The sequence below is a fragment of the Thamnophis sirtalis genome, unplaced genomic scaffold (assembly GCF_051295495.1).
Source record: "Thamnophis sirtalis isolate CommonGarterSnake01/CBP01778 unplaced genomic scaffold, rThaSir2_p1.2 scaffold_1, whole genome shotgun sequence".
NCBI lineage: Eukaryota > Metazoa > Chordata > Lepidosauria > Squamata > Natricidae > Thamnophis > Thamnophis sirtalis.
In genome coordinates this window covers 70,504,196-70,574,627 of record NW_028261381.1, presented here as the reverse complement: position 1 = coordinate 70,574,627, position 70,432 = coordinate 70,504,196, and the positions used below count along the sequence as shown (strand labels likewise).

General features: G+C 41.4%; 2 protein-coding genes and 1 pseudogene across 2 annotated transcripts in view; 1 reads left to right on the top strand and 2 right to left on the bottom strand.

The window, feature by feature from the left end:
- Positions 1 to 11,028: 11,028 nt before the first annotated feature.
- On the bottom strand, positions 11,029 to 22,101 carry LOC106540439 (ribonuclease inhibitor-like). The gene is made up of 4 exons (XM_014055537.2): positions 21,826 to 22,101; positions 19,360 to 19,530; positions 18,115 to 18,270; positions 11,029 to 11,355 (listed from the first exon to the last, which is right to left on the bottom strand). Exons 1-4 carry the CDS (start codon positions 21,879 to 21,881, stop codon positions 11,217 to 11,219), a joined length of 522 nt encoding a protein of 173 aa, XP_013911012.2. The 5' UTR covers positions 21,882 to 22,101; the 3' UTR covers positions 11,029 to 11,216.
- Positions 22,102 to 48,411: 26,310 nt separating this feature from the next.
- Positions 48,412 to 70,432, bottom strand: part of LOC106540441 (NACHT, LRR and PYD domains-containing protein 12-like) — a 24,732-nt gene continuing 2,711 nt past the window's right edge. Inside the window, exons 2-4 of the mRNA XM_087703969.1 lie at positions 65,210 to 65,249; positions 52,640 to 54,290; positions 48,412 to 48,493 (exon numbers count right to left, since the gene is read on the bottom strand). Of these exons, the coding sequence (XP_087560095.1) occupies positions 48,412 to 48,493; positions 52,640 to 54,290; positions 65,210 to 65,249 (1,773 nt within the window). The remainder of the gene's footprint in view (positions 48,494 to 52,639; positions 54,291 to 65,209; positions 65,250 to 70,432) is intronic.
- On the top strand, positions 60,004 to 63,358 carry LOC148049544 (uncharacterized; annotated as a pseudogene).

Here is a 70,432-nt window from a genome sequence, read left to right as displayed (position 1 = left end):
TTTCTATATAATTGTTCATAGAACTCTTGGGTAATCCTTTTCTTTTCCTCTACTTGATAGCAGATCTTACCTTTTTCATCTTGTAATTTATTGATCCAATTCTCTTGCTTTTGCTTCCTCATCCTATAGGATAGCCACCACCCCAGTTTATTTGCATTCTCAAAGAAATTTTGTTTTACTTTTTTTATAAGCTGTGCCAATTTTGCTTTTTCAAATATAGCCAATTCATGTTTGATTAATTCCATACTTCCTTTTATACTTCCATTTTGTGGTTTCTTTTGAAGTTCTCTAAATTTCTATACCTTTCTTTCAACTCTCAACTCTCTTATTTTTTGATTCTCAATTTTTTTCTTCCTAGCTGTAGCCGATATTGTGACCCCTCTTATAAATGCCTTAGTTGTATCCCATAGGTTTTGTATGGATGTGTCTCCTGGCCAGTTTTCTTTGAAGGAAAGTCTTAATTCCTGATAAACTCTTTTAATATATTCCTGATCCTTTAGGATTGTTCTATTGAATGACCAACGATAACTGTCCTTTTGTTTTTTCCATATAATCCTCATGGGATTGTGGTCGGCCCATAAATTGGGTTCTATGTCTATCTCCTTCACTTCCGAAATTAACTCCATCAACATCCAGACCATATCTATTCTTGACAGGATTCATGTGTATTCAAGTAGAAAGTATTTTGCTTTCCCTCTGGACATCTTTCTCGCCATACATCATAGATATTAAGTTCTTCAGCCATTTGGAAGAATCACCTCGGCAAAATTCTCCTAGCTCCTTCTCTCTTCTTTCCGCTTTTATAGTCCCATTTCTGGTCAACTATAACATTGAAATCACCTATTAAACAGACATTTTCATTTCCCATCTCTCGAATAATGCTATGTAGTCTATAATAACAATTTTCTTGACCTTCATTAGGTGCATATATTACAACCAGTGAAACCTTTTTTTGGTTTAACATTATTTCTACAATTAGTATTCTCCCTTCCTCATCATGATAAATTAGTTTAGCCTGGATCGTGTCTTTAACATATAGTGCTATTCCTCTTTTCTTTTGATCAGCTAATGCCATGTAAACTTTACCCAATCTAGGATATTCTAAGTTCTGGATCTGTCGTTTAGTTTTATGGATCTCTTGCATTGCAATTATATCATAATTCAAATGTTTTAGTTTATTAAAGGTTGTTTTCTTTTCTGGGGTGAGTTTAGACCATTGATATTCAGTGATAGAATTTTGATTTCTCCCGACATGATTCTATGTATATTTAGGTCATGTGCTTCTTGTTGCCCTTATCTCTCTCACTTCTTTTGGTTCTTCCCCTTTTTTGTCTAAAATAACTTCTTTTTCTTTTCTTGTCTCAACTAGTTCCTTTTCTCTTCTTATCTGTGCCTTGAGTCCTTGCATCCTCACTCCCGACTGTTCTCCTTCGTCTTCCTCATCCTCCTGCCCAACAAGATTGTTGTAGAAATCTTCCGCTTGTTCCACCATGTCTATTCTGAATCTTCTATCTCTCCAAGTTACCAGTATGCCCTCCGGCATCAGCCGGGGAGGTGATTTCTGTGGCTAGACAGAAGAAAATTGTTTGATCACTGAATTTTGGCAGGATGTCTGGAGGGCTGCTAGAAAGGAAATTCGTGATTTACAAATGACTTGAATATTGCACATCTTTACATTGTGAGAACTGCAGGTTTTTTTTTTCACAACTGGAGCAAAGGGATCTGGGAATTTTTACACTCAGCAAAGCTAAGGCAATATAACTAGAAAGCACGGTGTCCTTCTGCAAATAGAAATTCAGAAACAAGTTCCAAAGTGCAAAAATAGCTCAATGCCACACACAATTCATTTCTTGTATTTTGGACTTCTGGCTACCATGGGAATTTACAGTGCATCTCTCATGTTGAACAATATAACGCTCCCTAGTATATTGGTAAAACAACAGCACTTCACAAAACTATACTGTAGAGGAAAAGCAGGTGAAAAATGCAGAAATTAGGCAGAAAAACTGTCCACTCTACAAAGGAATATTTGATCATGGTTTTATTGCAATACATTTAGTGAGAAAGCTCTACTTGAATGTGATGCTTTATAGACAGCACTTGAAGCCAGTAAAATTCTGTGACTGTAACCAAATTAGTTTGACCTAATAAATATAGGTAGTCACTGACTTACAACTATTTGTTTAGTGGCCACTTGAAGTTATAACAGCACTGAAAAAAGTCACTTATGACCGATCATCACACTCACAATTGTCATAGCATCCCAGGGGGGTGACATGATTACATTTGCAACCTTTTCTGGCTTCTGATAAGCAAAGTCAAAGGACAAAGCCAGGTTTGCTTAAAGGTGATTCACTTAAACGTGGCAAAAAAAGGTTATAAAATCAGACAGGAATCAGTTAAGAACACCTTTGTAATTCCGATCCCTATTGTGATCATACGTTGAGGATTATCTGTATCACAGAAGATCCACAATACTATAATACTTCCGTGCACACTAAGAATCTCTGTTGTCAGAGTTCCCAGTTTGCACGTTTCCACAAAATTATACTGTCGTGATTGTGCTGTACTTGTGGAAATCAGAGAGGTTTCACTTGTGTGGCCAGAGTCCTCATTATTGGAATAGGGCTCCCAATAAGGAATAACAATTTTATATCTCAAGAAAGGCTGGGCACATTCCAGATGAATGTAACTGGAGGGAGGATAGGCTTCTTCCACCGTGCTAAAGAGATAGAAAGGGGAAAATATGGCAGGCAGGCACAGCATATCTCAAGCATTCTCCTGTACAGAAGTATTAAGAAATTTAAAAAGTTGAAAAAAACTCCACCATTCAGGACAGATTAAAAAACTGATTCCGTTTCAGAATAAAATCAATGATAGTTTAAGGAGTTTATATCGTTCAACTCTGTGATACAGTCAACATACAAGGGTTTGCCATCTAGAAAGTGAAGGCATTGTAGCTTTTCTTTCAACCACCTTGTCATTGTTTCACAGACTTTTGCTTATATAAAGACTGCTGCCTTGTTGCATGGCTAGAGAATTCCATACATGTAGTTCACACTCTCCAAACAAAATGAAGTAAAATACCTATCATGAACACATATTGCTTTTCACTGGAAAGAGCTAACTGGCACTTTAGCAATTTAAGAAAAAATATGCTTGACTATCCAATCTGAAACAAGTTATATGGAAGGAAACTCTGCAAGAGTCTACTTTCCAATAACAGCTTTCAGCCCAAAGATAAAAACAATGCATTCTACCCAATTGTTTAAAATAAACCATCAGTTGTGCACAATACTTGAAATTATCTATTCTTAGAGAGTAGAAAGAGACAATATGTCACTTTTCCATGCTCAGATTTGAGGAAATATTTTGTTTTTTCAGCTAGAGAACCACTACAAAAATACAATTATGTTTAGCCATAATTTAAATGATGTTTAGCCTGCCCTGCCAAAATATTCTACTTGTTAACAAAAGATGTTTTCATTAACACTTTCATCTTTCATTACTACGGACAATATTCTTTGGCGAAAACTTAGGGGACAAAGATAAATCTGTATTTTTAAAAAACCCAATATCCTTTTCAATTTCAGACTCGATTCTGTGTCTGCAATCTACAAAGCTCCTTTCGATCAGGCAAACCTGCTTTCTTGCATTTTCAAGGACATTTCACTCCACCTGAGATCCAACCCCCCCCCCCCCCACATCAAAGCATAACTATGCTGCAATTGCTCCGGAAGTTCCCTTCATGTTTCAGAAGCAGTTTCGTAAGTGGCAAAACAGATAGTTATCTCATTTGCCAGGGGACATAACATACAAACTCTGCCCCATTGATTAGCTACATGTGAAAAAATGTTGAACACAGGAAAACTCACATGATAAAAAGTAAATCAGAAAAGACCGGACCAATTTTCTTCAGGGTCAGTGAAGTCAGATTGTCCAGCTCATCAGTTTTCAGATTCTAAGTGTATGAAATTTGAAATTCCCTAAGCAGCCAATATGTTTAGTGTTCTCCAGCCTTTCCCAAAGTGATACCAGCCAGGTTGGAAATAATGGGAGTTGTAATTCAACACCATCTGAAAGGCACCAGGTTGGGGAAGGCTGCACTGACCAATGATTCTCTATTACTCCTCTCCCTATATCAGTCCAGAGTAAGATTGCTGATTTCTTCTGCTTAAATTATTTTACAATATATACATTTTCGCAGACACCAAGATCTTTGGAAAATGATGCTCATCACACCCGCTGTCGATATCGAAGGAAGCCCCATAATAGAGCTGCTGCTGCTGCTATGGCCAACGCTGGCACCAAAATCATAGCCAAAGGAACGCCTCCTGGATCTCCATCTCCTCGGTGGCTTGAGGGACCATTCTGGGGCAGTAGCTGCAATCAGAAGGAGAGGAAAGGCATTAGCAGTTGGATCAAAGGTGGTTCAACTTTCTAAGGAAATTTAGAAAATCAAGGATGACCTATGTCTTCAAGCTGGCAAAATTGAAACTCCTCTTCCAAGGACATATTCAGCCAAGCTACTTTTGAAATCTAGCGCATATCCTAATGAGATAAGTGGGATTCCCATGTTGTACTTGAGAAAAAGAGAAAGGCCTTTAGGGAATTACGTTTCACCTTTGCTTTATGGAAAACTTAAAAAGATCTCCTTTTCACACCCACCCTATTGAAGAAAGCTCTAGCCACCATTTTAATCAATCATTTGCATTTGCAATCACACCAAAGCAAGCAGGCAAACCAAGTGTATTGTAATCTTTGAACAGAATGAACTAAAACTCCACTACATGCAATAACAGATGTCCACATCTATATAATCTCTCTCTCTCCTGAAAATTTTTCCAATAAAACTATAAGGATAAGTCCAGGCAGTTGCTAATTCAAAAATAGCGATCTTTCTTTCTCTCAACATTAATGAAACTAACCTTCAATGGAGATTTTGCTATGGCACACTGTTACAGATAATCCACAACACTTTCCCACTTGGGAGATTACTTTAAGGTCTCAATTTGCTGTTGTGGCCTGGCAGGAGTCATTAGAGCTGTCGCCAGACTCTGACAGCAAGGGGGCTTATGAGTCGGCCTTGGAGGAGGTGGAGGACCCTGGACAGGGTGTCGACTCTGAGCGGGGCGAGGAGAGACTGGTTGGCCACCAGGTGGCGGCAGAGCATTGGATCAAAGGGAATGTTCCTGAAAGCATTTGGGAATTGTATCAGGATGCATGCAGGCTTAGGTCTACTCAGCGTAAAGGACAAAAGGAGTAACTACAGGAGATGATTGCGAGCAGCTGTTGCTCATTGGGATCCTCGCCTGAGTATAAAGAGACTGCTGATGCCACATCCTGGTTGCAGAAGTCAACGTTCCATTCCGTTCCTGTTCTAGTGATTGTCTTGTTCGCGTGCACACATCGAGAGAAGCCAACTTGGATAAGTGGTTTTGAGATCCAAAAACAAAAACACAATAAGACACCAGGTCCTGATGGACTTAACAATAGAAATATATAAAGAATGCAAGACCATCTAGGAGAAACCATACTTGAAGTATATAATGCAGTGTTGGAAGAAGTGAAGATACCACCATCATTGGTAGTGGCAAACATTGCGCTGATAACAAAAGAGAATTTGGACAGGACGCTAATTAAGAACTATGGGCCCATATCCTTGCTAAATCCAGACTACAAAGTATTCACATTAATAGCCGAATGCCTAAAAAAATCCTAAATGAGTTTATACACACTGACCAAAATGGTTTTCTACCAAAACAACAAATGAAAAATAATATAAGAATAATATTAGATGTCTTAGAATATTACAAGGTACATAGTGGAACACAGGTGGCATTGTTATTTTTAGATGCCCAAAAAGCTTTTGACAATGTTAATTGAGAATTTATGTTACAACAATTGAAATATATCAAATTTGGCAATACATTTTTAAATATTTTTCAGGTGATATACTCTGACCAAGAATTTAAAGTGAATGGAGAGGTGACAAAAAAGTTTAAAATACAGAAAGGTATGAGGCAAGGGTGTCCTCTATCCCCATTGCTATTTATATTGTCTCTAGAAGTGTTAACAAGGGTAATTCGGAAAGAAACTCAAATTAAAGGTCTGGAAATTAGGAAAGAAGTCTATAAACTGCAAGCATTTGCAGATGACTTAGTTTTTATTCTTGAAGAACCACTAAAATAAGGTCTGAGGCTGATGGAGGTACTAGAAGACTATTGGAAAATAGCCGGATTGAAGATTAATAAAGATAAAACCAAAATGATAGTTAAAAATATGACGGAGAAGCAGATGGAGGAATTGGCCAAGAGAATAAATATCCAGATTTCAAAAAAAATGAAATACTTAGGAATCTATATAATGGCAAGAGGTACTTCAATCAAAGAGGATAACTATGTTTTTTTTAATTGAAAATTTTAAAAAGCTTTTGCAAACATTTACCTCCCCTCCTCTTCTCTCCCCACCTGAGCCCCTTCCCCCCCAACCCCCCCCCCGACTTCCCAGAGCAAATACAGGGTATAAATCTTTAACAATCATATTCTAAAGTAAACTAAAAAAAAGTTTAACATCATCCTTCACTTGTACTTTAACTCCTCTTTTGTTAAGCTAACGCTAAACAGATTCTATCATTCCTTGCTTCTTCAGTCATAAGCTATCTGGAATTTCTTAGTTCCATATTTATTTTGAATATAAGCGATCTATCTTCTCCACTCCAGTTTATATTTCTCGTCTGAGAGATCCTTAAGATATGCTGATATTTTAGTCATCTCTGCTAAGTTTGTTACTTTTAATGTCCATTCTTGAATAGTAGGCAAATCTTCCTTCTTCCAGTATTGTGCCACCAACAGCCTTGCTGCCGTTGTTAGGTTCAAGATCAAATTAGTCTCCATAACAGTACAATCAGTAGTTATACCTAACAAGAATAACTGAGGGCTAAACTTTATCCTCTTTTTAAAAATATTTTGCATAATCCACGATATTTTTATCCAGAATGCTTTAACCTTTTTGCAAGTCCACCATATATCGTAATACATAGCATCAACACAATCACATCTCCAGCATTTAGGTTGTAAATTCAGATACATACAAGCCAATTTTTTAGGATCTAAGTGCCATCTATAAAACATCTTGTAGAAGTTCTCTCTCAGGTTTTGGGTTTGCTTGAATTTTACATTTCTTACCCATATCTTTTCCCATGTATCCAGCATTATTGGTTCTCCAAAATCAACAAGACAAATTCTACAAGATGCTCCATACCAAGTTAATACAATGGGACTATAGATCCTGTATATTAATGGGTGACTGGAACGGAGTTTTGGACACCAAGAAAGACAAAAAGGGTATCTTGCAAAACATCCAAGCGAAATTACCTAAGTCCTTCTTTGATATGATGGATGATATGGAGCTAAGAGATATCTGGCGAGAAAGAAATGCAAAAGAACAGGACTTTACTTTCTTTTCCGATAGACATTTCTAGGATTGATTTTATATTAACTACAAATGATTTGCTTTCCAAGGTAAAGAAGACGAAGATATGTTCCAGAGCCTTAACAGATCATAACCCGGTTTAGATGGAATTGGAATTTGGGAAGGAATCTAGAAGGTGTTGGAGGTTAAATGAAAATTTATTTAGATATGAGAAAAATATAAATGAATGTAAAAAAACTGTTTGACAGCGGTTTTACTATAAAAATTTACAATTAGAAATGGTAGAACCTCTTAAGGAATTATTTAACAAAATCCAAGTGGAAGGAAAGGTACCTCCATCTTGGAGAACAGCTTTCATATCCTTGATACCTAAAGAAGATCAAGATCTTAGTCAACCAAAAAATTATAGGCCTATATCACTACTCAATACAGATTATAAAATTTTTACTAAAATACTAGCAAATAGGTTGATGTTGGTTATTCAGCAATTGATTCATAATGATCAAACTGGTTTTATACAAGGGAGACAAATGAGAAATAATGTAAGACAAATTGTTAATATATTGGAATATTTGGGAAAGAATAACCAAGTCCCCGCAGCGCTTATATTTCTAGATGCCAAGGAAGCATTTGATTGAGTGAATTGGCAATTTTTAATGGAAACAATGCAAAAGATGCAAATTGGAGAGTATTTTCTACAATCAATCAACGCAATATATCAGGAACAAATAGCACAAATTATAGTCAATGGAAGTATAACAGAAACTTTTAAAATCGAGAAAGATTCAAGACAGGGTTGCACCTATCACCATTATTGTTTATTATAACCCTGGAGTCATTGCTGAATAAAATATGGGGGTCAGATGATTTACAGGGAATCAAGATTAGGCACCAAGAATATAGATTACGAGCATTTGCGGATGACTTGGTTATAACTTTAACCCAACCAGGGAAATCTACCAAGGTTTTAATGAATATGATTAATCAATATGGCCAAGTATCAGGTTTAAAATAAACCTAGGAAAAACAAAAATGCTAGTTAAAAATATGAACACTAATCAAAGGGAAGACTTAGAAAAAATAACAGGATGTGAAATAGTTAAAAGGGTTAAATATTTAGGAGTTTATATCTCAACTTCAAATGGGAAATTATATAAGTATAATTATGAGCCATTATGCCATAGAATACAGGTAGAGATGAAAAATTGGGAAAAATTACAATTATCTTTGTTGGGAAGAATAGCAGCAGTGAAAATGAATGTCTTGCCTAAGTTTTTATTTCTTTTTCAAATGATACCAATACTTTAAAAAGGTGCAAATTTGCTTGAATGGCAGAAGGGCATTAACAAATTTGTTTGGGCAGGGAAGAAACCGAGAATAAAACTTAAAATATTGCAAGACGTACATGAGAAAGGAGGCTTGAAAATGCCAAATTTAAAATTATACTATGAAGCAGTAGTTTTATCAATAATTAGTGACTGGATTAATTCAACAGAGGATAGATTACTGAATATCGAGGGGCATGACTTGATATACGGCTGGCGTGCTTATTTGATATACGACAAGAAGGTGGATAAGACTTTCAAAAACCATATATTAAGGAATGCTTTATTGCGTGTCTGGAAAAAATATCAACATAAACTAAATGATAAGATACCTATGTGGGCAATTCCCAGAAATGCAATAGAGAACATAAGTATAGTGCAAAAACAGGATGTAACCACATACGGACAGCTTCTTACTATAGAAAGAGGTGTAAAAAAAAACAGGTAAAAAAGATAATCCAAACATGGTTTCAGTATGGACAGTTACAGGCCAGATAGAAAAAAGATCAGGAAATTGGTATTATGCAAGATGAGGAAAACTTACTAAAACAAATTAGGGATCAAAGTCAAATGCATATAAAAATGTTATATAACATATTAATAGAAATGGATTCTGAAACAGAATTAGTTAAAGACTGTATGATAAAGTGGGCACAAAGAGGATAACTATGTTAAGTTAAAAAATTATATCAAGGAGGATTTGGAGAGGTGGAAAAATTTGAGATTCTCCTTCATGGGAAGAATGGCAGTGATCTACCAATATGATTGTTTTTTTCCAAAATATTCCTATAAAATTAGATAAAAAGTACTTTGGAATATTGATTAAATGACATCAGAATACATTTGGCAAGGGAGGACTCCAAGGATTAAATTTAAACTTCTACAAGATGTAATAAAAAGAGTAGAATTTGGTGTACCAGAGTGGGAATTATACTACCAGCAACAACGTTTACCTGGGTAAAGGAATGGATAAATTTAAAAAATAATAAGCTGCTAATACTAGATAGCCATGATTTACATTTAGGATGGCACACCTTCCTGTGGTATGGGAAGCAGGTAGCACATCCATATTTTCACAGACACTTTATAAGACAGGCGTTATTAAAAAAATGGAATAAATTCAAGAGGAAAATTTACAGCAAGGTTCCGATTGGGCTATCGACATTAGAAGCAGTAGTGCACCCAAATTTTATCAACCAGAGAAAACAGGTCACCTATAAAGCTATAATAGACAAAGAAGGGAGATTAAGATCGAGGCAAGAGCTAAAAGAGCAAGGGATAGAATTGGAATGGTGGTCCTATCTTCAAATCCAATCACGTTATTTGAAAGATATGAAAGAGTGGGGCATTAGCAGGGAGCTAATGGCAATAGCTAAGATCCTTTTGGGGACAAATGATGAATTGATAAAGAAAATTTACACATTTTTATTAGAATATAAGATGGAAGAAAGACAGGTTAAGGAGACAATGGTAGCATGGGTGATAAACTTTGCCTATAATATACACCTGGATAAATGGCAAAACTTTGAGAAAGGAATAGGAAAATAACATTGTCAATACTGTACAAAGAAAACGTATGTAAAATGTTTTATAGGTGGCATCTCCCACCCATGAGACTAGCCAAAATGTTTAGAAATTTAGCGCCAAATTGTTGGAAATGTGATCACAAATCAGGAACATACTACCACATGTCTTGGTCGTGCCAAAAAACAAAAGAATTTACACCAGAACTATTTCTTTTGGGAATCATAAACAATAAATATAACAAGAGGGTAATTTACCTAACAATACATATTATTACGGCAGCAAGAATGGTCTTTGCCCAAATCTGGAAAAACAGGGAAATTCCACAAGAAGAAGAAGCAATTAGGAAAATTCTGACTTGTGCTGAAATGGGATTGAAGGAAAAAGACGAATCAGAATGTTATAAGATCTGGGACAAATTTTATCGATGGTTGGAACAAAAAAGGAAAGACCCAAAATAAGCCACGACTAAGATTTACAGAATGGAGATCAGAATTATATATGAAACTACAACAGTGAAAATGTATAAGATAAAAACAAAGCAACATGGTTGGAATTACGATATTTTTATATTTGTAAATACCGAATAGACCAAATGTAAATAAGCATGGTGGTTATAATGCATAACTTTATATGTATGGCAAAGACTTTGTAGAGGACGATTACACTGTGTCCAATGTTTTAATTTGTGTTCAATACATTTTTTTAAAAAAATCTGTCTATCAGAGGTATAATCCAGTGGCCAATCAGCAAGGCAGATGCGACCACATGACATAAAGACTACATTTCCCAGAAGGCAATACTAGATTACCCAAAAGGCAATCTCTTAAAGGAACAATATTTAACTCCTAAACTAACTTGAACAGTTTTTAATTCCTAGTCTAACCATACCCTCGAATCAGCACATTAGGGCTTCAGGGATTCTGAAAGCAGTCAGTTCTGTGCCTCTTTGTGTTCTGCGAGGACTCTGAGCTTGCCAGACTCTTCCACTCTTACCTGGGTTCTAGCTGGAGATTCCAGCATAAATGTTTCATTCCATTTTCCATTCTGTATAATGTATTTTCCATTCAACCTATAATTTAAAAAAAATGTTAACCTTCCAGCAAAAATCCCTAACAATGATATTATAATTTGATTATAATCTGATTCATCCTAGATAATTTCAAGGATGATTTGTTTTCACTTATTCCAGGTTGTTTTGTCTGATCAAAAGATTTGATTTCCAATCTCTTTGGGAAGATTTGCTATCACTAAAATTTAATTGGTGAGTATGTGTGTATTTTATCCTTGGTATCCCAATGTTCCTCAAATTCATCTTCATATTAGTCTCCCCAACTTCTCAAATGACTACGCAAACTGCTTTTTCATATTTTCATTTCATCTCAGAATCTAAGCATGCCCTTCCCCCTCTTTCATTTATATAGCTCGATTCTCCCTGCCCAATCAGTAGCCCAGAAGCTCACTTTCAGGATTTCATCACCTGTCCAAGATGTGACTGGGGATCAATAATGGACGAATTGTAAGTGCTGCAGTGAGTAGAGGAGTCTTTGGTGGACTGATCTAAAGGCCAATTTTGAGTTAAGAGAAGTTTTATCTGGAAGACTTCCAGAAATAGTTGATATAGGAGAGAATTTTTTAAAAGAAATCGGGAAGGTAAAAATAGTATGAAAGAAAATAGTAGCATCAGACTGATCTCTATGTCAATTACCATATTTGAAATAAAGAAACGGAATAGTGACATTAACAGTGGACACTATAATAGTCAACATAATACTTTATATTGCTGTAAGTGGTTTAATTTCAAATGTGTTCTAAACTGATTTTTACATATTGGACTTATTGATTAGTTACTATTGCTCTGAAGTATTCTGGAATTAAATATTACGTTGGATAAGAATTTGACAAAATTAAATTAATTCTATAGTGTCACCTCTTGATTCTAAAGAACAAGACATATAATTAGAGTAAGAATTACCCTCCCCCCATACCATAATGGATCAATCTCATTAGGTATACACTAATTAATTTTATTGTTTCAGAAAAAGAATGAGAAAATATAATAATGGCTTTTAAATATTAATCACATGCAAAGCAATCAGGGGACAGAGAATGGATATCGAATGGGAAAAATCAAGAATGTGCCAGCAATATATAGATAATGTAGGAATTAAGAGCTGTCTCCTTTAAGAAACTACCTCCTGGGAAATGTAGACAGATTGCCTTATGGGAAATGTAGTTCCATGACGTGATCAAATCTGATGTGATCATATCTGTGTTTCTGATTGGACACTGGGGTGTTCTCCCTGTGCACAGAACGAGCAGGTCATTTTAAATGCCATTATGAACCAGAGAAGCAACACTTGTACCTTTTCTCAACATGGGACCCAATTCAACATCTTTTTACACCACACGATGGGACAGATTATGGAAAGTCAGAAGTATCTAAAAACTGTAAGTTTTGTTTTTAAGTGCACAATTCTAAGGCCTCTCTTTGAATAAGGTCCTTCTCACAGGACCTAACCTCACCAACAGTCTGCTCGGCTGTCAGCTGTCAGCCTTGATGGCTATGGCTTCCTTTTAGAAGCGGATCCGCTCCAGAAAGGAAGCCATAGGCATCATGGCCGACATCCAACAATGTGCTACTCATTCCTCATCAAGGAACTCAGGAGGAAACACATGGCAACAAATTCCCCACCCCCAAGAGAAGTTGAGGCATCCTGTTTTCCAGAGTGGAACTGGATTGGGATCTCTTACAGCAGTTCGGAAAAGGCCTCCATTAGATACTTTTAAGGGGAAAACATCAGTGCTAACATGGTCATAGATGAAATATCAAGTACTTTTTATAATAATCATACTAAAATAGAAGACAACATGGCCATTGAAAGGAGAGAGATGGTGGTAAAGGAAGAAAATGACAAAATATGCATCATATTGTCACCTGCAAGTACTTAAGAGACATCAGACACATTTCAACATTTTGATAAAATCTCAGCTTGCTGTGGATGCCCAAAAAGTCACTCATGTTTGACACTTTGAACCCCTCACATCCCCTCAAAATGATTCTTAACCATTTCTAAAGGCCACATTTTCATAGCATGTTTCATCCCCAGCCCACTGCCCTTACAAGCCTACGTTCATCTTTTGTAGCTTCATAGTAACATTTTTCTTCTGCTCCTGAAACAAACCTTGTCATAGGGAAGATCTGCTGTATCTCATGGATGAACTTCGTGATGCTGCTGCCCAGGTCTTAACTGGTCTCTTGAGATTGCCTGGGTACCATCCGCCCCCTAGTGGCCTTTGGACTGCAGGACAGGGAAAACCTCTAGTTTCTGCAGAGGCCTTTCCCTGAGCATTGCCTGACTGGTGCTCTGCAAAGCGTTGGTTAGGCATCATGTGAGCTTCTGAGGGGCAGAATTGGTCTGTCCTTTTGGAAGAACTCTTACACTAGTTTTTAAACACTTGTTTAGTTATCTTTTGAATGACTGGCAGTCAGAACAATGGCTTCAAAACAACCAGGTTCTGTCAAATATGTGCAGCTTGTTCTCTTAAATGAGCACTTTATAGATTTTTGGATTTAGCCAACAATGAATTTTGTTCATTTGTTCATCCAAACTTTGCTGGCTGTAGCCAATTCCTGCTAGCGCTGCCATTCCCTTGCACCATTTGAATTATCCTGGAGCAAACCTGAACCTGAAGTGAGTTTTCCTGTTTCTCCTTTTACCCCAAAGGAAAGGTCAAAGGTTAGGCAAAGTGGCCCAAAGGGCAGTGAAAAGAAATACCTCAGATGCTCCTTGCAACCCATCCATGATGTCTGTGAGCATTTATTATGCTGCTTTTGAAAATGGGCATAGATGTGTCAATGAACAACCTTCAATTGTCCCACTGATTTGTCATTTGGGTTATTTGGGATATAGGTTTGCGTTCATTCCAAAAGAGCATATGATCAATATTCAGAAAATGCCTAACAGGCCAGAAGGACTCAAGGACAGAAAGGATGTTATTAATATGACAATTTTGACAATGATCTGAAGGTATTAATTCATAAAATAAGTTGTCACAATAGTATAAGAATTATAGCTTTTATTTCTCCTTAAAACAAAGTTTTAAAAATCTCAATGTTTCTCAGTAAGAATCTGAAAACAGTTCCTAACAAGTTTCTATTAAATAATCAGATTAAAAAAAATACACGGAATGTGTAAATAAACTATCATTAACAAGAAAACTATAGTTCAGGGGCCAGGGGTAAAATATTAAACTTAATTTGATTTAAATTAAAATCCTCTATAGTTAAAAAACACACCATCCTCTAAGATACGTAGCCCACTTACTCTGGAGCACCATCACCCTCAAGATCAGGCTTACCGCAATTCTGCTGGCCTTTCACGAGGCATGGAAAACTTGGTTTTTCCATTCTGGTGCCCTAATGGATGGGTGCTCTTTTCTTATGGCTATATAGCCTACGGGAGGCTGTGAGGATTCTCAGCTGCTATTTGATATGATTTATGTCTATAATTTTGGTTCTGTTTCCTTTCAGTCTCTCATGCCCTGGTCAACTCTCAGGCTGACTACTGCAATGGACCCCACATGGAGCTACCCTTGAAGAGTGACCGGAAGCTGCAACTAGTCCAGAATGCAGCAGCATGAACAGTTTGGCAGTTCCTAGAGTGAATGAAAGGAGACCTTCTCAATTTGAATAAATTTCAGATTTGCTTGGGATCTGGCATTAAATGTCCAATGTAATAATTACAGAAGGACTCCATCCATTCAGTTTCTTCCTCCCTTTTCCTCCTTGCCATATCCCAACATTTGGGCCGTGTCTTGACTATGACGTCCTTCTCTTTTTCCATGTGGCATAATTTGCTGATGATATTTAAAATAAATTTGATTTAACTTTAGTACAATGTTTTACATTGTTGTTCTCACCTGAAAAAAGTTTAGAATCCCTGCTGATTTCTTTATTGAAGTATAGGAAGCTGTAGCAGATACCATACAGAGAAGAGAAACAGGATCCCATGACATCTGAAGGGCTAGGGCAGTGGTTCTCAACCTTCACAATGCCGTGACCCTTTAATATAGTTTCTCATGTTGTGGTGATCCCCAACCATAAAATTGGTGTCTCAGTTCCTAAGACCATCGAAAATATGTGTTTTCCGATGGTCTTAGGCGACCCCTGTGAAAGGGTCGTTTGACCCCCAAAGGGGTCCCAACCCACTGAGAGCCACTGTGCTAGGGAAAGACTGGTTCACCTAAACTCTGTTGGCTGAAGATGTGCTGGCTTATACTTAGCTTTAGAGTAGGAAGCAGTTGAAAAAGGAGACAGGATGGGCAAAGACTAAGGTACAGTGGCTAATGCATTTGATTGATACCAGAGAGATCCAATTCCCAAGCTATCTAAAATCATGGCACCTCACTTGGTGACTTTCAGCCCAACCTATCTAACATGTGAATGTGAAGAAATATAGAAGGATGTAGTCCTCCTTTTCCCCGACTTTCTGAAGAAAAATGAGATATAGGTGCAAGTTTGTGTGCCAGAGAAAGGGAACATAAAACATAAAAATATCCAGACCTTTCTTCATGGACCTTAAAAGTGTTGTTTTTAAAGGGTCACACAATGAGTGAATTCCTAGCTGTTAGGGAGGAATAGAATAGAATAGAGAGTCAACAGGAAGTTCTTCAGCTGGACAGACGTGGGGTGTGTGGGCTCTCAAGAGCCTCACATGAACCCTGTCTGACAAACCAATTTTGAGATCCTTTTGGATCAGAACCCCCGTCCCTGGAGGGGGTGAAGAGGGCAGCATCTCATCAGACCCAGAGGGAGGCAACAGGTCCCTCGCAGGTCAGAGATTTGCCTTATGAATCAGAGTCGGGGCGGCAGTCTGCAATATGGCTGACAAGATGCTGACTTCTTGTCAAAGCAAAAGGAACAGGAGGGTGCGGAAGAGATGAAAGACCGGTAAGAAAATTTATCTAACCCACAGCCATAAATCAAATCTGGAAAAGGCAAAGAAATCTTGAGAACATAAATAATATTGATGGTCAGATCAGGATTTTTTCAAAAATAAATAAACAAACAAACAAATAAATGAATGAATGAAAAATGGAGGGTTAAAACACCACACACACACACCAAAAGTTATTTATTTGAAACAATTTTGAACAGAAAGGAGAAAGCAAAGAAATGACAAACCCACTCAAAGATAAACTCTAAACTTGGTTTTGGATTTGAAATAGAAACCAAACACTCTGAAGGATTTATTCTGTTTGAATTTTTTCCAACTAATATATCTCAACATGATAATGGAAAGATAGCTAAATAAAGATTAACATATATGGAATATGGATAAATATGAAACTGATATGGGGAGGTTTTAAAGCAGAGGTTTGTGATCCACCTTTTTAACATGATAATTAAATTGAGTTGCAAAATGATTGAATATGCCAATAGAAGGACAACTAAGCATTGATCAAACATGGACATATATAGAGCTTTTAAGATGATGAACAAAGTGACATGTTTACCGCTTGTTATTTTATATAATACATTAAGGGAAGTGTACCTACAATGTGAAACTATCGTGATAAAAAGACAGAATCACAAATTGGGGGCATGTAAGGATGTATAACTATAGAAATATAATGATGAGAATAGCTGGGAATTGTAACCAGGGCTACAGCTCAACCAAAATTAGGTTGGGAAGTGGGGAGGGTGTTTAACAGCACAATGACTATATATGTATACTTTTCTGTTCTATTGTTTTACTAAAAAGGAGAAAAACTAAATATGTATATTGAAAAGGAATTATAAATACCATCAACATAAAATGGAGCTCGCTCAGAAGCTGAAATACACCATAAATGAGATGAAGAGTGGGAAATATAGAGAAAGGGAAGGGAAGAAGAGAGGGATAGGAGAGAGGGGAAGAGGAGGAGAGAATTGAGGAGTGGTAAGGGGAGGGAGGAGAAAGAGAGAAGAAGGGGAAGTTGAGAAGGGAAGGATGACAGAGGGAAGAAAGGAGGTAGGGAGGAGGAGGAGAGAGGGAGAAGAAAGTGATAGATAAAGTACAGGTGTAGTGTAAAGAGAGCAGAAGAGCCAATAATTGGTTTTTGGGAGTTGTTGGTAAGACGAATTGATGTAAACATTTAATAATACAATATGATGTTGGTTATGTAATAGTATACATGTGATTATATGTTATGAAAATGAAAAAATAAAAACCTTTAATTAGAAGAAGAAAAGAATAGAATAGAATAGAATAGAATAACAGAGTTGGGAGGAACCTTGGAAGTCTTCTAGTCCAACCCATTGCCTAGGCAGGAAACCTTACACCACTTCAGACAAATGGTTATCCAGCATCTTCTTAAAGGCTTCCAGTGTAGAAGCATTCACAACCTCAGGAGGAAAGTTGTTCCACAATAGGGAGGAAGAGATTACAAGAGTGATTGGAAAACTATCAGGGACTATTCAAAATGAAGATCATGTGACTGCAGCAGCAACAGAGCAGATGTCAATAGCAATGAAACAAAAATAACTTCAACAAATTTTATTGCATCAGGAGAAAGGGATCCCAGTTATTGGAAAAAAGTGTAAGTTATCAATTTGAGGTAAGTTACTAAAAAAAACCTATTGTTGTATAATGAACTATTCCACCCACTGAAAGATAATCAGTTTTAGTATTTAGATCTTTGAAAACAAACAGGAACTGTACCATTGAAGGAACAGGAAGTCATACAATGCATTTAGAATTGCCTCATCCTGGAGATATTTCCAGAAGATGAACATTGAAGAGAAGGTTGGCACATGAAAATGAAGAGGAAAAAAATGGCCACTTACTCTGCTGTCTCTATTTTACATTCTGGATGCTTGAGCCCTTCATTCAATGGTCCCACTGTTTTCTCAGCTGAATAGTTCTGTTCTAACTGTCTCAGTCCCCTGAATAGTTCTGCAAGATGTCTGCTGCAGGATTCATTTGAGATCTCTCCATACAACCTGCAGACAGGAATCTCAAAATTAACATTATCTTAGGAAAAACAACCATGAATTATATTTTTTTAAAAACTGAAGCAGTGATGGGATTCAACTAATTTAGCAACTGGTTCGCCAAAAATGTGAGAGATCGTGCATGCACACACACCTTCCATGCATGTGCAGCTTCTGCCACGCAGCAAGGCTCGACCAAGCAGCCTTTCGGGGCTGGGGCAGCGGCTGCTACTCTATGAACTGCTGAGAGAGTGTCTTGTGCAATTTAGCAGCTGTGAGCTGCCGCTTTCCTCTAAGTCCCATCCAGAAAAAAGACAGAGAAGCAGCAGCTATGTTAAATGCAGTTTATCTCAGCTGCAGCATTTTCTGGATGGGAGTAAGAGGAAAGTGGCAGCTCACAGCTGCTAAATTGCACAAGATGCTCTCCCTTCCAGGAGGGCAGCAGTGGAGAGAAGCAGCTGCCGACTTGGAGAGCACATAGAGCGTCTTCGCAAGTGACCAAGGCTCGGCAAGGGACGGAAGAATTGGTTGCAAGATCTCCACTGCAGCGCTTTCCAGATGGGACTTCTTACAGGTAAGAAGAACCGTCTAGTCCATTCCCAAACTGCTTCGCCCTCCTGTGCCCATGTCCCCCCTCCCCATGGCCTTTTGGCCTAGTGCAGCAAGCCGCAGGCTGAATAAATTGCTTCGGCCCTAGCAGCCATAGTTTGAGGCCGGGGGTGGGGTGGGGCAGCATGCGGGCAGAGGCCCGGGGCAAGGCCGGAGCGAAGGAATGGCACATTTCCTGGGACCCCACCTGAGGCAAAGGATGGAATGTTTACCTCTGGTTACCTGACCTGAAGCGAAGGGCGAGGCATGGAGAAGGCAATATATATAAGGCAGGGTGGGCAGGGCAACTAGTGTTGCAATTTGCCGGTTTTCCAAGCTGTGCAGAATCGTAAAAACCGGTTCACCTAAGCCGGTCCGAACCGGCTGAATCCCACCCCTGAACTGAAATGAATATGATAAACAATGGAAGCTAAACTGCTTCTCTCTGGATATATTTTCAAAATATTAACCTTTAGAACATGATTTTGTATAGGAAAATGCATTACTTACTTTAGCTTCTTTATTGTGCATTCTGGATCTTTCAACCCACAACATAATAGTTGCACTGTTCTTTCATCAAATTTTGTGATGGACAGGTGTAACTCTCTCAATCTCTGGTTTTTCCTGAGTACTTCTGCAAAATACCTGCTGCGGGATTCAGTCAGGATCCCTCCATGAATCCTCCAAAGAAGAGTATGAAAAATTACAATTATTTCTTGAAAAAGAAGCATAGAATGTATTTTTACAGGGACTGTGATTAAGTAAGGAAATTGAACGGCCTCACCCAGTATATATTTCCAGAAAAACAATAATCAAACAATGGTTGTGCAGATCAAACTGAAAAGTTTATAAGCGGCTTTTCCCCCTCATGGTGGCTGCTCTGTTGCCCTTTTCTGCATTTCAGTGCCCTCGCTTCCCCCAAGCATTTCTTTGCCTACCTGATTTCATCGCATTTTCTATCATGTTTCGTGCCATTTTGGGCAGGGAAACAAGTTTGTGGGACTAAAAAAAAAACCTTCAATCAATCAATTCTAACTTTGCAAGATCTCCCCCCCCCCCCAAAAAAAAAGTTGGAATTGATTGATTGAAGGTTTTTTTTTTAGTTCGACAAACTTTGTTTCCCTGCACACAACAGCAAGAAACGTGATGGATCTGGAAATCAGGTAAGCAAAGAAATGCTTGGGGGAAGCGAGGGCCTGGGTGATGGTGGGTGGGGCAGGCTCCATGGCGTGGTGCTGAAATGGAGAAAAGGGCAACAGAGCAGCCAACATGAGGGGGGGGGAAAGCCGCTTTTCTTTCCTTGCTGCTTGTCTTTCCCTCGTGCCGGCAGCTCCCTTCCACATTTCCCTATTGAATGTAGTGCCCAGGATCCTCTTTGATAAGGGAGGGTGGGGGATTTAGCAACTAGGCTCACACTCGATGGATTAAAAAAGGCCCAACCTTTACACAGGAGAATGATAAAGAAGGTTTTTTGATGCAGGAGCACCCTCGAGCACCCCCTCCCCCCTGTCTCTGCCTGTTTGCGGCAGAGCAACTTCTCCCCTCGCTGGGTGTTAGCCAAGGGGAAGCAGCCAGAGCAGGGAGTGGCAGGGAAGCCTTGTGCAAAAATATGCAGTCTGCAGAGGTGGGGGGGGGCATTAAATTATTTGGGTGGGCACGCAAGAGCGTGTGATAGCACGCGCACAGGTGCTTTTGGCACCCGAGGCAAAAAAGGTTTGCCATCATTGGTATATGCATTTCTTAATTTAGATTCTTTACAGTACACACTGGTTTATTGAGCTCATCGCACAATAGTTTCATTGTTTTTCCATCAGGGCTTTTGAAGGATAGCTCTAACTCTCATCTGGACTCTGGCTTAACCCTGAACAGGCAGTTCAGCTGCCCTCCAATTGTGCAACACATCATTCTAACCCCCCACCACCACCACCATCAGCCATGTTTACTGTTGATTCACTGCTTCCCCCCTAGCCCCCCAGGAGCAATGCATAGGCAGCATTTGCTTCCTTCCCCCTCCCAACCCCACTAGGAGCTGTATGAAGGCAGCGTTTGGCCACCCTTCCCAGCCCCAGCCCCATTATTGCCACTCATTGGTTGGCAGGGTTTTGTACAATGGAGCAAAACACCTTGGATAAATGGTGCTTCAGCAAATGGGCCGAGCCGAAGAGGAAGAGTCGGAAGCCCAGAAGCCCATTGACCAGGGAGAATCGCTGGGAAAGGGCAACAGAGGAGGAAAGCTGGCTGTGAATGGGCTGAGGTGGGTGGCTGGAGGCAAAGGAGGCATGGCCAAGGATGGGAGCCTGAAGGTCCTAGACCCATTCAGAAATTACTCAGACCCCCTTCACTTTTGTCAATTTTGTTATGCTGAAGCCTGATTCTATATTTTTATTTCCTCATTAATCTACACTTAATATTGGATAATGACAAAGAGAAGACAACATTTTAGAAATGTCTGTAAATTTATTAAACAGAAAAAACTGAAATATCCCATTGGCATAAGAATCCAGACTCTCTACTCAGTACTTTGTTGAAGCATCTTTGGCAGCAATTGCAGCCTCGAGTCTTTTTGGGTATCATGCAACAAGCTTTGCACACCTGGATTGGGGGATTTTCTGTCATTCTTCCTTGAAATCCTCTTATGTTCAGTCAGGTTGGACGATGACCGCCAATGGACAGCCATTTTCAGGCCCCTCCAAAGACGCTCATTAGGGTTCAAGTCAGATCTCTGGTTGGGCCACTCTAGGACATTCACAGAGTTTTCCCTAAGCCACTGCCCTGCCGCCTGTCCCCTGTTCCAACCCCACCAGAAAAAAATATGAAAAATTAAAATTATTTCTTGAATGTATGCAATGTGTTTAAATAGGAACTGAAGAGTAGGATTGTGTATGGCAACTGAATTGACTCTCTAGATATATTTCTAAAATATTAACAGGCAAAAGACCTTGAGGCAGATTAAACTGAAAGTAAATAGTCACTTACCTTAATGTCTCTATTGTGCATTGTGAATGTTTGAGCCCATCGCACAATAGTTCCATTGCTTTGTCATCTGAGTTCTCTATCTTCAAGTCTAATTCTCTCAATCTCTGGTTTTTGCTGAGTACTTCTGCAACATGCCTGCTGCAAGATTCAGTCAGGATTTCTCCATCAAGTCTGTAGTCCAAAATAATCACAATTATTTCTTAAAAATAATTATGGATTGTATTTTTTGGCATTTTTTTATTTTTAAACATAAAAAACAACATAAAAAAATTCTCATCCATTACATACAGCATGTTGTTTGGTTACAAGTGTTTTTCCATCCATATTCTCAATTACATATACAATCACAGATTTCCCATCTAATATAACTAAATACCCCACTTTCATTGTACAACATATATTCAATTGCGATTAATATTTTTTTTTCAATAAACCTAATTCCCTTACATTCTTAATTGTCTGTTTAATAACAATATACCTTTATATAATCACTTATCCCATTCTTAATATTTCTACAATATAATTTTTTTACCATTTATATTTGTATATCACTATTTTCAATTATGTATAATCCCACCAATCATCTATCGAGTTTGCTTATGTTCATTATTGTACATCATATATTCAAACAAAGATGTTATTCCTTCATTTTTCAACAAGGTATTCTACATGCTCACTTCATATATATACCAATTTTTGATTACTTCCTTATTAAAATTATTTATCAACAACAGGATATCTTTATAATATATACTTAGAGTTATGCATTATATCACCAATCCTCTATCAAGTGTACATAAATTCATTGTTATCCTTATCCATTTTAAAACAAAAAATTCTAAATTATTCAATTCCTATATATATCAGTCTTTCATTGTATCGTTATAAATCTATTTCACAACATAATTGTATTATCACTTAACTCCTTCAATTAAAACATAACTAAAATATTTTTCATTTCCAGGTTTTTTTTCCCAGCCACTGATAAAACAAATCCCATATCTTATAAAATTGCTCGACTTCTTGTTCTCTAATTTCAAATATCAATTTACTCATTTCAGCACACTCCATTATTTTTCAAATAACTTCTTTGGTATTGTTTCATTTTTCCAATTTTTTGCAAATACGATTTTAGCTGCTGTTAAAATGTTTACAATCAAATATTTTAAGTTTTGTTATAGATTTCTGGTATAATTCCCAATAAAAAAAAATCTCTGGTTTAAGATCTATGTGTTTATGTATCATTTTCTCCAACCACATGTGAATTTTAGTCCAGTATCTTTTGGCTTCAGTACAAGTCACCACATGTGGTAATATGAGCCCAGTGTCTGATGACATTTTCAGCACTTTTTTGATTTATTCTTGGACATTCTTGCAATTCTCGTTGGGGGTAGATGCCACCTGTAAAACAACTTATACAAATTTTCTCTATATGCAGTTGACATTGTCATTTTATAATTTTGCGACCACAATTTCTGCAATTTCTCTAAATCAATCCCCTGCCCAAAGTTTTCCCCCCAGCTATCATATTTTCTTTAACTTGTTCCTCTTGTAATTTAACCTCTAATAAATATCCATATAATTTTTGATTACTTTTTCATCAGTACCTGTTAAAATTTTATTTAACTCAATCATTTTGTTGTAAAGACCTTTTGATTTTCTATCTTCATTATATCTAGATTGTATTTGTACAAATGAGTACCAATTCATTTCTATTCCTTCTTGTTTCAACTCTTGAATAGATTTGAGTTCACCCTCTGCATTCAGTATTTCAACATATCTAACTGTTTGTTCCTTTTTATATATTATTGGGTATGAAAATGCTTCAATCATTGATATCCAGACTGGAATTTTTAAGTAGTGTAATCTTTTAACATTTTCCCAATTTAATAACAAGGCCTCCCTTATATAATTTCTTCTAAAATAACCATGTGCTTTAGTTCCCTTATACCATAAAAAAGCATGCCATCCCAACAGTATATCATGACCTTCTACATTCAATAATCTAGAGTTTTTTAGTGTTATCCACTCCTTAATCCACATCAAGTTTGTTGCTTGATAATATAACTCCCAATCAAGTAAGCCCAATCCTCCTCTAGTTCTAGCATCTTGTAAAAATTTGAGTTTTATTCTCACTTTTTCCCCTTGCCAGATAAACTTCAAAACTATTTTATTTAGATCTTGAAAAAAATCCTTACCCAATCTGATTGGGATTGTCTGGAACACGTATAAGATTCTGGGTAAAATGTTCATTTTAATTGTAGAGATTCTTCCTATCATTGATAGTTGTAGATTTTCCCATTTCATCAAGTCAGTCGTGATTTGTTGTTTTAGTCTAGTATAATTGTCCTCCTTAAGAGTACTACATCTAGATGATAAATATATCCCCAAATATTTAACCTTGCTTGTGATTTGAATCTGCAAAGCTTCTGACAACTCTTTCTTTTGTCTTGATGGTATGTTCTTTGTCAAAATCTTTGTTTTGTCTTTGTTTATTTTCAAACCTGCTACTTTTCCGTACTCCTCTATTTTTTTTATTCGAGATTCAGTCAGGATCTCTCCAGAAAGTTGGCAGTCCAAAATAATAACAATGGCTTAGTGTGGAGGAGGAAGGCGCTGAGCTCAAACTACGAAAGCTCGGCAGCGCGGAGGCCTTCAGCTGGCCCGCAGGCACCTGAAAGTAGGTGGTCGTCTTATATGCCCAGTTGCCTTATTAGGTGGAATATACGGTATATTTTCTAAAATGAAATTCTTTAGATGGAATATCGTACTGTGGTTAAAGAGAAAGGTAAAAATACTATCTTATATTGGCACAAATGTTTGTTGTTCAGTTAAATATTTAGGTAGGAAAGAAATAATAATAAATCTAGCACAATATTGGTGATGATGTCCACTGAGAAACAGTAAATAAATGTGTGTATTTGAAAATGTCTATTTGATTTATTCAGCACCACCAACTACACAATTACAGGGATATTCATTCTTGTCTTCTAATTGTTGAATGTTATGATGATGCTAAATGAACAGACTTATGACTCATGCCTTCAGTTATGGCCATTGAAGCACCTCCTTAGTCATGTCATTGTGATCTGGGCACTTGGCAACACTTATAAAAAGTTGTCCAATGTCTTAGAATCTTGTTATTGCCAATTTCATTTTTTCCCACCAGCTTCCCCAGAAAGTTCATGCAGAACCCAGCAGGAAGATTCACACATCATTTCTGTCTACCACGAGAACTTGGCATGGAGGATTTTCATCCAGGCTACAGAGACAAGTGGCTTCCCTGTCATCTCTAAGGACTCACTGAAAATGATTCCTGTTCCCAATCCTGTTTGGACAATAGAGAATCTTCATGATTCTGGCAGGTGACTGAAAAAACTCTCTGCTAAAATCCAAGCCTTGAAGAACTTTTAGCCCCAGAGCAGATGTTTTGTCTGTATTCTGGGACTGAATACCACATAATGACAAAGAGATTTTTTTTTTTTAGAAATATCTGTAAATTTATTAAAAAGAAAAAACTGAAATATCCCATTGGCATAAGTATCCAGACTCTTCATTCAGTACTTTGTCGAAGCATCTCTGGCAGCAATTGCAGCCTCAAGTCTTTTGGGGTTTGATGCAACAAATTTTGCACACCTGGATTGGGGGATTTTCTGTCATTCTTCCTTGCAAATCCTCTCATGCTCAGTCAGGTTGGGTGACGACCGCCAATGGACAGCCAATTTCAGGTCCCTCCAGAGACGCTCATTAGGGTTCAAGTCCCTATTGAACAAAAGGGAGGCGGGGGAACCCTTGCAGGGCAGAGCTGAAGAATATGCCCAATTCTTAGCGGACAAAATTGCTCGGTTTCGGACGGACTTGGACTCCACACCCGCAGTTCCAGCCGAGACTCAGGGGGATCAAGTTCAACAGCTCTGGGTTGAGTTTCAGGAGGTTACCCCCGGGGATGTGGACAAGGCCATGAGAGCTGTGAGTTCCTCCACCTGTGCTCTGGATCCGTGTCCCTCATGGCTGGTTTCTAACTGCAGTGAGGTGACACGAGGCTGGATCCAGGCGGTTGTAACCGCCTCTCTTCGGGAGGGGAACTTCCCCGCCGCACTAAAAGCGGCGGTGGTGAGACCCCTTCTGAAGAAGCCATCCCTAGATCCAGCTGTCCTTAACAACTACCGCCCGGTCTCCAACCTCCCCTTTCTGGGGAAGGTTGTTGAGAAGGTGGTGGCCTTCCAGCTCCAACGGTCCTTGGAGGAAGCAGACTACCTAGACCCCTTCCAGTCAGGCTTCAGACCCGGTTACAGCACTGAAACCGCCTTGGTCGCATTGATGGATGATCTTTGGAGAGCCAGAGATGAAGGACATCCCTCCATCCTGGTCCTCCTTGACCTCTCAGCGGCTTTCGATACCATCGACCATGGTATCCTTCTGCGAAGACTGCGGGAGGTGGGAGTGGGAGGCACCGTGTTACGGTGGTTCTCCTCCTACCTCTCGGACAGGTCGCAGTCGGTGTTAGTGGGAGGGCAGAGATCGTCCCCAAGGCCCCTGAAATATGGGGTGCCGCAGGGTTCGGTCTTATCCCCCCTACTATTTAACATTTACATGAAACCGCTGGGAGAGATCATCCGTAGGCACGGGATTAGATACCATCAATACGCGGACGATACTCAATTGTATCTGTCCGCCCCGTGCCAAATCAATGAAGCGGTTGACGTAATGGACCGGGGGCTTGAAGCCGTCATGGACTGGATGAGGATTAACAAGCTTGTGCTCAACCCAGAAAAGACCGAGTGGCTGTTGTGTTTCCCTCCCAAAAATTTGGCCACTAATCCAACACTCAGGCTGGGGGGTCAAATTTTACACCCCTCAGAGAGGGTTCGCAACTTGGGAGTCCTCCTGGATCCACAGCTGTCATTCGACCATCATATAGCGGCTGTGACCAGGGGGGCATTCGCCCAGGTACGCCTGGTGCGCCAGTTGCGTCCCTACCTGAACCGGGAGGCCCTCACAACAGTCACTCGGGCCCTCGTGATTTCTAGGCTGGAATACTGCAACGTGCTCTACATGGGGCTGCCCTTGAGGTGCATCCGGCGACTTCAGCTAGTGCAGAACGCAGCCGCGCGAGTGATCGCGGGTGCACCCCGATTCACCCGCATTACACCTATCCTCCGCGAGCTGCGCTGGCTACCTGTCGATCTCCGGATGCGCTTCAAGGTGCTACTGATCACCCATAAAGCCCTACATGGCAGTGGATCTGGATACTTGAGAGACCGCCTTCTGCCAATTACCTCCCTACGACCTATAAGATCTCATAGGTTAGGCCTCCTCCGTATTCCATCGGCCAGCCAGTGTCGGCTGGCAACTACAAGGAGGAGGGCCTTCTCAGCAGCGGCCCCGACCCTTTGGAACGAGCTCCCCGTAGAGATTCGTACCCTCTCCACCGTCCAGGCCTTCCGCACAGCCTTGAAGAACTGGCTCGCCCGTCAGGCCTGGGGATAAGGACCATTACCCCGCCCGAATGTTGTATGCATGTTGTTTGCTATTTTATTATGTGTTGTCGTCTTAGTGTTGTATTCCCCCTTCCCTGGTTTTCTGTGAGCCGCCCTGAGTCCCCTCAGGGAAAAGGGCGGCCTACAAATAAAATCAATTCTAATTCAATTCTAATTCAAGTCAGATCTCTGGTTGGGCCACTCTAGGACATTCACAGAGTTTTCCCTAAGCCACTGTCCTGCCGCCTGTCCCCCTTCCCAGCCCCACCAGAAAAAATATATGAAAAATTACAATTATTTCTTGGATATCAAGTATGCAATGCATTTTATAGGAACTGAAGAGAATAGGACTGTGTATGGCAACTGAATTGACTCTCTAGATATATTTCTAAAATATTAACAGGCGAAAGTCACTGATGCAGATCAAACTGAAAGTAAATAGTCACGTACGTTAATGTCTCTATTGTGCATTGTGGATGTTTGAGCCCATCACACAAGGGTTCCATTGTTTTCTCATCTGAGTTCTGCATCTTCAAGTATAAATCTCTCAATCTCTGGTTTTTGCTGAGTACTTCTGCAACATGCCTGCTGCAAGATTCAGTCAGGATCTCTCCAGAAAGTCTGCAGTCCAAAATAATCACAATTATTTTTTGAAAAATAATTATGGATTATATTTTTATAGGAATTCAAGGGAATGTATGTATGGCAACTGAACTGCTTTTCCTTGGATATATTTTCAAAATATTACTCAATTTGGAATATTTCTGTTCATCAAACTGAAAGGAATAAATGTTGACTTATTGTAGTTTTGTAAGAAATTCACATATTCACTTATTACAATTTTGATTGAAATATTATTCACAGATTATATTTTGTAAAATGATTTTTTAGGTGGTACAAATGGAGTTTTGAGGGGGACGTGAATGTCCCTATTGGCCTTCTTTCTAATCTGCAAAGCCTCCTCAATCCTTTTAAAAGCAGCGCTCCATAGATGCACAAAAGCTTTTCAACCACAGACTTGGAAGCTTCAGGGGGTGATAATCTCGTGCAACTTCAGGCACATATTTGTTTTTGCAGAGAATGGGTGCGTGAAGTCCCATGAGATCAGGGCACCCAGAAGCTTCCAGTCTGTGTGCAAAATGTGTTTGCATGCCAAGGCTTAAAGCAACACGATTTTGCTGCCAAAACCTCCCTTGGCCGTGGAAATGCTTTTCCGTGCCAAGACAGAATTTTATCTTAGAAAACAGAAGGAACAGAAGATGATATGGTTAAATATCACAATTGTAATTATCTTTCTTTTAGATATTCCCCCTCACTGACAGTGGTTTCCACCAAGGTCCTCCGTTCTGGCAGGAACAGAGGTTTAATCCCATTGGTCAAAGGGTCTGACAGATCCCTTTAAAAGGGGCTGCTGTCCAACCCTTCCTCAGCCGGATGTTTACCTTACTTGCAATAAAGAACTGTTATTGCTGAAGCCTTTGTGTGCCTCTCCATTACCCGATCTAACATTTTCCACGGATACTTTTCCAGAATTCAAGAGAAAGTAACACATACCAAACTTAAAAGTAATACTGATCACTCACTGTAGTATTTCTATTTTGCAGTGTGGATCTTGAAGCCCCTCACACAGCAATTTTGCTGTTCTGTCATCTATGTGCTTGGGATACAAATATAACTCTTTCAATCTCTGATTGTTCTTGAAGACTTCAGCAAGATGCCTGCCGCAGGACTCTTTGAGAGACAATCCTATCAAACTGAAAGAACAGCAATTACTCAGAAGAATTAGAATAGTTAGTAGTATCACATGTAAAAATAGACAATAATAATTAAAAACAAAACAAAAGGAATAAGTACAGTAATGTAATCAACAAATCATATGGTTAGATATAGGTAAAGATAAAGGTTCCCCTCACGTATATGTGCTAGCCATTTCCGACTCTAGGGGGCGGGGCTCATCTCTGTTTCAAAGCTGAAGAGCCAGTGCTGTCTGAAAATGTCTCTGTGGCCATATGGCGGCATGGCTAAATGCAGAAGGCACACAGAATGCTGTTACCTTCCCATCAAAGTGGTTCCTATTTTTCTACTTGCATTTTTACATGCTTTCGAACTGCTAGGTTGGCAGATGCTGGGACAAGTAACAGAAGTTCACTCTATTACACGGTGCTAGGGATTTGAACCACTGAACTGCCGACCTTTCTGATCAACAAACTCAACGTCTTAGCCACTGATCCAGCGTGTCCCTATGGTTAGATATAGACACTACATTATAAGTACCCTATAAGTACCCTATAAATAATTTATAATTATAAGTCAAAGTAAAAAATAAGTCCTAGAATGCAAATATTGGATTTGGAACATTTCATGTGTGCAGTTGTAATCTAAAATGTATTCCAAATAAAATGGAATTCTAAATCTAATTTCCTTTTAAAATAAGAAAGTAATCTAAACAGTGAAATATATTCTCACAATTTGATTAGCAATTTTTCATCAGAAGGGATCAAACATCATTTTCAATAAATAAAAATATAACATAATCGTAGTACTCAGTATATATTTTCAAAATGTGTGGTTTATTAACCCTTAATAAAAAAAATATCTCAGAGTGAAATGGGATTGCAACTTTCAAAATTTGTTCCAGACTACAATGGATTAGTTACCATTATTCTTGAGCATGAAATATTGCCAGCGCATATGGAAGAGGGAGTGAATCTTTTTATTGCATTTTCAGTATTTCAGTGGAAAAATGTTACTGATATTGACAGTCATGATTGGAATAATATACTGCTACTGGCAAAGCATCTTACACCAAATCTCTCTTAATATAATTGTTGAAGGTAAATTCAATATTCTATTTAATGAGTTAAGTATTTCCGTGTTGCGTTGCTTTTTAGAATGTATAAGAACGTGTGCTTCGATAATGAAGGTTGTTCAGAATTTCCAATGCTAGCTATGTGTTAGCTTTCTGAACCTGGCTGCCAAACAAACTTGTACTGTATCCTGAGAATTCTAAGCCTGTCATTTTCTACAACAATTCTGCTCACTGTGGCAGGACTTAGAGCGATATTTCACTGAGGACAGAATGGACTGACCGGTGCCCCATCGAGGCCGTCTCACCCGTCTTCAGTTACCGACAGAGACCTTTCTCTGGAAGAGGGCTGACGACCTCTCTTGGGCATCCAGAGGACACCACCGATCCAAGAATCTGACCAGGATCAGGACAAGTTAATCAAAATTACGCCGGCTGAGAAAGAAGACGCCTGCAGGCAAGTATCAAGGAAATTGTAGAACCACTTGATTAGGAGTGGAAGAGGGGGCCCAATCACCCTCCTGAGCCCAGGATAGTGTCCCTTCCAAATAGAATCGGCATATCCTAATGAGGCTCTAGGTTTGTGTGAGAGGTTAATCTGCTGCAGTTCCTGTTGGTGACCGTGAGCCTCCGGGCCTGCAGATCAGCAGAAAGTGTGTTAGAAATAGAACATGGGAGGGGGGAGCGTTCCTCGAACGTCCCTTCAATCCATGTTGAAAAAATTTAAAAGAGGTTTTAATGGAGGTTATGGAGATCCCAAATCCAACCCAGGGGAGCTAAAAAGATTCTGTGAAAATGAACGGTCAACCTTTAATGTAGGATGGAAACCTGAGGGCACTTTTAATCCAGACATCATTTCAAAAGTACACCCCCCAGATGAGATATGATGAGTGAATACCCGAATTCTACCCATACCAAAACCTGATGGCTCTTTTAGGCCCGTGCAGGATTTGAGAATTGTGAACCTCGACACGGTCACCATCCATCCCATTGTCCCCAGTCCCTATACTCTTTTGAGTCTGATTCCGGCCTCAGATACTTGGTTTTCAGTGGTAGATTTAAAAGATGCCTTCTTCACCATCTCAATATACAGGGACAGCCAAAAACTGTTTGTGTTTGAATGGGAGGACCACGTAACAGGTCGTATGCTTGGATTAGACTTCCCCAAGGATTTAAAGGATCACCTACCCTTTTTGGTGAATCCTTGGCCTCAGACCTAGAAAATCTCCAGCCTTGTGAAGACAGAGATGTGCTACTCCAATACGTAGACAATATCTTAGTGACAGGACAGACGAAGGAGACTTGTTGGAAAAATACCAACCAATTACTCCATCTGTTAATGGACAAGGGATATCGTGCCTCAAGAAAAAAAAGCACGGTTAGTAAAGCCCCAAGTCAAATACTTGGGATATTCCATAAGTCAGGGACAAAGAGCAATAGGACATGAGCGAAAAGCGGCTGTGTGCCGAATTGCGGAACCAACAACCAGGAAAGAGTTGCGGGGATTCTTAGGTGCAGCAGGATATTGCAGAATTTGGATTCCAAATTTCGCTCTTTCAGCCAAACCTTTGTATACCTCCATAAAGGGGGGTAAAAAGGAACCCTTCCTTTGGGGGCTGGAACATTTGAAGTACTAAAAACAGAATTATCCCAAGCTCCGGTAATGGGACTTCCCAACTTAGAAAAACCTTTTAATCTCTTTGTGGATTTGAAAGATAACACTGCTCTGGGAGTCCTGATGCATGAAAAGGGAAGTTGGCAGCAACCTGTGGCTTATCTATTTAAGCAACCTGACTGCGTTGCAAAAGGTTGGCCACATTGCCTAAAAATTCTAGCCGCCACGGCTCTCCTAATGGAGGAACCTAATAAATTAACTTTTGGACAGCCTATCACTATTTACACCAGCCACGCAATTCAAGGAATTTTAGAAATGAAGGGACATTTATGGTTAACAAACCCTAGAATTTACAAATATCAGGTACTCCTGACTCAAAATCCACAAGTGACCTTAAAGCAAACAAATGCCCTAAACCCTGCCACCCTTTTGTCAATACCGGGTCCCAAAATTGAGCATAATTGTATGTGAACCATTGAGAGTCAGTTCTCTTGCAGACCAGACCTAACGGACGTGCCATTGAAATCTGCAGAATATAACTTGTTCATTGATGGATCAAGCTTCATTACTACAGGAGAACGTTATGTTGGCTCTGCGGTAGTCTCTCTTGACCAAGTCTTTGAGAGTGGACTTCTCCCAAAAGGCACTAGTGCCCAAGAAGCAGAACTATGGGCTTTAATCTATGCATTAGAAAAGATCAAAGATGAAAGAGTAAATATGTGGACTGACTCTAAATACGCTTTTCTCACCTTGCATGTTCATGCAGCTGTTTATAAAGAAAGAGGTCTTTTAATGGCCTCAGGGAAGGAAATCAAACACCCCTTCCTGATTGAAGGTCTCAGAGCTGCTGTCAAAATGCCAAAGAAAGTCTCTGTTATGCATTGGAGAGTCCATCAGTAGGGACAAGATGAAATAGCCAGAAGGAATAGGGTGGCTGACAAAGAAGGGAGACTAGTTGCAACCATGGATGATCAGGGCTGCCCTGACATATCCATTTATGTAGCGCTAGAAATGCCAAACGAACTTAGCCCTAGATACTCCAGGGCGGAGGAACTCCAAGTGACTGTAGACTTGAAAGGACTAAAGAATGGAGAATGGTATCTACTTTCGGACGGAAGAATCTTTGTACCCACTAATATAGCCTGGCAAGTAGTGAAGGAGTCCCATTCAACAACACACATGGGAAAAACTGTATTAGCCAAGGAGCTTCAACGTATAGCGTACATCAATCGCCTTCACTCTCTATGTGCTCATGCCAGCGAAAGATGTAACATGTGTGACAAAATTAATCCAAGGCAAGGACCTAAACTTCCCCCTGGGAGCCAGCCTAAAGGGTATTACCCCATGGATTCATTAGTTGTTGGCTTCACAGATATGGCCAAGTGTGGACTTTATAAAGCTATGTTTGTCATGGTGTGCAATTACACTGGGTGGCCTGAATACTTCCCCACAAAGATGATGCAAGCCCGTGAAGTAGCTAGAATCCTACTCAAAGACATCGTGCCCCAATATGGAATTCCCTCATATATATGATCAGATAATGGGCCAGAGTTTGTGCATCAAGTAACCCAAAAGCTAGCAAAATTGTTAGGGACCCAATGGAGGCTCCACTGTTCTCTACACTCCCAAAGTGGAGGCCGCGCAGAACGCTCAAACTGCACTATTAAGGAAAAGATAACTAAGGTGTGCCTCGAAACCCACCTTAAATGGGTAGACGCCTTACCCTTAGCCTTTTGGTCTGCAAGATGTACTCCACAAAAAGGACTCAAACTGTCCCCTTTTGAAATGATGTTTGGATGGCCACCGGTAATAAGTTCTAATTTGAAAAATCATGTAGGGGACCTAGGACAGCTGGGGACCGCATGGGTGGAGAATTAAATAAATAATGGTGGGAGAATTAAATAAGCAAGTACAAGTAATCCAATAATATTGTGTCACCTTTACCCCACCATTTTTAACAAATTCCAGTCATAATATTCAGGTGGGGGACAGAGTGTGGGTAAAACCCTGGGAAGGGGAGAACTTAAAACCTAGATAGAAGTGCCCGTATACTGTAGTTATGTGTTCTCCACTTGCAGTAAAATTTTTAGAATCCAAATCTTGGATTCATTAGACCCGCATTAAACCAGCCGCTGAATAATACTGGGAGGCTGACTCGGACGAATCTCGTCCCTTAGTAATACACTTAAAGAAATACCCCCTATAAGCCATGCTACCAGCAACCGGATAGCTCACATACAGGGCAGAAGAAGCCCTACTGAAACCACACTGGAAGCTGGTTTCTCGACGTATGGCTAAAGAATTGAAGAAAGGAAAAACAACGTTCCAATTTATCAATTGCAAGATGAATTAGAGAATTTGAGCACCTGTCAGCATATGGTGGTGCAAGCTTTTATATCTGTAGCCACTATATCCTTTACTTTCGTAAGTTTGATTATCCTTATTATAATTTGTTGTTTGTTTCTAAAAATTAAAATTTGGTCTTGTGGAGAACCAGAAACCGATACTGTAACACTCCAAACTATATATAATCCTTGCCTTCTCCCTGACTTGGTGAATCTATAGGCAGAAAGGAACTGTGTAAAAGGAAATCTTGTGTGAGGGGTAATTATGAGTTGTTTGTGGCTTTGGCTGTTATTGGCAAAAGGCATGCTAAGTGATAACTTCCTGACTATTAACTCCCCATGTTGCGAAAATACCCAAGAAATGCACTTAGCTCTTGAAGAAGGATCCGAAGATGTCAAAAATCCCAGAGTACAAGGTAAAAACCCATTACAGGGAGGGGAACAGGTCCACTCCTGTCAGTGGCACATTATTTATCCCTGGGGGATGAAACTGCAAGCCAATTCCAACACTTCCAGCCAACTATTTGACAAACATTGTAAGAAAAAGGGCAAAGCCTAGGGAAAACGGACCCCTGCAACAATTAAGAAAAGGGAATTACATGTTAAGAGTGTTGGAATTAGGTCAAAGCTTAATCAATCAGTCTGATCCTGCCCTGGGTCAAAAATGCTGGTTGTGCTTGTCTGCTGGACCTTCATCTTATCATGCGGTGCCAGTTGAGCCAGATCTTTGGGAAAAGACCAGAACTATGATAGTCTTTGACAAGGGAGGCAGATGGGGAACTAAAACGGCAGAAGCCCAGCTACATGGCGATCTGTAGGATGCACTTAAAAGACTGAGGATGAGCCATTTCCCCATCATTGGCCCCATAGCAGTTGGTGTAGAAATTATAGGGTCACTCTCCTTGTGCATAAAACGATATCAGGAATCTGGCATTCCTGTGGGGTCACTATCAGAGGAACAATGCCCATCTGAAATGTACCTTGCCCCCAGGAAAACCCTCGTGGATATGAAATTAACTCACAGCATGTTTCCCTCTGCTCACAAACTCTTCCAACAGAAAGTCACTTTCTCGCTCACGCCTCCACTCGTTTTTAACTGATGGGAGGGGAATCTGACTACTGGAAGATGCCCAAGGCCATTTCAGCCACTCCGACTTTCTGTTTGGCTTTCAATACTTATTTATTTATTTATTATTTATTTATTTGTCTTGTATGCCGCCCACTCCCGGAGGACTCCGGACGGCTCACAAAAGACAAGGGAAAGGGGGGAACGAGACAAAGACAAGATATTAAAAACAAAACCAACATTCACAATTTCTATGGAGGTAGATGCTTCTCAACTCCCCTAGCCTGCTTGAACAGCCAGGACTTGGTGGCTTTGCGGAAGGCCGGGGGTGTAGTAAGGGTCCGGATCTCAACAGGAAGCTCGTTCCAGAGGGCCGGAGCTGCAACAGAGAAGGCTCTCCCCCGGGGAGTCACCAGCCGACATTGGCTGGCAGATGGAATCCGGAGGAGACCTAACCTGTGTGATCTAATTAGTCTGAGAGAGGTAATCGGCAGGAGGCAGTCTCTCAGGTACCCAGGTCCGATGCCATGTAGGGCTTTATAGGTAGCGACCAGCACCTTGAAGCGGATTCGGAGACTAATAGGTAGCCAGTGCAGCTCACGGAGGATAGGTGTAACGTGGGTGTACCTTGGTGCACCCACAATCGCTCGCACGGCTGCATTATGGACTAATTGGAGTCTTCGAACACTCTTCAAGGGCAGCCCCATGTAGAGCGCATTACAATAATCCAGTCTTGAGGTCACAAGGGCGTGAGTGACTGTCTGAAGGGCCTCCCAATCCAGGTAGGGTCGCAATTGGTGCACCAGGCGGACCTGGGCAAAGGTCCTCCTGGTCACAGCCGACAGATGGTGTCCTAGAGTCAGCTGTGGGTTCAGGAGGACTCCCAAATTGTGAACTCTCTCTGAGGGGTGTATAATTTCGCCCCCCAGCCTGAGAGATGGAACTGTTAGACAATCTTTGGGAGGGAACATCAGAAGCCACTCAGTCTTGTCTGGATTGAGTGCCAACTTGTTTGCTCCCATCCAGACTCCAACAGCCTCCAGGCACTGGCACATCACTTCTACTGCTTCGCTGAGTTGGCACGGGGCAAACCGATACAACTGCGTATCGTCTGCATATTGGTGATACTTAATCCCGTGCCAGCATATGATCTCACCCAGCGGCTTCATGTAGATGTTAAATAGGAGGGGGGACAGGACCGAACCCTGCAGCACCCCATACTTGAGGGGCCTTGGGGTCGATCTCTGCCCTCCGACCAACACCGACTGCGACCTGTCCGAGAGGTAGGAGGAGAACCACCGCAAAACGGTGCCTCCCACCCCCACCTCTCGTAACCATCGCAGAAGGATACCATGGTCGATGGTATCGAAGGCCACTGAGAGGTCAAGAAGCACAAGGATAGAGGGGTGACCCCTATCCCTGGCCCACCATAGATCATCGATCAGCGCGACCAAAGCAGTTTCTGTGCTGTAGCCAGGCCTGAAGCCCGACTGAAAGGAGTCTAGATAATCAGCTTCATCCAAGGACCGCCGGAGTTGCAAGGCCACCACTTTCTCAACAACCTTCCCTACAAAGGGAAGGTTGGAGACTGGACAATAGTTGCTCAAAATGGCTGGGTCCAGAGACGGTTTCTTCAGGAGGGGTCTCACCACCGCATCCTTTAAGAGGGGTGGGAAGATTCCCTCCTGAAGAGAGGTGTTCACAATCATCTGGATCCAGCCGCGTGTCACCTCCCTGCTGGTCGAGACCAGCCAGGAGGGACACGGGTCCAGTATACAAGTGGAGGCACTCACCACTCCCATGGCCTTGTCCACTTCATCAGGAGAAGCCCGTTGAAACTCAATCCATAAAGCATGCTTAAGACCCTCCCCCGGTATCTCAGCTGGTATCGTGCAATTGGAGTCCAGCTCTGTCCGAATCTGAGCAACTTTATCCGTCAAATACTGAACAAATTCCTCAGCTCTACCCTATAGAGGGTCGCCCGCATCCCTCCTTTTCAAGAGGGAGCGGGTTATTCTAAACAAGGCGAACATTTCGCCGCCCGTATTGCCACGAGATAGGTTCTAATAAAGGCTCTCATCAGTGCTCGGTCTGACTCAGATTTACTGGCCCTCCAGCGGCGCTCTAGGTGTCTCTTTTGGCGCTTCATCTCCCGGAGTTCCTCGGTGAACCAAGAAGCCCTCCTGGATTTGCCGCCTCGGAGAGGTCACAAAAGCGCAATCCGGTTTAGAGCCCCCACCGCCGCGGTATTCCAAGCAGCGACTAAGGACTCCACCGGATTGTGGATGATAGTGTCAGGTATTTCTCCAAGCGCTGTCTGAAACCCCATTGGGTCCATTGGGCGCCTGGGGCGGAACCACCTAATCGGTTCCTCCTCCCTACAGTGGGGGATTGGCTTCCGAAAGTCAAGCCTCAGCAGGAAGTGATCGGACCATGACAAGGGCAAGGTTTTAATGCCCTTCAACTCTAGATCACATCTCCACTGCTCCGAAAGAAATACAAGGTCAAGTGTGTGACCCGCTGAATGAGTCGAACCTCGAATTACTTGGGTCAAGTCCATGGCTGTCATGGAAGCCATGAACTCCTGCGCCCCATCAGAGTGTTCACCAAGTGTAGGCAGGTTGAAATCCCCCAGAACCATAAGCCTGGGGAACTCCACCGCCAACTCGGCTACTGACTCGAGGAGCGAGGGGAGGGCTGTTACAACGCTGTTGGGAGGTAGGTACATTAGCAACAGACCCACTTGACCATCAAGGTCCAGCTTCATCAACAGGGATTCACACCCGACAAACTCCGGAGCAGGGATCCTACGAGGAACTAAAGACCCTCGGACAATGACAGCCACTCCCCCACCCCTTCACTGAGGTCGCGGCTGATGAAGCACCTGAAAACGTTCTGGGCACATTTCAGTGAGGGGGACTCCTCCCTCTGGGCCCAGCCAGGTCTCAGTAATACATGCCAGGTCTGCCCCCTCGCCTAAAATTAGGTCCCGGACAAGGGGAGCTTTGTGAACCACAGACCTGGCATTTAGCAACAATAGCCTGAGTCCAGGGCCCTGACAATTCTCGCCACCTGGCCCTGGAGTGGAACTAACAGGGCCGGAAGGAGGGATCTCTGTGATGTAGCGAACCCTCCTTCCCCGGTAATGGCCAGCCCTGAAGTTCCCATCATACCTGCCCCTCCCCATAGTGACCGTAATGCTCCGGCCCTCCCCCACTACCGTAGACCCCATAACCCCTCCCACAGCTCCTGCACCATCCAGCAGGCAATCCTTAACACTCATTCTGGGACGGGAAGTAAGTCTGGGCCCCTACCACTTCTGCAGTGGCACTCAGTGGAGGAGACACCAGGCAATACTCTCAACCCTCTCATACACATGCAGCCACTCACCCATGCAGTCCCCACAAAATAAGTTAAACACAGAAAATACAACAGTATGACTTTAAAAAAAGTGGGTGCAAACATCAACCAAGCATACCATTCACACTACATTCCTAAAAAAATTCGCGGAGCACTGCGCTAGTGCGATGTAAGACAATGGTGTGCAGATGGAGGGCGAGCTGCTCCGCTCTTCTCCCCTCCTCTGAGTCCTAGAAGAGCAGTAGCATATAAAGTGGCTGTAAGCAGAGAGGGCACAGGATACGGGTCCGGTATTGGTACACAGTAGCTTTCCAGTCCTGAGCCCTCCGGATCCAACAAGCAATTTATGGCCCCCGTGTCGGGGGGTAGTTCTTCTCCTTCCCCTAAGATTGAGCAGGGTCCAGAATCGGGGGGGGGAGAGTCTGTGGAGCCAATGTCTGGGACTGGCCCGAGCTGCTCCAGAAGACGGGATAAAGGGCGCCAATTACAGAATCAAGTCCTGACCCCTACGGCTGCCATCATCTACCACTCCTAGCCCTATTCCAACCTTAATTACCCTACTACTAAACCTAATCTTAACCTAAAGCTAATCCTAATTCTAAGCCTAAACCAAAACTAACACCAACCCAAACTAAGCTCACCCATTCTAACCCTACACCAGCCTAATCCTAATCCTAACCCGAGCGTAGCCTAGCCCTAGCCCCCACACTAACTCTACCCCCAACCCTAGCCACGGCCCCAACCCTGGTCTCCACTAGCCCTGCCCTAAGGCCGAGAGCACCCACAGATGGTACAGTCTCCAGTACTTATCTATATCTAATCTATGCCTAAACTATATCCTAAATCTATATCTAATCTATGCCTAAACTATCTATAACTATAAACCTAAACCTATACCTATATATCTAACTAAATCTACCTAATTAACTGGAGCTATGGCAGGCAGCAAACAGTCAGAGGGAGGGCAGATAGAATGATCAGACCAGATGGCCCCAGCCGAAGCGAAGGAGAGTCAATGCTGGGTAGGGAGATGGTAAGGCTCGCCGGTAATGGAGAGGGACAGGAGTGGTATCCGAAAGGCTGCGATGGAAAAAAGGAGGGGGAGGCATCCAGGCCTCTCACAGACTCAGCAATGGACGATGTCAGCACGGCGCCGCCTTCTCCGCTCCGAGCAGCACGATCACTCAGGGTCGCCAGAACCCGACAGCGGCGCAGGGGTGAGAGGAGAGGGGCGAGAGGAGAGGCAGGAAAGGGCGAGCAAGGTATTGGGGGTGGGGGGGGTACGGCCATGGCAGCGGTATGCACAGCCAGCCACCGAATCCGCCGATCCCACAGAAACTCCGTTCCAGATGGTCTCAATCGAACAGATCTCCCAATCCCCCCTGCTCACTGCTCACCACATAGATGAAATAAAAAAAAACAGAGTTCAACTCCAGTTGGAAAATACAATCCGCTATGGGATTTTGTGTTTACTTTCCCCCTAGGAATGCCAGTTCCCAATATCTCTTTGAAGGACCAGTCCTCAGGAATAAGCTAATGGACCCTAATCAAGAAGTTCCATTACATCCCCTGACTGGTATGTTCCTAGCAGGAACCTTACAAGTCTGGACAAATGAAAGGAACCTCCGAGCCAATACCTTCTCCGTGAACATCAGCGTATGTGTAGGAGAAAATGGAGTTTTCTTTCTTTGTGGGAGAAATGCCTATCTGTGTTTACCCACTAATTGGACTGGCACATGCACCCTTGTACACCTCCTCCCCAAAATGGGGGTGGTAAGTGGGGAACAGGCTTTCCCTGTACCCCTCATGGGACATGTCCAGAAAAGAGTGCCGCTCCTAATTCCGCTATTAGCGATCCTGGGAATAGGGACAGCAGTTGGAGCGGGTGTGGGTGGAATGACCCACTCCATCATACAGTTCAGGCAGCTGTTGGAAGAATTCCAAGAAAGCCTAAACCAAATTGCTGGCACCTTGGTTGAAGTCCAAGACCAGATAGATTCCTTGGCAGCAGTAGTTTTACAGAACCGGCGTGCCATAGATCTTTTTACTGCTGAAAAATGTGGGCTATGTGCATTCCTGGGAGAAGATTGCTGTTTCTATATGAATAGATCAGGAGCGGTCTGGGGGGTAGTCCAAGAACTACAAGATCGAGCTTCCTCTATTGGTCAAAGAGTACAAGGGACAGATGTGTGGTTCTCTTGGCTACCGGGAACAGGTTGGATTAAGCAAATGCTATTTCTTTTATGATGTGGGATCACAAGTTTAGCCTTCCTCCCTTGCATAATACCCTGGCTTAAACAACTCGTTATGAGGTCCGTAAAAGAAATACGGGCTGAAAAGGAGTTAATGATAATGGAAAGCCGTATCCCACATACTCTCAAGGAAGATGAAATTTCAGATACTAGCTCATATGTTCTAATTGCACTCTTCGGAGTTGATAAAGTGCTTCTGGAAGATAAGCCCTAAGATGTGTATTTCTTGTATCCTTGCTTTTTTGCTAATATGTATTCTGCATGCTTATATTGTTAATCTAACAGGTAGACTCAATTGTGGGTATTAATAAAGTCTAGAAGGGGGGATAAAGTAGAATAAAATATGAATTAAAATATAAGAATGAAGACATGGCATAAAAGGGACCATTAGAAGCTTGCTTAAAGGGACAGGGAAATGTCATCAGGCTCTAATCACAAGATGTTCCAGCCAATGTTCCTATGCCAAAAGTCCAAACCACAAGGTTCAATTAAAGTTCGCTAAAGACACATAGTCCATACCTGTGTCCCAAGAACAAAAGGGGGAATAAGACCCCCATCTACTTATAAGGCTTTCCCCCCAAAATAAACTATAAGAAATGAGTTGCATTTCCATGTTGCGCTGCTTTTGAGAATGTATAAGAACACCTGCTTCGATAATGAAGGTTGTTCAGAATTTCCAATGCTAGCTACATGTTAGCTTTCTGAGCCTGGCTGCCAAATAAACTTTTCCTGTATCCTGAGAAGTCCAAGCCTGTCATTTTATACAACAATGGGGGCCTAGTAATGTAACAGGACACCTGTTTAAGACCACCCAAGGCCTCCCTAACCCATTGAGATACCTCATGCTGCACATAATTGTCTGTCCCCGTCCCCCCATCTGCTGCACCAGGTCACTTACCTTGCAAAGATCTTGCAAGCTGTCTCCTATCCAGCCTCTCTGACACATGAGATCACAACACTCAGAAGCTTCCAGACTTGGCTCACAAAGAGTTTGGAAGTAATGGGATGCTTTTAGGTAGTGAAATCTGCTTCCAAGCACTTCGGCAAGCCATTGTAAAAAGTCATTTCGGGCCAAATGGAGCATGTAAGGGACAAACTTGAGGAGGCCTTTCCTGATTAGAAAGAAGGCCCAGAGGGAGGCACACACCCCTCCAGAACTCTGTTTTCATGTGCAAAGACCTGTTCCAAAACCTTGCTGCCAAAAATGGAGCTTCAGAGCTCCATTTTTGGCAGCAAAATGCTGGAGGAGCCTTTGCACATGAAAACAGAGCTTACCCATCTGGAGCTCCATTTTGGGGTGCAAAGGCCTCCTCCAACAGTTTGCCAGCAAAAACAACAGCTTGAGGAAAGGCCTTTTCTGGAGAAAATGGGGAGAAAAGCTATTCTGAAATGCTGAGGAATCAGCTCTCAACAAATGAGTCAGCCACTGTCTGGAAAACCCTGAAAAGAATAGAATAGAATAGAATTTTATTATTTGTATGCCGCCCTTCTCCGGGAGGACTCAGGGCGGCGAACAATTCAAGGGGGAAAAAGGGGAGCATAAAAAACAAAATACAAATAATAAAAGTAAACAACAGTCGCACAACCATACATGTCGAGAGGGGAGGGAACTCATCACCCCCAGGCCTGCCGGCAAAGCCAGGTTTTGACGGCTTTTCGGAAGGCCTGGAGAGAGGTGAGGGTCCGAATCCCTGCGGGGAGTTCATTCCAGAGGGCGAAAAATATCCAAGACAAAGAAAGAAAAAAAGGAAGAAGGAATTAAAAATAGGAATGGAGAAATAACATTTCCCCAATTGTTCGCAGCTTAAGCAACTTTGGGAAAATGGGAAAGTTCCTGCTTTCTCTGTAATTGAGAGTCAACGTCCTTTTAATTTGATCAGCTGGGAGGCTGCTCTCCCCTGTTTTTTAGCTTGGAGAGCTTACTGCAAACTCCTGCATCAATCACCATTCCCTCACTAACATTCTTTCTAGCTCGGTTCTCTGGCATGCAGGGCAACAAAAGAAGACCATGTGACTACCACTTTAAAAAAATCATTCAGATCTTCCAACTTTGTGATCTCTCTCTTCCTCCCCCCCCACTGAATTTTTTTAAAAAAAACTGGTAGTCACATGGTCTTTTGCTGCCTGCATGCAGGAGAATGGAGCTGGAAAGCAGGTTAGTGAGGAAATGGTGGTTGCTTTGGACTGGTGTGGAAGTGGGGATTTTGCGTTATGATTGTTCATAAGTAAGTAGGAACCAGTAAAAAGGAATGGAAAAATCCTTATCTGTGGATCAGCTTTTCTCAGTCTTGGCAAGTTTAAGATGGCTGAACTTCATGCTGCCTGGGGAATTCTGGGAAATCCATATACCTTAAAATTGCCAAAATTGAGAAGCATGAGTCTACACTAGAGTTTAGGATTTTCCATTCCTGTTTTATTTTGGTGCAATTAAATATATCAGTTATGGTTTCCTTAACAAATAGTAATTAAAGTGATGTGAAGCATTACTGGACTTTTTGTGAGAAACTGAAATTTAAAGTTGATCTGTGCTTTGATGATTAGATATGGGATTATGGAAATAATGTGGACAAATGTTAATCTTAGAGCAAGAGTTTGATATATTTTGTACTTATATTTGTACCAAAGAAACTTGGAAGTCATTCTTTTTCGGTTTTCCTTCTTTCTTACACTTTCACTCTTTTTCTTTCCTAAGTCTTTTCTTTTTTAAATCTGTTTTTATTTGTTTATCCCTTAGCTTTGCATTTTTTGATGTATGAAGGATCAATACTCAGCTATTATAATTCTACATTCCTTATTTATAGAAATCATATGAAAATTGATAATGAAATCCACTGAGAGCCATCTCATATAAGGAAGGCTCTGAGTCCCTATAATAAAAAAGTGTTTTTCCGATAGAAGAGAATATTTGTAGCTCAGGGTTGAACTGTGGAGTTCTTGTTGCTCTCTGAGCTTGATAGTTTTCTTGTAGCTGTTTCATTTCTAAACTAGGTAACATCATCAGTATTGGAAGGGAGTGGAGTTTGCTCTTATTTTCATATACTAGTGGCTTCCCCCTGTCAGTGTTGATCAGTTGCTTCACAAACAGTGCCAGGTCTCTAACCTGAGGCAGAGAAGGGCTATTATGCATCCCTTCCTCAAATGTTATTTAAAATACAGAGTTTTCCAGCATTCCTTTAGGAACCTTCAACATGCAAACTGTGGTTATCATCCTAAAATGAACCCTCTTTATCTGGAGCTTCAAAATTTGCTGATTGCTAGGAAGATGTGTAGCTAAAAGTCAGTTTACATTTAGTGTACATCTGATTTTGGGGATATTTCTTCATAATCAAACAAGTGCATTTTCTGTGCAGTTCACACCCCTTGCTCACTGGATCTGGATGTCACAAAGCAAAGCCCACATTTTGTAATTAACTTAGCTTTGCATTGTTTTGCCCTGTTTTGGCTGGCAGAGTGTTGCAGGAGGCTGAGGTCTGTCACGTCCCTGCCCATGCCCACCCAGCCAGCCGTTAGGGCACAGAACCGCTTGTTAAAAAATTTGCAGCCCACCACTGTTCCAAGGTGCCTTCTAATCAGAGGTCGGTTCCTCCCGTTACGGTCTGGTATGTCAGAAGAGGTAGTGAAAATCTGGTGTACCACATAGGACCGGTAGTAATGGTGGCCTGGCCACCCACCCACCCCAAACCTGTTCTCCTGTCAGAAGCTTTGTCAGAGGATTTAAAAAAAAACCTTTTTCCCTGCTGGTTCAGGCAAGGGAAAAGAGGTTTTAAAAAGTAAAAGATAGAGAGGGGGGAGGGAAGGCGGAAAGAAAGGGAGAAAGAAAGAGAAAGAAAAAGAAAGAAAGAAGGAAAAACACTTTTCAGCCAGGAGATTCAGCAAAGGAGAAAAACAAGTGCTGTCACTTTACATCGGAACTGAGCATGCCTGGCTTTGAAATTCTGGGAGTGGAGGTCCACAAGTCTTAATGCTGCAAACTTTAAATTGAAACCTGCTATAAATTGAAAAGCTGCTCAGAAGGAGGTTTGCAAAGTGACATTCAGCAGTTTGTTTCTGGGTCAGCTGAACAAGAAACTGGATAAAAGTTGTGGCGTTTGTGCAATATTGTCTTTGTGCTTCTAAAAGGGTTTGGATGATTCCCTGCTTGTGAATGGAGCCAAACTTTCTATAGGCTCATTATCTCATTATCGCTATCTGGCAGGAATGTGGAATGAGCCTCAGGCAGGTTTCTTTGTTAGCAGCTTGATTTTTCCTTTTCTGGGAGTAATATTTTATTTGGGGGAGGGGTTTGGTTTCTTCCCAAAGAAGAAAGGGAGAGAGGGAGAGAGAGAAACAGCACAACAATTTATGGCTAGAAGGCTACTCAGCAGTCATCTAGTCCAACCCCTGCTGCAGCAGGAAACCTTACATTATCTGAATTATTTTGGCGCCTCTAACAGAGAGGAAAATTGCCAGAAAGGAAAAGACGTTTACTAGGAGAAGGCTGCCGTGCAGAGGAAGGCAGAGATAGTCTTTGACTTATGACTACAATTGAGCCCAAAATTTTGGTCGTTAAGCAAGAGCGTTGTTAAGTGAACTTCACCACATTTTACCCAATCCATGACATCTTCTGGTGAGTAACATCAAGTTGGCCACACCCATCTAGTCACATGACCGCCAAGCCATACCCACAAAATAGGCCATGCCCACAGAATAGGTAGTAAAAAATTTGAAACCCACCCGTGCTTCTGATTCTAGAGTCTCCAAAACAAGAGAAATTGCTTAAATTGTGTATGTGTGTGTGTGCGTGTGTGTGTGTGTGCATGTGTGTGCATTTGTTTGTGTGTGTGCGCGTGCGTGTGTGTGCGTTTGTGTGTGTGTGTGTGCGTGTGTGCATGCGCACCAAGCCTCCAGGCCATTTTTTCTTTTTGGGACTTCAGGTCTACCACACTTTCTATTATTCTACTATGCATTTTCTATTGTGGGAAAATGGGAGGGGGAATTATACGGAGTTGGGTGATATTTAGCCATAATATTGTTTATGAAAGTCAAGGTTATCCTTTGCCTCTACACCTGGCCGGAACTGGATTGGTAGAAGCTGCCAGTATGGTAGTGAAAGATTGGACCATGTGATAGACTTGTGGGTGTGGGGAAAGGATCTTGAACTTTCAACTGAGTGGGAAAACCTGGAAGCTTTCAGATTTGGGTTTTCCCAGATGTGCCAACATGGCTCTCTTAATAAATTGGAACTTTGAGGAATCCTTTGCCTTGGACTCTGATTTAGTTTTGGATGCTATTTGGAACCCTGACAGTGTGTGTGTGTTTCTCAGGAATAATGGAATAACAGAGTTGAAACAGACTTCTGAGGTCTTCTAGTCCAACCCCCTACTCAGGCAGGAAAGCTGGGGATGGCAAAATTTGAGTGCTTGGGAAAGGTGTCAGAATAACAGAATAATACTTAGAAGGGACTTTGGGCACCCCTCAATGTGAGTGATGTCAGGTTGGCCATGCCCACTGAGTCACATCACCAGCCACCCATGCCCACCAAGCCATGTGACCACCCAGCCACACCCACCCAGTCACATGACCGCCTAGCCCTGACAACCCAGTCACATGACCACCAAGCCATGCCCACAGAACCAATAGTAAAAGAAATTGAATCCCACCACTGGCTGAAGGCAACTGGCAACTGGCAGATGATCTAAATGTATTCTACTGTAGGTTTAAGAAAAGACCACTGTCAATTATTGCTATCTCTCCATCTCAGATACACCAACAACAGCCAAATCATCCTATGCCTCATTCCATCCCTCTGGGCCCCCACCTCTAGTCATCCTTAAAAAAGAGGTGCAATGTCTATTTCACAGACAAAAGTCTAAAAAAGCACCAGGCCTAGACAGACCCAAACTCCTTCTTGCTTGAAAGTTTGTGCTGATCAACTAGCCTCATCTTCCACCCAGATGTTTAATAGATCAATGGAGATGTGTTACGTCCCTTCTTGCTTCAAACACTCTACCATCATCTTGGTTGCTCTGACATCTGTAATTATGAAAACCTTTGAAAAGGTAGTGTTGGCACATCTGTAAACCATTACGTATTTGCTGCCACTCCTCTTGCAATTTGCCTATTGCTCAAATATATTAGCTGATCTACATGTTACAACATCTTGAATCCACAAAGACCTATATAAGGGTCCTTTTTGTAGGCTTCAACTCAGCATTCAACACCATCATTCCTGAAATCCTTGTCTACAAACTGACTTAATTAGCTGTGCCTGACCATAGTTGCAGATGGATCATAAGCTTTCTAACAGATAGCAAGAAGCAAGTGAAGCTAAGCAAAATCACATCAGCTACCTGTACAATTAGCATAGATGCCCCCCAGGGCTGTGTGCTCTCTACGCTACTCTTTTCTCTCTATACCAATGACTGCATCTCAAAGGATCCCTCTCTTAAAGTACTGAAGTTTGCAGATAATACAACAGTGATTGGTCTTATTCTAGATGATGATGAATCTGCATATAGATGGGAAGTTGAAGAACTGGCCCTGTGGTACAGCTGGAATAATCTTGAACTGTACACATTCAAAACTGTAGAGATGGTAGTAGATTTTAAGAGAAGCCCTCCTGTTCTACCAATTGCTACAATTTTCAGTCAACAAAGTATCAACAGTAGATTCTACAGTTTCCGGGTTCTATAATCTGCCAGGAAACATTAGAACCATTATTAAAAGGGCACAATGAAAAATGCTCATCAATTTAGAAAGCTCAGATTGCCCAATGATTTGCTGATACAGTTCTACAGAGGAATAATTAAGTCTGTCATTTGTTCCTCGATAACTGTCTGGTTTGGCACAGCAACCAAAGAGGACAGGTACAGATTTCAATGGAGATTTAGGACTGCAGGAGAAAAAAGTTGCAATTAACCTGTCTTCCACTGAGGACCTGTATACTGCATGAACCAGAAAGAGGCTGAGAAAATATTTACAGACCCCTCATATGCTGGACACAAACTGTTTCAAGTTCTCCTCTCAAGATGCTGCTATAGGGCATTGCTCGCCCAAATATCTAGACACAAAGGTAGTTTCTTCCCCCATGTCATCACTCTACTAAATACCTAACTCCTACGGCACTTATGCCTAAAGATATGTACCCACATATTAGCCTATATTGCTATTATCCTTGTCATCTTCTCATCTTTCTCATCCTCTCATCTTTCTCACTTTTCATCTTTCCTACTACCTTCTCCTATTGGTATATTATGATTTGTCAATTGTCTTTGTATCTTATGATTTATGATCAATGACTTACCATTTTGTCGTTTGTATGTACACTGAGAGTTTATGCACCAGAGATAAATTCTTTTTGTGTCCAATCACACTTGCCCAATAAAGAATTCTATTCTATCATGTTCTGTTCTAGTCTATTTCCTGCCTCTGGTTAAGAAATTCCAGTGAAAGTACTGCACCCTTCCTTGAGTTTTCCAAACTGTGTTTCCTCTCTCTGAGTGTCAATTATAACTCAGTTCCATGGTAGGCTTCGGGAACTCCTAGTTAAGCATCTTCTATTGTTGACCAAGAGAAATTGATGAGAGACTGCTGTAACAATATATTTAGTTTAATACCCAAACTTCTAATGTTATGTAGTGGTTTCATTATCAATAACATCTAAAATAAAATGTTAGCACTTTCTTACTGCAGAACTTCTAAGTTTTTCAGTTGCGTCAGTTCTTCAAAGAAGTCTTCCACATTTCTTTTATCCAAACACCAATCCCTAAAAAGGAAAGACATTTTTGTTCTTCAGACTTTTACTTCAGTGTTTCCAGTTACTCTACTTTGCAAATATATTACATTTGAAAGGTAATCACAAATAAATTCATTCATATTGCAGCATGATAAATTAGTAGTAGAAAAAGACCACTTTGTAAATGAAATTGTTACAGGTACTCTTTTGACCAACAACGCTTGGAATCTGTCCATTACAGTCCGAAGTCATGACAGCTGTGCAGTTCCCATGTGATTGTGTTACTTATAACCCACTATCCATGCTCTCCCCAAAGTGGTCATTAAATAAAGCACAGGGTGCACCAGGTGCTTGATGAGAGGTCCTGGGTGGATTAGTGCAGGTTCTGCCATGGGCCTCGTAAAGTCACTCCTGAGGCAATCCCATGCTCTGATTCCCTCCTCTCAGGCTCCTCATAGACCTTAGGCCTGCTTCTCAACCTACCAGATCCCATATACTCCACCCCATCTGTCATCACCAATTGCTCACTTATATTTGTAGATCTCTTTCTAAAAGCTCTGGAGATCACATTGAGGAGATGTCCACAGCTCCACAGTGCTCCATAGCGTCAGCATTCCAACTAACTCCTCATAACAATCCAGAACTCCAAAACAAAGTCCATCAAAGTAAGAATTTATTGATGAAGTCATATTGGCTCATCTGGGGAAAACGTGAAACTGAAATATTGCATTTTCCTCCACTCATACTAAAACTCACATCCTGCCCTGTTCAGTGACATTCACATCACATGGTCCAATCAACCCCCTATCTCAACTGCTGCCAAACTTTGGTCATTCCTCTCCAGGTGTAAGCAGTCCGGCCTTGATCTCATGAAAGAATGTTGTTACTATTTACTCCCTTCACTACTCTCCCGTTTCCACTGTGGCAGCCCTGTAAGATGTATCCAGGGCTGACATGTAGAGAACATTGGAGAAGAAGAGCAAACTGTTCTGTCCCAAGGCTGTGTGCTTCACGTCTGGAAGCAGGTGCCATTTTCAGACTGACTTCAATGAATTGTGGCCACTGCAAAATGGTTCTCACTTCTGAGAGTGGCCATAGAGTTTAGGGATGGACCAGCTTGCTCTTCTTCTCCAATGTGACCTGTGAGATGCTGTAAAGACTGTGGAGCTCTCTGGAGATGGCACTGAAGAGCAAGCTGCTCCATTGCTAACCTACATGGCCTCCTTTCAGAATTGAGCACCATTCTGGACTGGCCACTATTCAATTGGCCACTCTGAAAATGATGGCCATAGCTGGGATCATGCCACATGGCTAGTGAACAGCATGATTTTCCCTCCTTCCCTAATCCAAGTTGTGCAGCTTCAGAGCATTTCAAAAGGTTATGGAGGCTATGGTTGATGAAAGGTGAGGAGAAGGGTGTGGGATCCAGTGGGGTGGGAAGCAGGCCCCAAATCTGTGGGACCTGGTGTGGAGGATGGGGAGATAGGTGGGGGTGCCACTGCAGCCTTTCTGCAATTACCATATTTTCTGGAGTACAAGACGCTCTGAAGTATAAGACGCACCAAACTTTTGGGGAGGAAAACAAGGGGAGAAAATCTGCCTCTTCCTCCCAGCAATTTGCCTCCTTGCAACAATCAGCAAACAGTACACACGATATACACTGTTTGTGTTGTTACATTACTTGTTCAGATGCTTTTAAAATTGATGTTGCTTTCTGGACGTATACATTATTCTCTGCTATTTAAATGAAGATACAATAGCATTGGGACTCTTCAGTTGGAGCATTTATTTTAAAAAGCTTCTTCATTTTGTTAAGTTGTTTAGAACAATAAAGCAGTTTTTAAAAATAGTCTTTGAACATTATATAGGCATTTATGCAGCAAACAGCTTGATTAGCACAAGAAAAAAAACCTGCCTCTGCCTCCAATTTGCTTGGTGTAACAAAGAGCAAGTTTCACTTTCTGTTTCAGCAGGGGCCTCCCAATCATCAGCTCTTTCATGCTGCAACGATTGCCATAGTATATTGCCACCTCCACAAGCCCCATTTTCCCCATTTGCTGCAAGGAGGTAAATTGCTAGGAGGCAGAGGCCAAAGGGTGGGGGCTGGTGGGTGGATGGGGCTACATTCAGTGTATAAGACATACCCAAATTTTCACCCTCTTTTTTGGCGGGGGCAAGGTACATCTTATACTCTGAAAAATACAGTAGTTGTAAGGCCGAATGACTGCAGGGATGTTGCAGCATCCATAACTTCAGAACTGAATTGTAAGTAACTTTTGGGGATCCATCTTCTAAGTTTCCAAGTTTAATAAAATTTGTATGCCGCCCACTCCCATTGGGACTCTGGGCGGCTCACAACAAGACCAAAAACATTTAAAATTTAAAAATAGAAAATACAATATTAAAATTCCACATCATCCATTCCATCTAAGCAGGGCTGGATATCAATCAACAGCCCCAGGCCTGCTGGAACAGCCAGGTCTTGACGGCTTAATGGAAGGTCGGGAGAGTGATAAGAGTCCGGATCTCTGCGGGTAGATCGTTCTACAGGGCCAGCGCAGCAACAGAGAAGGCCCTCCCCCGGGGAGCCGCCAGCAGGCATTGTCCGGTTGACGGCACCCGGAGGAGGCCCAACCTGTGCGATCGTGTTGGTCGTTGGGAGGAAGTGGCAGGAGGCAGTCTCTCATCTTAACTTTAAAAAATGTATCATAAGTCAAAGACCAAACAACCTATCATAAGTCAAGAACTTCCTGTATGTATACAGCATCTCTTGAAGGAATTGACATTTGAAGTGGTATCCTGAATACAAAGAAAAGAAATAATATTTCAGGAATCTCTAAGTGCAACAAGACACTGTATTAAGCACAGTCTGAGCAGAACATGAGCTCAGTCCTGTGGCTAAAGCAGAAGAGTGAAACCTGGAAAAAGAGCTCTTCAGCATCTTCATTTCCAACGGGTAACAAGCAGCTAGAAAGTTCAGTGTGGAAATTATTTTTGTTTCCTTCTATTGGAGAAAAAAAACCCTACATTGAAGCCAATCTTCACAAGAATGAAATAATTTTAAAAAACTGTGAAACCATAAAGTTGTAAAAGAGGGGCCTTAAATGTTAATCCTGCAGTTTATTCAGTATAACAATTTTCTCAACAAGACTAGAAAATGAGCCCTTTATCAATCCAGTGCTGAAGCAGAGAAAATATTCTCCCAGGAATTGTCTTCAAGTCACACCATTGGGAGAAATTCCTTTCCTTTCTCAATCTACTCCTCTTACTTGAAATGAAAAATGAAATAAGGTTTGAATTAAAATCTCAGATAAAACTATATAGTCAATCATTTTTTTAAATGACAATTTTTAAGGGAGGAGCTAAAGAAGTTTCCAATTATTACAGAAGCACCTTTTTATGTTATCTGCCATGTAAGAGGGAAAGTTTTACATGCAATGAAACTTTCAAATGGAACATTTGAGAGTGTTGAATTAGCCTTTTTAATTAAAGGGAGAAATACCCTGAGCTTTGCTATGGCCCAGTGAACTTCAAATTTCTTTAAAGACTGTCAGGAGTGGGCTCTGTATAAAATAATCAAGTTTTTTAAAATAATTTGTTTATTTAAATTAGTTTAAAATAATTTGTTTATTTAAAATTTCTACAGCCTCTAGATCTCAATAGCAATTGCCTCTCTGATTTTGAGCTGAAATAAACATTTTCTGGTGATATCATTATCAGGCTGTTGAAGTTTGAACAGGATTGATTGGTATTGGCCTCACAAAAGGACAACTGCTCATTTTAAATCATCCTCCCATCCCACCTAGCCCAAGCTATCTCTTCATTCAATTAGAATAGAGCTGGAAGGGACCTTGGAGGTCTTCTAGTCCAGCCCCCTGCTTAACCAGGAGAACCTATCCTATTTCAGACAAGTGTTTGCTCAGCCTCTTCTTAAAAACCTCCAGTGCTGAAGCACCCACAATTTCTGAAGGCAAAATGTTCCACTAATTGTTCTCACTGTTAGGAAATTTCTCCTTAATTGCAGGTTGCTTCTCTTCTTGATTAGTTTCCATCCATTGTTTCTTCCCAAGTGACATTTTTCTGGTTCATTATTATATTTGAGACAGTAAGTTATAGCATAGTGGTGACAGGATCATAAACTGAATGAAATGTTTAACAGACTTTCAAAATACTTACTCATTTTTTGGAAAATCAATACCGTAAACACCGAGATCCTTTAAATTCTGACAGTGTTGTATACAATAGCTGAGGTTCATCAATTCCATTTCAGACTCGCAGCAAACCAATATTTCAGTGATATCACATACTGCATTTTTTATAAAATTATCATCTTGTGTCTCATATAAATAACTAAACATTTCTTTTTGAAATTCATATCCCCCTTTGTTTAGATTATTTTTCACCCAGTCTAACATGAATTTTTTATTCTTAGGAAAAATTTTCCATCCAAATTTTTTTTTCAACTCTCTCATTTTTTCCCCTTCATTTAAAAAACCAAAGAGGAAGCGAAATCCTACTGCAAAATCAGTCCTAAAAGATATATGTGTTTCTAATAATGTCTGCAAATTTTTATTCAGATTTTGAGAATGGTGCTCATCTCCTTCTTCTAAGACATAAAACAAAGCAGCAAAAAACTCCTGGAAGCTTAAATGAATGAAGCTGTAGGTTGGAATACTATCAATGTCCCTTTTGAAGATGCTCTGATTCAGAAAAAGGGGAAGGGAGTTTCCCTGATCTAAAATGTGCTTCTTGACTTCTTCCTCCATAAATAGTATTTGCCGTTTCTGGATTCCTTCTTCAGCCAAAGAGCATAAACCTTTCACATTGGTTTGGACAACCTGTTTGGATTCTTTATGGTGAAACTTTAACAAACTGGAGAGATACAGCATATAGATTGCAGTGAGAGTGTATGATGTCTTCTTAAGATCTTTGTTTCCCACCATCTCTTGTTTCATCACTGTGCAGATGATCCAGCTCACAAGGGGAATGACACACATGGTGAAAAGCGTATCATTTTGTTTAACAAATCTGAGAACTTGAGTTGCTTGGTCTTTATTTTCAAAAAAATTGTAGAAATATTCTTCTCTTTCCTTTGTAGAAAATCCCAGTATCTCAAAATAACCTGGGTGCTCTAAACATTGATGGAGTTTCTTCAAAGCAGTTGGTCTTGTTGTGATTATAAGAGAGGATTTAGGAAGAAGCTTTTTTTGAAATAAGCTGTTCAAAAGAATTCTCACTGGTTCCTTCTTCCAGGGATCAGTGCAAAAGTAGTTTTCAGGCTGATCAAAGGAATACTTTAATTCATCAAACCCATCAATTATGAATAGAAGCTTTTCTTCATTCTTCAATATGTTTTGAATGATATTTTTCGATGAGTGACCCTTGAGCCATCCTTCTGAAATTATATCTGCAATGTTACTCTTCTCTGCCTCTGCATGGAGATTCATCTTTCTACAGCAAATATAGAAAACATAATTAAATTTGTCCTGGTAAAGTAGTTGAGAAGCCCAATCAAACATGATTTTTTTGGCCATTATGGTTTTTCCAATTCCTGCAGCTCCCTGTAGCACAATAACTTGTGGAATTAATCCATGTTTATCAGGGTTAAATAATGCTTCAATGCTGGTGGAAGACTCGACTCTTTTGCTGATGATTTCACGATGTTTCCATCCCATAGCAAGAATTTCATGTTCTCTCTCCTCTTTAGATGGGTGATAATCTAGGATCATTAGCTTTGAGTATCTCTGATTCAAGAGTACATATTCACCTGGAACAGCATTAGGATCTTTCATTGTTTCAAATTTTTCTTTAGTGTAGTTTCTGTATGCTAAAGAAAGAATGAATAAAATTAGAAGTGTGAAAAATAAGCCTTCCACAAGACACTTAATTAAGTGTTTTGTCTGTCTATCTTTCTCCTTGAAGCCACCCCCATCCACCCTCCGGATTAATGTGTTGAAGGAAGTTGTAGGATACTTTGTTAGTTGGTTTGTCAGAATTGATGTGAATAGGCAAATACTTGTTAATCAGTACATTAAATATTTATCATTTCATAACTCTTTTTATTCCACACATTATTTCTCAAAAGAATGTATTAAATACTAGCAGGTTATATAAGGTTCTTTCTTTGGATTTTGATAGATATATATTTTTAAATATTACCACCCTTGGATATAATAAATATTTTCAGAATGTGTGTAATTCCCAGCATACTTCATATTTAGCATGGGTTGTTTTTTATTACAAAGAGAAAACACACACACAGAAGATGATGGATTTTCCACAATGAAATATGTTCTTCAGTAAATTTCTATGGGGTTTGTCAATTCAAACTGTCTATTTCTACATATCCTTTTCAACATATCTTTAAAAAGATGCAGTTCTTATTAAAATATGAGGTTTCGATTTCCCAAATTCTGAATTATACAACTATGCATATGTACTGATGATACCAAATTTGTAAAAATTTCATTCAGCATAAATTCCTAAGTCCTTTCTCTCTTGCGTATGTCTGTATATGTGTGTGACATACATACATACATACATACATACATACATACATACATACATACATACCGTGTTTCCCTGAAAATACGACCTGTCCTGAAATGAAAGTCTTGCCACATTTTTCCCATGGGCAAAAATATAAGCCCACCCCTGAAAATAAGCTCCCTGGACAATCCCCCCCTCTGGCGAGGCACAGCACCCCTCACCGACCTAGCGGTATTGCAAAGGCACCCAGCCATGGGAACAAGGTGGGGGGCAAAGGCACTCATGTTTCTTGGTGCTTTCGGGGTACTGCTAGGTCGGTCAGCGGTGCTGTGCCGAGCTAAAGAGGGGGGTTGCTGGGCAGCTCCTCTCTTGGGAGCGGGCTCCCAAAGAGCCGAGCACAGCCTCAGGGTTGAATGGCTGTGTTGCACTGTCGCAGCAGCAACACAGCAGCCATGAGGTGGCCACGCTTGCAAGCAGCCGCCCAGCAACCCCCCTTTCCAGCCAGGCACAGCGCCGCTGACCAATCTAGTGGTACCCGGAAGGCACCAAGCAACGCAAGCGCCTGTTTGCCACCCTCCGCTTCCCACGGCTCAGCGCCTTCGGAATGCCCCTAGGTGAGTGACTGGAGCTCTCCATGGCTGGAGAGGGGGGTTGCACGAGCGGCTTTTCTGCTCCCCGCTCACGCGACTCATAGGATCACAATGCCCTTGGCAAACTCTGCAGAGCCAGGGCATCTCCACTGCTGGCGCCACCCGCTGCTTTTTTTCCCCGGCTTTCAAAGAACGGAGGATGGATGCCGCTCTGGGAGTACGCTCTATGGTTGTGGGCTGCAGAGCATACAACCATAGAGCATACTCCCAGAGCAGCATCCGTCTTCCATAGCAGCTTCCAAAGCATGTAATGGAAGATGTTTTTTTTTAATGTTGTTTATTCTTGTTCAAAAACAAATAAAAATTGTTTTTTTTTAAAGAAATGTATAATGAAGTACTAGAACGAGCCAAGACACCAAAATCCTGGATGGAGGCATTAATAACATTAATTCCCAAAGACAACACTGAAAAACGAAAGATCCAAAATTATAGGCCAATCTCGCTGCTAAATGCTGATTATAAAATATTTATGACAATAATGGTGGAAAGAATTAAAAATATACTAAATGGAATCATACACCCAGACCAAAATGGATTTCTGCCTAACAGACATAAAAAACAATATTCAAACAATAATTCACATATTAGAATATTATGAGATACACTCAGGAAAACAAGCAGCATTGATATTTATTGATGCACAAAAAGCATTCGATAACCTGAATTTGGATTTTCTTGTAAATCAATTAGTAGTAATGAACTTTCAGAGAAATTTATAGGGATGATCAGAGCAATATATTCTAGTCAGAGGGCAAAAATAACACTAAATGGGGAAGCAACAGAAGGTTTCAGCACAACCAAAGGGGTAAGACAGGGATGCTCTCTAACCCTCCTGTTATTTATCCACTGACTAGAGACATTGATGTTACAAATTAGACAGAACCAGGACATAAAGGGATTGAAAATTAGAACACAGGGATACAAAGTGCAGGCCTTTGCAGACAATCTAGCATTTATCATAGAGGAACCCCTAGAAACTGGACAAATATTATTACAAGATATAAACCAATTCGGTAAAGTAGCAGGGCTTAAAATAAATAAAGAAAAAACTAAAATATTAATTAAGAATTTAACCAAAAGACAAAATGAAGAACTGGAGGAGAAACTGGGAATTTTGCGGGCCAAGAAAATTAAATATTTGAGAATATGGTTATCGACAAAATGTATTACAAAAAAAAAAAGATAACTACAATAAATTGCTATGACAAAGATTTGGATAATTGGACTAAACTACAGATATCACTAATTGGCAGAATTTCAACAATTAAAATGAATGTACTACCCAAACTACTTTATTTAACCAAAAGACAAAATGAAGAACTGGAGGAGAAACTGGGAATTTTGCGGGCCAAGAAAATTAAATATTTGAGAATATGGTTATCGACAAAATTTATTACAAAAAAAAAAGATAACTACAATAAATTGCTATGACAAAGATTTGGATAATTGGACTAAACTACAAATATCACTAATTAGCAGAATTTCAACAATTCAAATGAATGTACTACCCAAACTACTTTATCTCTTTCAAACAATACCAATTAAATTAGAGAATTTTTTTTCCGAACAACTAAATAAAATGGTATCCAAATTTATCTGGTCATGGAAAAAAACCATGTATTAAATACAAACTTCTACAAGATAGTAGAAACAAAGGTGGCTTTGGCCTCCCAGACTGGGAGCTTTACTATCAGGAGGCAGCCCTGACATGGCTCAAGGACTGGATTCAACTAAAAAATAAAAGAATTCTTATGCTAAAAGGGCATGATCTCCAACTAGGCTGGCATGGCTTCCTCTGGGAGGGAAAGAATAAATCTTATTCATACTTCCAGAGATACATAGTAAGGAATAAGGTCTGGGAAAAAAATAAAAAAAACCATTACATGAAAAATCCCTATGTAGTTATCAATGATGGAGGCAATGACATATCCAAATACTATAGATCTCAGCAAAATGGTAAGCTATGAAGAACTCTTAGATGAAAAAGGAGAACTAAAATCAGTACAAGGTCTGAAAATATAAGGAATAAATATGGAATGGTGGCCCTATTTACAAATTTAAACAAGTTTTTAAAAAGATTGGGAACAATACTGTCAGGGCTGCTTCCCTCAGTAACCAAGAAATAAACCACTCAACTCCATTTTGCAGAATTAAGAGTACTTTTACTGGTCATGAGTAGATAGTAGCTAGGCAAAGCAAGATCTGAGGCAAAAGCGTGCGTAATCATAGATATCAACATGTGACCCAACCCCCTCCCCTTGGTAACCTCATCCCATAGTCCAATCCGTGCACCCCACAGGTGTCATGTGGGAGACATCTTTAAAAAGCATCATCAGGCTGGTGTGCCGGACAGTTGGCCTTGGCGGCAAATCCTCTATCTGCAGCATGTGCAGTAGATGGAGAGAACAACTCTCTTTTTACAATCACTCCTGTACTGACACTTCCCCACCCAAATATAATGCCCCCCCTCCCCCGTTTCAATGGCAGCCGAAAACAAGCAGCAAAACAGAGACTGACAAATACGGAATACATGAGAAACAAATGGAATTAGATAAAATATTATTAGGAACAGGAGGAAAAATGATTACTAGGTTATATATATATATATTTTAAAGATATAAAATGGAGGAAGAGACAGTAAAGGGACATTGATTAGCTGGGGAAGAAAATTTGGCCATAACATAGAATTAGAAAAATAGGATAAATTATGGAAAGAAATTATAAATTTATAATGGCAGTAGCTTACAAAGAAAACCTTCTTTAAAATGTTTTATAGATGGCATTTGCCTCCAGCGAGATTGGCCAAAATGTACCCAAATTTATCCCGCAAATGTTGGAGATGTAGCCACAAGTCTGGAACATTTTAACATATGTGGTGGACGTGCCCCATCAAAAGGAAATACTGGTGCAAAATTCAAAAATGGTTGGAAGAAATTACAGAGCAAAAAAGAGAACTGAAACCAGAAGCATTCTTATTAGGACTATTAGACCAAAAAATGGGTAAACAATCTCAATACATAATCATACACATATTCACTGCAGACAAGATTACTTTTGGACAAAACTGGAAAAAAATCAATACACCCGCAGATGAAACAATAATTAGAAAAGTACTCAAATGTGCAGAGATGGACAAAATGACAATAGAACTAAAAGAGAAGAATCAGATTTCTATAAAATATGGAATAAAATTTATAAGTGGCTAGAAAACAGAGGACAAAAACAGACAATAGAGAATGTAAATATATGGTGATATAAATAATCAATATTATTATAAGTGTTAGCACTATTGTTGCTATATTATAGGACAAGGTAAAAGCAATAGAAGGCAATGCAGAAGGGAGAATTATAAAGGCTAAACAGGAAAGCTGATATAGAAAGCTGTATAATTACTTTATATTGTTATATATTTTTATATTGTGTTTCGTTTTTCCCCATGATATATTTCTTTCTGTTTTTAAAGATTAAAACATTCAATAAAAATTATTTTTTTAAAAAGAAAAGAGGTTGGACGAACTTCTCCCTCATCAGCCTACATACTGTGCCATCAACTTTCTCCCAGAGGCTCAGTTGTTGAAACCAAAACTCTACACAATGACTCCCAAGGAATTAGATGAGTTCCCTGCATTCATTCACAAAAACCTAGCTCAGGGTTTCATTCAACCAGTCAGATACAGAGTGGATGCTCCAGTCCTATTTAGGGGAAAAAGGACTGATCTTTGTGCCTCTGTGTTTTATTGCAGGGCTGAACATGGTCTGTGTGGAAAATATGCACCCACTTTCCCTCATGAAGGATGTGTTGACCCATTTGGCAAAGGGAATTTTTTTTATAAAGTTGAACTTGTGGGAGGCTTACTACCACATTAGAATCAGAGGAGGAGATGAGTGGAAAATTGCTTTCAACTGCCCACTGAGCTGTTTCCAGTTTAGGGTGCTCCCCTTTGGACTACAAGGGGTGTCCACAGTATTCATGCAGCTGATAAATGAAGTCCTGCATGAGCACCTGTATAAAGTGGTGTTGGGTTATCTAGATAACATTTTAATTTGCACAGAAATGAAAGCTGAGCATGTGAAACTAGTCAGAGCTGTCCTCCAGAAACTTTGTGCTGCTAAGTTGCATGCAAAACTATCCAAATGTGAGTTTCATCAGGATAAGACTATTTATGCTACCAAATTTCCCATTAAGAAATCAAAATGGATCTGGAGAAAGTGTGGATAGTGCTGGAATGGGTACCAGCCCATACCAGGAAGCAACTACAGAGCGTCCTAGAATTCACTAATTTTTATAGACAATTCATTCCTTCTTTTGTGCAAATTGCCCTCCCTATTACAAACTTACTGAAGACAAAGGGGGGGGGACCTAAACCCAGCCAACCACTGAAATAGACTCTGGAGTGCCAGATGGCATTTGAAAAACTCAAACAGCTTTTCTCTTCCAAACCAAACCTGAAGCACCTGGATTCTGACAAGCCATTTATCATCCAGGCAGACACCAGTGATGTAGGAATAGGAGCCGTTCTGATGCAAGAAAATGAGCAGGGACAGTTACACCCCTGTGCCTACACATGCAAGAAGCTGACTGAAACTGAACAGTGCTGGCCCATATGGGAGGAGGAAGCCTATACAGTTCTCTGCGCACTGCTTTTTGAAGGCATTATTTTTGGAGGGGAGTAAAATTCCTTTCCAGGACTGATCAGAAAAACCTGGAAGCCTTAAAGACCTCTTGGAAGCTCTCCTCTGAACAGGTGCAATGGGCCCAGTACTTTCAGAGATTCAATGTTATCCTATGCTATTTGCCAGAAGGAAAGAACTTCCTTGCTAACACTTTGTCAAGAATGCCTCAGTACAATAGCTCTAAGGTGGAAGTAGTCAAATCTTGCACCAGCTGGCTGACCAAATAACCATGAAAAGGGAAAAGGAAAACCTCCTGTGGATGGACCATAGCAGCTGCTTTTAAGTTCACTCTAAAGCAGTGTTTTTCAACCTTTTTTGTGCAAAGGCACACTTTTTTCATGAAAAAAAATCACGAGGCACACCACCATTAGAAAATGTTAAAAAAAATTATCTCTGTGCCTATATTGACTATATATAAAGTAATTTTCCCACAGTACACCTTACACTATGTCACGGCACACTAGTGTGCCGCGGCACAGTGGTTGAAAAACACTGCTCTAAAGGATGACACAAAAAAGGTTTGTCCCATTCAGGGTGGACTAGCTTGGGTAGTTGCCAAGCCTTATGTGCTTGCCAGTCAGAAACAAATGTACCATGATGCCAAACAGGTGGGACATATTGCGTTTGTTAAATCGTTACACCTCATAAAAACACAATTTTGGTGAATTTCCCTCAAAAAAGACATTGAAAGTTATGTTCTCTCACTCTCTCACCCTGCCTCATGGTGGCAGCACCAGCCATCCTCTCCACGGCAGCTTGCAGCTGATTTGAGGCACACAGACTGATCCCTTTGGGCACCTGCCTCCCTCTACCTCCTGCCCCAGTTGGCCTCCGTGTGGTCACTGCCTCCTGTGTGCATGGAGGGGAGCAGGGTGCCTGGCTGGGCCTTGTGATGAAAAAAAAAACACCTCCCTGAAAATAAGCTCAAGTTTTAGGGCCCAAAAGAAAATAAGACCAGATCTTATTTTCAGGGAAACACAGTAGCTGATGCAGTCTAACAGCATCTAGTTGAAAATAATCTTTTCTACCTGAGCAGAAAGGAAACCACCCCAATAGCAGAGGAACAAAAGATCAACTTGTAATTGACAAAATGATTTTGGAAAACTTCAAGAAAAGGGAGACCAACCTGAACATAGTATGGATTGAGTACAAAAAGTACTTCAACTCTCTGCCACATGACTGGATAATCAAGTGCTTAGAAATAACAGGAGGCAGTAGAAACACCAGAAGCTTGGTGCAAAGACCGATGGCACAATGGAAGACACAGTTGCAGGTCAATAGTGAGAGACTGGGAGACATTAATATCAAGAGAGGAATATTTCAAGGAGATTCACTGTCACTGCTACTATTTGTCATTGCAGTGTTTCCTCTCTCAACAATACTGAATAACTCAGGCCATGGCTAACAAACATCTACTCTCCCACCTCCTTTACATGGATGATCTGAAGCTGCATGGAAAAACTCAGTTTAAAATAGAATCGCTGCTCAACACTGTCCGTATATACAGCCAAGAAATTGCAATGGAATTTGGATTAGACAAATGTGACTCACTCACTATCAAACAAGGAAAAATCGTGAAAATTGAAGGAATCAAGATGCCCCATGAAGAGTCTGGATGAAGATGATTAATACAAATACCTGGGTATCAGTGGTGGGTTTCTACCAGTTTGGACTAGTTTGGCTGAACCGGTAGTAGCTTGGTGGTCTGGGTCTCTGGAACTGGCAGCAACCCAGGCCTTCCATGCCCCCGAACGGGTCTCCCAGCAGCACCATAGGCACTGCCATCTTGGTTTTTGCTTTTGCGCATGTGCAGAGCAATTTTAGTTGTAGTGTACATACATGCACAGCGTGCATCAAGCACGCACCTCTGAGCAAACCAGATGTAGTCTCTGCCAGAATTCACCCCTGATGAGTATCCTTCAAACTGACAACATCAAGCACATTGAAGTCAAGAAAAGAATTAGAGAGTGTGTGAAGAAGATCTCAAAGTCCAAATTAAATGGAGGAAATACCATCAAGGTAATCGGCATTTAGGCAATTCCAGTCATTAGATAAACATCTGGAATAGTGAACTGGACTCAAGCAGAACTAAAAGCAATGAATAGGAAGACCAGGAAAATAATGATAATGAATCATCCTCATAGCAACATTGACAGACTCTACCTACCAAGACAAATAGATGGGAGTGGATTGTTGCAAATGCATCAGATGGTTGAAGAAGATAAAATGGCTTTGGAAGAATATGTGCACTGAAGTTAGTATGCCAAGAAGGCTGACTACTGGAAAGACCAAACTGGCCTACAAGAAAGACCAAAACAGAATACAGAACAGAATTGAAGCATGGGAAGACAAACTACTATATGGCCATTACATTAAAAAAAAATTGCAGGGAAAACAGATAATAACAAGACCTGACTTTTGCTAATTGCTAAGATCAGGAAAGTTGAAAAATAGACCAAAAGATTAATTCTGACTGCAGAAGCCTTAACGACAAATGGATACAAAGCCAGAATTAAGAGGACAGGAACAGTCACTAATTTCTGCCTGTGGAAAGAAGCTAAAGAAACAGTGGACCATCTGATAAACTGCTGCAAGAAGATTGCCCAGACTGACTACGAGCAGTAGCATGACAAAGTAGCAACAAGGGTGAATTGGAAGATCTGCAGGAAATATCATTTTCATGTAAGCAAGAACTGGCGAGATCATAAAACAGATAAAATCATAGAAAATGAAGAAGTAAAATTGCTCTGGGATTTTAGAATTTAAATAGAGAGGCACCTGCCATATAACACCCCAGATTGTTGATAGGAAAGACAAAAAAGTCTGGCTAGTGGATGTGACAGTGCCTGGAGACAGAAGAATAGAAGAGAAAGAATGGGAGAAGATAACAAAATACAAAGACCTACAAATAAAAATAGAATGACTGTGCCAAAGGCAAGCAAGGGTAGTACCAGTAGTAATAGGTGTCTTAGATGCAATCCCAAAACAATTGGAGCACCACTTGGACACCATTGGCATTGACAAAGTGCTATCAGTCAATTGCAAAAAGGCAGCTTTACTGGGAGCAACTTTAATCATGTGACAATATCTATAACACCATCAAATATCCACGTCTACCTATCGCAGGTTCTTGGTAAGATCTCGATAGGTAGACAAAAATGCCAAACCCAGTCTGAAAATCTGGCTGACAATGCAATGAATCCAGGGGTGGGTTTCAAAAAATTTTACTACTGGTTTAGTGGGCATGGCTAGGTGGGGGGGAAGCATGTGACTGAGTGGGTGGGGCCAACTTGACATCACTCATGCACATGCCCACTCAGTCACATGCCCCTTTGCAGGCTGGCAAGAAGTCTCACTTTTACCACCACCGCAGCTGCTTCCACCTCAGCACTGAACAGTCCATGCCATCCCCCTACAAACTGATGCCACAGGAGGGCAGGAAAAAAGGTAGTTTTGAAAAAGACCTTCCCTCCCCCTCCAGGAGAGAGGAGGAGGGCTGGTTTGAACACAGGTGGGCAGTTTGTGTTTGGTGCCTCCTTCACTTGATGGGGCGGGCGCAGCAAGACACATGTCATAGCAGCACCTGCACCGCCTCTGTCCCCTTTTCTCAGGGTGGGCACCAAAGATTCCTGGGGTTGAGAAGGTTACGTGGTCGGTCAGTCCTGCACACACAAGGCAGAAAATCCCTGGGCACTGATCCTTATCAGAGAAAAGAGAGAGCTCTGGGCAGGAGCCATAGGAGGAGGGCGGTGGCTCTTCTTCTTCTTTGCCTCTGCCCAGAGAAGGATGCTCCCAGCGCAAGGAGACCAAGAGAAGAAGGCTCAAGGTGGCTCTCCACCCTAACCTAGAGGTGGCCAGGGATTGCTCTCACCCTCAGACAACAGCTCCCCCTCCCCCCTCCTCAAGCTTGGCAAGGAAGCCCGCTCCTCTCACTCTCCCATCAGATCACAGATCTCCTGAGCGAACTCTTCCATCCTCAGCTGTTGTGAAGAAGTGGTGACTCTGGATGCACCATGCCTGCTTCGTTCTCTTTGAGAGCCATTTTGCATCAGCCGAGGACCTCTTCTCCTTGGAGCTTCAGGTGGTGGGGGTGAGCTCTCAGCACTTTTTCCACTGACGGGAAAAAATGCTGAGGGGGATCCTCGTTTATCTTTCGCCTGCTGCTTGGAACTTGCCGCCGCCACCCCCACCTCTGCTTAGAGCTCCAGGTGGCTGGCGATAGAGTGGGGATCACAATTACATTTGTATAAAAAAGGAATCAATAACCATTGCTATTTATGAGATATAACAGGAATCATATCTCATTTAAAAATACATTTTTGAAAAGTCTCAATATTATTATATTTGGAACAGAGGTTATTATATGCTTCAGACAGATTTGGGCTTTAATTTTTGGTGATGGCAATATTCTTTGACTATTTCATGGAAATTGTGGCTGGAAAAAAAAATGGATTCTCTCTGCCATTCTTATCAGGAGGAGACTTTTTGTTTAAGATTACAAAGGAACATTTATGGCCTCAAATAGCCAATGGAGAGAAGACTTCATGTTACTTACAAATTCTGAATGAATTGTGTAGTAACAGAAATTATCCATGGACAATTATAATATAATACTAGAAACCTTTACATTGTTGGGTAATTGTTTTAAGTATTTCCTTATCTAAGCAGAAAAAGAGAATGACAAGGGAGAGCAAAAAAACCAATGGGGCCAAACTTCCTGCCGGCTTCCCCACTGAGTTTCCTTTTGGGAAGCTGGCAGGAAGTATTGGAATCCTCCCTCCCTCCCTTTCTTTTTCATGGTCAGCACCACAAAACCTCCTGGAGTTTTCCCATTCATAATACTTTGCATAGATGGGGAAGGAGGAAAGGAAATGCTCATGCTGAATTAGTTTTAAGCATAATTCAATGACCCTTTGAATGATTCCTTCCTTACCTGATAAATCTGGAAGTTGGTGAGCATCAACATCTGCAACAAAAGATGGATTAGAATTAGTGAAATGGGTATGTCATAGAATACTTTTTTAAAAAAAATTAAGTAAATGCATGGGTTTATAACTTCTATGAATGTCTAGCAATATCACTTAGACTTATATACTGCTTCACAGTGTTTTATAAGCATCTTTAAGTGGTTTACAGAGTCAGCATATTGCCCCCAACAATCTGGGTCCTCATTTTACTGACCTCAGAAGGATAAAAAGCTGAGTCAACCTTGAGTCAGTGAGAATCAAACTGCTGAACTGCAGGTAGCCTGCAGAACTGCATTCTAACCACTGTGCCACTATGGGTCTTAACATTATATACATTATAAATGGTCTACGCTTATAATGTATATTTGATTTCTTATAATTTCTGCGCCTTTCTATACATTTATTTTCCTCTTTCCCCTTTTTCTGATGGACTTGAATGGCCCACAATGGTGAAAATTATAGTAGCTGACTGTGCCCTTGCCCTCTCTCCCACCTCTGGGTTGCTTGGAAGAAGAATTGCCACTCAACTCTTTCCCAAGACACTACTAAGCTAAAGGGATATTATGATCAACAGTATCAAAGCCATCCATACCATCTTCATCACGTCATCAAGCTCCCAATTTGGATAACAATTACTTTGTTTTTTCCAATTACGTATATATCTCTCTCTCAGCCATTCAAGTTTTAAAGCGGACTGAGCTCTTCACCATATTTCAGATAAACAGGGTTTCAATGGTGCTGCATCAGTCATTAAATCTTTTCAATCTTCTCTGGCCTCAGTAATTTCATGAAATTGCAGCCCCCTAGATTTTTGGCAGCACTTCAAAGAGTGGGTGGGTTGTTCCCTCCTTCAAGAAGGCTGCTATTTCTACATAGACCAATGTGTTGCCATCCAATAGAACATCAGGCAAACTAAAACAGTGGTGTAGGTTGCATCAAGGCACCAATAGGATTTCTTCTTGGGATTAAGGTTCTGGGATACTTATTGCCTCTCAAATTTAGGATTCCTGATGTAGAAATGCACATAGGGCTGTCCTTCTCCAAAGTCAATTCTCAAATTCTTTCCACTTGGGGGTCCTGAGAGAGGATAGGATAGGATAGGGTGGAAGGGGAGGGAAGGGGAGAAGAGAAGCAAAGAGAAGAGAAAGGGAAGGGAGGAATGGAATGGAATACAATCGAATCTGGAAGGGACCTTGGAGGTCTTCTAGTCCAGTCCCCTGCTCAACTAGGAGAACCTATACCATTTCAGGCAAGTGACTGTGCAGTCTCTTCTTAAAAACCTCCAGTGATGAAGAACCCACAATTTCTGATGGCAAGATGTTCCACTGGTTAATTGTTCTCACTTTTAGGAAGTTTCTTCTTGATTGGTTTTCCATCCAGTGTTTCTTGTCCTGCCCTCTGGTGCTTTGGAAAATAAGTTGACACCACCCCCTTTGTGGCAGCCACTCAAATACAGGAATACTGCTGTGCCATAATGTCCCCCACCCCCAGTCCTTCTTTTCTCTAAAGTAGCCAAACCCAAATCCTGCAATTCTTCTTCATATGTTTCAATCTCCAGGGCTTAAATTATTTTAGTTGATCTTCTTTGCACTTTTTCCAAAATCTCAATATCTTTTTTTGTAGTCTAGTGACCAAAACTGGATGCATTATTCCAGGGGTGGTCTTACTAAGCTTGTATAAAGTTTTTATTTTTTTATATGAGTTTGATTCTATGCCTCTGTTTATATAACCAAGGATTATATTAGCTTTTTTGGCTGATGCCACACTGCTAGTTCATGTTTAAATGATCACACAATAAGACTCCAAGGTCCCTCTCACAATTACTGTTTTTGTGCCAGTTTTGCCTAATCTGTAGTTATAACTTTGGCTTTTCCTGCCTAAATGTAAAACTTTGCTTTTCTCCACATTAAAATTAATGTTTGTTGGATAGGGCCAATTTTCAAGTCTCTCAAGATCCTTTTGGATCCTTAGCTTGTCTTTGGGGATGTTGGCAGTCTTGTCAGTTTAGTGTCATCTGCAAATTTGATGAGTTCTCCTTCTATTCCCTCATCTAAGTCATTTATGAAGATATTGAAGAGTACTGGACCTAAAACAGGACTTGTGGTATCCCACTGCTTACATCCCCCCATGTAGATATACTACATTAAGAACTACTCATTGAGAACTTTGTGTCAGCCAGTTACAAATCTATCTGGTGGTCATGCTGTCCATCCCACATTTTTCTAGAAGTACCGTATTTTTCAGAGTATAAGGCGCACCTTTTTGCCTCAAAAAAAGAAGCTGAAAATCTGGGTGCGTCTTATACATTGAATACAACATTTTTTGCCTCCCGAAGCCCCACCCCTCACCAAAATGGCCATGAATATCCTTATGGAGGCTTTCAGAGAGCTCCTGGAGTCTGTGGAGGGCAGAAATGAGCGAAAAACTGGCCATTTCTTGCCCCCCCAGCCCCCAGCAGCACACTAAGCCTCCATAAGGCTTACTTACATATAGTGCTACTACACCTCCTTATTAGATCTGTTTCTTTTGAACAATTTGCATCCACCCATCAGTACATTTCAGTCATAAATTTCATCCCACCAAGTTTCTGTAATGGCAACCATATCATGGCACCTTCTGTACTATTCCTTCTAGGTCACCCTGTGTGTTCCCCAAACTTTGTATAAAAGCATCTGAGACTTTTATGCCTGTCCATGGGTTTGTTTCCTGCATCTTCTACTTGGTGTTTGGGATTTTCTTTTTTCTCATCACTACCTACCTGATTGTTTGATTTGTTCTCTTTGGGTTTATGATTGGTTTTGTGTTCTATACTTTCTAAAGAATGGTCACCCTCCCCCCTCAATTTTAGTTTAAAGCCCTTCTGGTGAGTCAGTTGTTTTCAGAGTACAAGTAATCCCTGGTTAAGAGCGTTCCCTTAGTCAATGTTCAAAGTTACGTGATAAGCACCCCACAGCGTTTACAAACAAGTCCCGAGGAAGTTATGAATATTGCAGTACCATGGCAGTTGTTCGCTCTTGTGAGCTACTGCAGAGGGTCTGCAACATTCCCCCTGCCTATTTCCCCCCTCCCTCCGGCTGGGTCTTCGCAGGGACTTTGCCTGCGGAGACTCACCTATCTTATGAAGATCTGCTCTCTGTCGCAGTTTCTTTTCCTGCTTTATTCCTTCAGGCTTTCAGTGCATTCACAAAGAACAGAGGCCTAACAAACCACAAGATCATGTGAGATCAGTAGTTTGAGATCTTATGTTACTGATCTTGCATGGTCTCGCATTTTAGGGCTCTATTGTCTGCAAATTGAAACCTGGATATTTGCAAATGGAGAGAAAGCTTTGGTCCTTCAGGCCTTCCCTCCATTTGCCGTTTCCTTGTCTAAGCCTGCAGAGAGATTGCATTCCAGTAGACTTTGACAGCCCTTTGCAAAAAGTCTTTTTGGTCCAGTGGAGGTGGGGAGGGGCAGAGGCCTCCATCCAAAGCTCTTTTCCTGCCAGCAAGGGCTTTTTGAAAAGGAATGATGAAGGGATGCAATATTCAAGTATTTGCCAATGAGAAAGGCTCATGAACATCCCTCCAGGCCTCCTTTCTCACCAGAGATCCAGATGATGAGGCCTCCGGTCAGTGGTGAAATCTATAAATTCTCCCTACCAGTTCTGTGGGCATGGCTTGGTGAGTGTGGCTTGGTGGTCTTGTGACTGGGTGATCATGGCCAACTTGATGTCACTCATGTCACTCACTGTTAGATCCAGGAGCTGCACATTCTGCCCTTCTGAAGCCCCCAATGCTTTGAGTTTCCCTCCACCATCTGGCTTGACTGCCCAAGCAAACCTCTTCCCCTTCTCTTCGCCCGCTCTCCATCCTGGAGTGTCACGCACCTCCCACCCCCGCCAATCCTCTGTACAAACTGCCCACCCTGTTTCTGCAAAGGCAGAGTCCCTCGCAGCAGGGCAATCCAAAGAGGGAAGGGAGATTTTACAGAAATGGCTGCCTTCCACCCAGGTCAGCATGTCTCTCATGCTGACTCCGCAGGGCTTGGGGCTCCGAAGCAGCCAAGTGGCTTCCCACCCGGCCACCTGCCTGCTCTCTTTGCAGATCGGCCCAGTCAACCACCGGTGCCAGTCTGGGAACTCGGCCCATGGAGTCTGGTGCTCTGGGAGAAGGAGACTCGCCCACAGTGCCGCTTCCTGCCAGCGAAGAAGCAAAGCAAGAGGCACGGAAGCAGCCAACAGGTGGGTGAGCAGCCCCCTGTGCAGGGAGAGGGCCAGCCACACCACCAAGGAGCCCACAGCACTTTCTCTTCAGCCTGATGGCAGCGCTTCATCTTCACAAAGACCAGGTCGCTGTACTTGTAGTGTGGCACGGTTTACTTTCATTTCACAGCGGGAGAAGGAAGAAAGTGAATGGCAGTTCCGGGGTGGTGCTCCAGAAGGGCAGGCAGACATCTGCATCCAGGCAGGGAGGGAGGGCAGCAATAGCGGGCAAGATGGGAAAGGTGACCCCAGAGCGCCTAATGTTGGAGAGGCGATTGTTCAGCCAGGGCTGCCTCAGTGGGGGCTGCATAGGCCTCTCTGCCAGTGCCATGTCGTGCTTCAGCCAGCTGCACGACTACAAGTGTGGCGACCTGAGCTTCGCCAAGATAAACTGCTGCAGCCCAGGCCAAAGGGAAAGCACCATGGGCCCTGCAGTGGCCTCTCCCCGCATAGGGGGCTGCCGCCCCCCTGCTCCCTGGTGGGTTCCATGCTTTCACTTCACTTCTTAGCTGGTGGGAATCAGAGCCGCAGCTGAGTCTCCTTCCCTGGGAGCGCCAGTCTCTATGGGCTGAGTTCCCAGAGTGGTGCCGGCAGTTGGCCAGGCTGATCTGCAAGGAGAGCAGGCAGGCAGGTGGCCAGGGGAGGCACACTGGCCCTGGTGGAAGGCTGTCTTTTCTGCAGCATCCCCCTCCCCTCTTTGGATCACCCTGCAGGGGGGCTCTGCCTTTGCAGAAATGGGGAGGCTGCATGTTCAGCAGCCCTGGGATATCCGCTTGCCCCCCCTGGAACACTGCCGCAACCACCGCCACCCCAGCACAGCCTCTGCATTTCCACCAAGGGCTACCCTCCAACCCACTGGCTGGGCCAGGCTGTATGCCAACCTCAGAAGACAAATGTGGGTGGGGTACCACTGGGAAGGCCGCATGGAAGGCATGCAAGCATGGCA

Bases quoted from the DNA above. Each gene is read 5' to 3' on its own strand.
- LOC106540439 (XM_014055537.2), bottom strand. From the start codon at position 21,881: ATGGAACTATTGTGCGATGGGCTCAAACATTCACAATGCACAATAGAG. The intron at 19,531-21,825 runs GTAAGTGACTAT...TCTTCTTTGGAG, and splicing joins TGCACAATAGAGACATTAAG to GATTCATGGAGGGATCCTGA. The intron at 18,271-19,359 runs GTAAGTAATGCA...TCCTGTCTGCAG, and splicing joins TGCACAATAAAGAAGCTAAA to GTTGTATGGAGAGATCTCAA.